Source organism: Bufo bufo, chromosome 9 (assembly GCF_905171765.1).
Source record: "Bufo bufo chromosome 9, aBufBuf1.1, whole genome shotgun sequence".
Classification (NCBI taxonomy): domain Eukaryota; kingdom Metazoa; phylum Chordata; class Amphibia; order Anura; family Bufonidae; genus Bufo; species Bufo bufo.
The window spans coordinates 65,477,042-65,549,130 of record NC_053397.1 but is presented as its reverse complement, the minus strand read 5'-3'; the positions used below and the strand labels follow the sequence as shown (position 1 = coordinate 65,549,130).

Here is a 72,089-nt window from a genome sequence, read left to right as displayed (position 1 = left end):
TCCACTTAGGAAGCAACACTAAGTGACAATCAACTTCACATGCTGTTGTGCAAATGGGATATACAACAGGTGGAAATTATAGGCAATTAGCAACACACCCCCAATAAAGGAGTGGTTCTGCAGGTGGTAACCACAGACCACTTATCAGTTCCTATGCTTCCTGGCTGATGTTTTGGTCACTTTTGAATGCTGGCGGTGCTTTCACTCTAGTGGTAGCATGAGACGGAGTCTACAACCCACACAAGTGGCTCAGGTAGTGCAGCTTATCCAGGATGGCACATCAATGCGAGCTGTGGCAAGAAGGTTTGCTGTGTCTGTCAGTGTAGTGTCCAGAGCATGGAGGCGCTACCAGGAGACAGGCCAGTACATCAGGAGATGTGGAGAGAGCAACAACCCAGCAGCAGGACCGCTACCTCCGCCTTTGTGCAAGGAGGAACAGGAGGAGCACTGCCAGAGCCCTGCAAAATGACCTCCAGCAGGCCACAAATGTGCATGTGTCTGCTCAAACGGTCAGAAACAGACTCCATGAGGGTGATATGAGGGCCCGACGTCCACAGGTGGGGGTTGTGCTTACAGCCCAACACCGTGCAGGACGTTTGGCATTTGCCAGAGAACACCAAGATTGGCAAATTCGCCACTGGCGCCCTGTGCTCTTCACAGATGAAAGCATGTTCACACTGAGCACATGTGACAGACGTGACAGAGTCTGTAGACGCCGTGGAGAACATTCTGCTGCCTGCAACATCCTCCAGCATGACCGGTTTGGCATTGGGTCAGTAATGGTGTGGGGTGGCATTTCTTTGGAGGGCCGCACAGCCCTCCATGTGCTCGCCACAGGTAGCCTGACTGCCATTAGGTACCGAGATGAGATCCTCAGACCCCTTGTGAGACCATATGCTGGTGCGGTTGGCCCTGGGTTCCTCCTAATACAAGACAATGCTAGACCTCATGTGGCTGGAGTGTGTCAGCAGTTCCTGCAAGACGAAGGCATTGATGCTATGGACTGGTCCGCCCGTTCCCCAGACCTGAATCCAATGGAGCACATCTGGGACATCATGTCTCGCTCTATCCACCAACGTCACGTTGCACCACAGACTGTCCAGGAGTTGGCAGATGCTTTAGTCCAGGTCTGGGAGGATATCCCTCAGGAGACCGTCTGCCACCTCATCAGGAGCATGCACAGGCGTTGTAGGGAGGTCATACAGGCACGTGGAGGCCACACACACTACTGAGCCTCATTTTGACTTGTTTTAAGGACATTACATCAAAGTTGGATCAGCCTGTAGTGTGTTTTTCCACTTTAATTTTGAGTGTGACTCCAAATCCAGACCTCAATGGGTTGAAAAATTTGATTTCCATTTTTTTATTTTTGTGTGATTTTGTTGTCAGCACATTCAACTATGTAAAGAACAAAGTATTTCAGAAGAATATTTAATTAACTCAGATCTAGGATGTGTTATTTTTGAGCAGTGTATTTAATCGCCTTAAGGGCTCACTAGACAATACACTATACACACAAGGATATATACAGTGATCTGAGGTTACAAATACAGATGGCATGGTAAAAACAGGATTAAGCAGAACAAAAGTACGTTTAACAGATGGATAAGTCCTTTTGGTTGTGATGAGTTCTTTGCTGTAGTCACATGGAGGGCAGTGATGTCAGCTGGTTGCAGGTCCCCCTAAACACATGGCACGATGTGACCCTCTTTCAGAGAAAGACACGCCCGTTTGCTGGCACAAGCCTTTTAAACTGTAGCTGGCCCCTCCTCTTCCTGCCTCTGGGAAGGGTCCCCCCCCTCCCTGCTGATCCTGGCAGCAAAATGACCCATAAAACACTTTAGGGTTCATAGCTCCAGACCAGAAGGTCACAGGGAGATGGTTCTTGGACCAACAGACCCGCCTGGGTTCCGGCTACAAGTAGAGTCCAAGCATGGTACCGTTATTTAGTTTCTGTGGGGAGATATGTATATCTCCCTTCCCTGGCATCCCACCGCCAGACTATGACCATGGGCCTGTTCATCATGGCCACAGGGACACAAATATGTATCCGGTTTGTGCCTGTGATGGCCGGGCAATTCATATTTCCTTATAAATCGCTGGTTCCATGCTGTCTGCTAGATTTGATTGAACTGGGGAATGGCTTAGACCCCCTGCAGGGACGATTTTCCTGTTTCATTAGCTGGGTTCCTGGCTGGCTGAATGGAAGTGTGAAAAGTTGTAAACACTGGTGGACTGCTAGAGGTTCTCTGCCATCTTCTGGCTTCCGCGGGGCTACTGTCCTTGCGCCTAGTATTATCATTTCAGATTGCCCCATATCCGCATCCAAGCTGCCTTTTTCCTTGCTGTTTGGGCAAGAATGTATTCATATTGCTTAACCCTGTTCATCCGTTCCATCCACTCCTGAAAGTTAGGATATTCCGTAGTACCCCAGTGTTTAACAATTATTATTTTGGCCAATGCAATGCCCCGAAGCCAGAGTATCTGCTCAGTTTTATTTTTATCTGTCTCAGGGAAAGCGCCCAGGATAGCATAACTAATGCATGCTTCGCATTTCATAGGGGAACTATCCCGCAATTTCCGAAATATTTTAATCCAATACTCTTTTATCCCTGGGCATTCCCACAGTAAGTGTATATAGTCTCCTCTGTCCTTGCTGCATTTATAACAGTTCTGTTTCCTATCGTTATAAATGGTATGCAAAAAGGCTGGTGTATAGTAGAGACGAAGTATGATTTTCAAGAGAATCCATGCATGGGCAGGGGAGACCGTTGATCTTTTAATATTTCTATACACAACGTTCCACGGGATGGGTTCCCCATTTTGCAAATCTTTTTCCCATTTAGCCTCACTTCTAAATGTAATTGTTTTAGTATATTCATATTTAAACTTTGCATAGATGTGTGATATAGACGTATTGAAAGTCATTTCTTGACAAAAATCTAAAAAAGTGTTACTTACTATATTTAAATAATTCTTATTCTCCGTGTAGTGAATAGCGTGTCGTAATTGTTCATATCTAAATTTATCAATAAATCCTAGTGTGATATCTGGTAGGATTTAATTTAAAGACTTAATCTGTCCTTTATTAAAAACTTGTGCAATTAAGCATATCCCATATTTTTCCCAATATTCAACATCATCCAATAACATAACTTGTGGTAAATGTGCATTCCCCCACAGTGGGGTGTACTGAACTGCCTGGGTTACTCCAACCATGTATCTAACTTGTTGCCAAATATACCCGAGCATCCTACCGAACGGGTTCATTATTATTCTTTTCTCCATGGTACCAGTTTCAAGAATATGAAAGAGATCCTCCCAGGGTCTATAGTGTTCCCCATAAATAAGCCGAATGCATTTATTCTTTCGATTCCTCACACACCACCTCAATTGGGCAGCTGTATAATATCCCTTTAAGAAAGGGACGGAATGTCCGCCCTCTTCTTTATACAGATATTGTAACTTAATTCTGACTCGTTTGCGCCCCCATATTAGTTCATTAAAGAGGGACTCTAGCTTATTGAAAAATTTATCTTCTATCGTTATTGGGCTAGCATTAAGTACATATAGTAACATTGGTAGTAACGTCATTTTTATAAGTGCTATGCGATTGATTTGTGACAGGGGAAATTTAAGCCACGTTCTAATTTTTTCCTTAACTCTGTCTATTATTGGGAGTACGTTCAATTTCGTATAGTGTTCCAGTTTGGTCCCTATCTGGATACCTAGATATAATAAGGAGTCTGCTGGGGTCAATATGCTAACTCGGAGCTTATGACCGGACGGGACCGGACGTTTTAATGGGAGAAATTTTGATTTCTCCCAGTTTATCTCATATCCAGATAGGCACCCAAATTCATCCAGGCTATCCATAACCCTGGGCAAGTTCATATATCCTCTCCCCAGGAACAGTAACATGTCGTCCGCGTAAAGGCTGATTTTATCTACCTCTCCCTCACACCCAAAACCCGATATTTCCCCATCTGCTCAAATTTTACATGCCATTGGCTCCAAGAACAACGAGAAGAGCAAGGGGGAGAGGGGGCAACCCTGGCGTGTTCCACGTGTCAAGGGGAAAGGAGCAGAGTATTCGCCATTGATTCAAACCCTAGATACTGGATTTTGATAGAGAATACCAACCCATTTGGAGAAGTATTCACATATTTTAACCCGAGACATTACTCTCCAAAGGAAGGGCCACTCCACCCTGTCGAAGGCCTTGGCGGCATCTAAGGACAGGATGGAGCAGTCCTCCCCGTCCCCCATCTGGATATTCAAAAAGGCCCTCCTTACGTTGTCCTGTATATTCCTTTTCGGAATGAACCCAGTTTGGTCCACGTGAACAACTTTGTGGATAACTGTTTTTAATCTATTAGCTAAAAGCTTGGCCAGGATTTTATAATCTGTGTTCAACAGAGAGATGGGGCGATAGGATGTGACAGACAGCGGATCTTTCCCTTTTTTGGGAATTAAAGAGATGGTTGCTTCCCTCCATGAGGGGGAAAGAGAACCCATTGTCCATGATTGATTTAATACCTCCAACATTTGGGGAAGGATAATTCCCTCATGTTTTCGGTATATTTCAAATGGGAAGCCGTCCATCCCTGGGGAGGTATTGCCCTTAATAGATTGTAATGTGGCTTGTAGCTCATTCAGTTGAATAGGTCTATTCAACCACTCAATATCTTGTTGATCAAATTCAGGGATCTTGATGTTGTCTAGATATTGATCTATTTTTACTCCCTTATTTTTAGGCCCAGCTTGATATAGCATCGTAAAGTATCTGGTGAACTCCCTTAGAATATCGTCAGGGTCTCGTAGAATATTTTCTGCCTCTGTCCTAATTCCGGTTATATTATTACTCCCCCTTTGATTTTTTACTATCATAGATACCAGTCTACTTGGTTTGCCGGACTCGCTAAAGGTTCTCAACCCTGAGAAGAACATTTTATTCTGTGCTTTTTTATATAGATATTGTTTATATTCATCTTGTACTTTTTTTAATTGACGTTGTTTTTCTGGGGTATTTACACGAGTCATCTCTTCCATTGCCTGACCAAGCCGGCCTTCTATTTCTTTTTGAGTTTCTGCAAAGGCATTTTTCTGTTTCCTAATTTGATATGAATATCTACCTCGAAGGAATGCCTTAAGCGAGTCCCAGACCATATGACTATGGGTTGAATTAACATTATCGCTCCAAAAGAGCTTTATTTCTTCATTAATCTTGTCCAGGTCCCTTATTAATGTCATCCAATGAGGATTGAGTTTAATTTTTTTTATTTTGGTTTGTTTTATTTTGGTTATGCAGTATTACCATGACCGGGCTGTGATCGGAAACGCCATGACGTTCATAGTTCATTTTTTTAACCTTATTAATGAGCCCGGGGCTGGCGAGGGCCAGATCAACTCGCGACATGGACCTATATGTATTACTGAAACATGAAAATGCTTGCTTATCTCCATAAAGAGACCGCCATATGTCGACCAATGCCATTTCTTTACACATTCTAGATAGTAAAGAACTTGAACCAGAGCTTGATTCATAGTTAGTTATGGTAGAGGTCCTATCTTTTCTAATGTCCATGACCGAGTTGAAGTCGCCCATCACCAGCACCGGGCATTCCTCTCGTGCCGAGATATAATCCATAAGTCTGCATAATAACGTCGTCGTAAAAGGAGGTGGAATATATACAAAGGCAATAATTCTCCTTTGCCCCTGCCAATGACAGTGAAGAAAAATACAGGGAGTGCAGAATTATTAGGCAAGTTGTATTTTTGAGTATTAATTTTATTATTGAACAACAACCATGTTCTCAATGAACCCAAAAAACTCATTAATATCAAAGCTGAATATTTTTGGAAGTAGCTTTTAGTTTGTTTTTAGTTTTAGCTATTTTAGGGGGATATCTGTGTGTGCAGGTGACTATTACTGTGCATAATTATTAGGCAACTTAACAAAAAACAAATATATACCCATTTCAATTATTTATTTTTACCAGTGAAACCAATATAACATCTCAACATTCACAAATATACATTTCTGACATTCAAAAACAAAACAAAAACAAATCAGTGACCAATATAGCCACCTTTCTTTGCAAGGACACTCAAAAGCCTGCCATCCATGGATTCTGTCAGTGTTTTGATCTGTTCACCATCAACATTGCGTGCAGCAGCAACCACAGCCTCCCAGACACTGTTCAGAGAGGTGTACTGTTTTCCCTCCTTGTAAATCTCACATTTGATGATGGACCACAGGTTCTCAATGGGGTTCAGATCAGGTGAACAAGGAGGCCATGTCATTAGATTTTCTTCTTTTGTACCCTTTCTTGCCAGCCACGCTGTGGAGTACTTGGACGCGTGTGATGGAGCATTGTCCTGCATGAAAATCATGTTTTTCTTGAAGGATGCAGACTTCTTCCTGTACCACTGCTTGAAGAAGGTGTCTTCCAAAAACTGGCAGTAGGACTGGGAGTTGAGCTTGACTCACTTCCTCAACCTGAAAAGGCCCCACAAGCTCATCTTTGATGATACCAGCCCAAACCAGTACTCCACCTCCACCTTGCTGGCGTCTGAGTCGGACTGGAGCTCTCTGCCCTTTACCAATCCAGCCACGGGCCCATCCATCTGGCCCATCAAGACTCACTCTCATTTCATCAGTCCATAAAACCTTAGAAAAATCAGTCTTGAGATATGTCTTGACGTTTCAGCTTGTGTGTCTTGTTCAGTGGTGGTCGTCTTTCAGCCTTTCTTACCTTGGCCATGTCTCTGAGTATTGCACACCTTGTGCTTTTGGGCACTCCAGTGATGTTGCAGCTCTGAAATATGGCCAAACTGGTGGCAAGTGGCATCTTGGCAGCTGCACGCTTGACTTTTCTCAGTTCATGGGCAGTTATTTTGCGCCTTGGTTTTTCCACACGCTTCTTGCGACCCTGTTGACTATTTTGAATGAAACGCTTGATTGTTCGATGATCACGCTTCAGAAGCTTTGCAATTTTAAGAGTGCTGCATCCCTCTGCAAGATATCTCACTATTTTTGACTTTTCTGAGCCTGTCAAGTCTTTCTTTTGACTCATTTTGCCAAAGGAAAGGAAGTTGCCTAATAATTATGCACACCTAATATAGGGTGTTGATGTCATTAGACCACACCCCTTCTCATTACAGAGATGCACATCACCTAATATGCTTAATTGGTAGTAGGCTTTCGAGCCTATACAGCTTGGAGTAAGACAACATGCATAAAGAGGATGATGTGGTCAAAATACTCATTTGCCTAATAATTCTGCACGCAGTGTATACCGACCCTCTTGGTTGATTAGCTGTTCTATCGGCTCATAATCTACCTGTCTATGCACATAAACACTGATTCCACGGGAGTATGTGGAATAACAAGAGTGATATTCGTGAGAGGCCCATCTCCCTCCGCCGAGCGCCGCCACTTTTTCACCTGTAAGGTGTGTTTCTAACAGGGCCACTATTGCTGGTAAGTGTCTAGAAACCAGATCAAACACTACACATCTCTTAATTTTATCCGCAAAACCGCGGATATTCCAGGTCAGTATTCTAGACATCCCTTTTTTTTTTTTTTTTTATAATTGGTCTCCCCTAACTTTAAGGCAGCACTGGGCGGAGGGGCAGGGGCGCCCCCAACGATACGCCCTCCATACCTCGACAGTTCCCCGCGGAAAAAAAAACCCTCCCTCCCACCCCCCCAAAACCCCCACTCCTCTCATGACCTGCGAGTCGCAAACTGTGACTCATAGGTCTCTAACTATAGACTATCCCCCCCCTCCCCCCCGCCGTCGACCCCCCCAGCTCCCCCTCGAAGCACCGCAGGCAGATTATCTGATGCCTCTAGAGTCCATCCAATCAGCTGCGTCCTTTGGGTTAGAAAAGAATTGGACAGGCATATAGGTTCACAACCAATAGAATTAAGGCATATAGGTTGACAACATTACATGGACGGTGGAAGTTGTCATGACTTCAGTTTTTTTTTCAGGTGAAGTGATTTATAAATTTGCTAGGTACAATATTAAATTAAATGAAATTGTGTGAAAGTACAGTGATTCTTTAAGACCATTTTTGCTGCAAAGTTGGGTTGATTTTTTAAAGAATTGTCCTTGTAAATTGTATAATATGTTGCTTAACATAAGTGTAATTATAAGGGTCATCTGTGGCTTAAATTCCTTCTCCACTTTCAGAGCACACGCATACTTGGCTGACAGGTATCTAGTGTATGGGAAACATTTACACCCTTCATGTTATAGCTGACTCTTTCAGTCCTAAGTTCATAGCTAAATATGAGTTTTGGATGATTAGCCATAATTCACTTGGTTTGCATGTTACAGTAGAAGCAACCCCAAACTATAGTTATCTTCCCATCTGAACCATCAGATCTGTTCAGTGATATTACTACACTACTTCATTACTTTTTCTGCTAGGCATGTACTTCCCCCTGTAAGTTTCCTCTCATTTTGTGCACAGAATAAGGGCTGTTTTTAATATTGCAAGATAAGGACTGTACCAGATGTTCTACAATTGAATCCCATGAAATCTATTTCTGTTTCCTGTTGGGACATACAAAAAAGAGGAATATAAAGTGGAAATATTCTTGGCTGTTTATGTGTCTTTTTTCCAATACAGTGGTAAAGGCTACTGGAGAAGCCATCAGAAGTGACGCTTAGCCATTTTTGGACCGCTTTATCAAAGGATAAACAAACTTTTACAAGAGATGCTTCAAATGGTTCATGGGTGGCTTTTGCGGCATGCGGTAGAAGCACAAACCATCGGCTATCTTCAGAAGGAAACAAGAAGCCCAACACATTGCTGTGACATTAATTAAAATACCAAGCACATACAAAAGTATAGAAATATGTTTATGTCCACAAGAGACATGTCAACGCTTCAAGTTGGCTCAAGAGGATCAGGTGAGCATGCTCATGTGGGGAAGGAAGAAAAATAACCCTGGGCTGGAGGATTGAGATGTGGGAACCAGCACGAGGGACAGGAATGGCGGGGAGAAGGTAGGTATGTTACCTTCAGCAGCATCTGTAAAGCTGTGGCTTGCAGGTCATTGCTGACTGTAAATGCAGTAGCTAGATATCTGGAGTTCTGATATTCTTGCAGCCTCTCTGGAGTAGTGGTCTCAGAAATTGGATTTAATGCTGGTCCCTAAGACCTTTGGAGCAGAAGCAATTGGTCATGCTTCCTTACTCCTCACTAGCTAGTCTAGGACTCCCCATCCTGGCAGGAAGTAGGACTAGCCCACTCCTACCAAGAGGGGGAGACACAAGGTGGTTAACCCTCTCCCTGCCAATCATACCATTTCATGCTGGTGTACAGTACATAACACAACAGAACAAACCAAAACATTTTCAGGTCTGGGGTACTGCCTTAGAAATTATGTATTCCTGGACAACCCACCCTGTGATGGAGCTGCAGGAGAATGGAACATTTGCTTCCAAGTTCCCCTGCAGATCACAACTGATCAGGTTTTAGCATCGCGGCATTCTGTAATCACCTTATTTTTAAGAAAACAAAGGCGATTATGCAAAGAGGACAAGCCCTTTACCTACAGTAGCTGGACCATCAGCACTAAAATAAATGAAAACAGGTAACGATACAGTAATAATTCTTAAACCTTTTTGACTGAAAATCTTAAATTGGCCATCCAAAATAATTCGATATTGTACAAATGCCCCCGAATGCTGTAAAAAAAAAAGAAAAAAGATTACTACTCACCTCTTTCCCCGGCACTGTTTTACGGTCCTTCTCTTGCTGTTTACAGCCTGCAGTGGTAAAGTGCAGGTATACGGTATGTGGGAGAGACCGGCAGCGTTGAGAATGACACCAGAGAAAGTGGCTTATGTTTTGCGGCATTTTTGGGTCATTAGAATGATTTTGAATTATTTCAAAGAACCTATTTAATAGTTAGAGAATTTTTTTTTGTAAGGTTAAGATTTTGTGCAGATTTATATTCTCTTAGATATAAAATAAAATAAATTACTGTAGCATTCACACAAATGAAAATAAAAATATGTCTAAGGCAACTTTCACTGTATTTGAGCAGTATTTTAGATTAGTATTTGTAAATCAAAACAAGGAATGGAGCCTACAGAGAAAAAACTATAATGGGAAGAAAGCCTAAAGAACAGTAGGGCAGGAATTCTATGGTCATCTATCTGCAGCAGCCTGTGGACTCGAGAACGGTAGGGCAGGGATCCCATGGCCATCTATCCTCAGCAGTCTGTGGCCTAATGAACAAAAGGGCAAGGATCCTATAGCCATCTATCCTCAATGGCCTGTGGCCAAGAGAACAGCAAGGCAGGGATCCTATGGCCATCTATCCTCATCAGCCTGTGGCCAAGAGAATAGCAGAGCAGGGATCCTATGGCCATCTATCCTCAATGGCCTGTGGCCTAGAGAACAGTAGGGCAGGGATCCTATGGCCATTTATCTTCAGCAGCCTGTAGACTAGAGAAGGCTGGTCAGGGATCCTATAGCCATCTATCCTCAGTGGCCTGTGGCCAAGAGAACAGTAGGGCAGGGATCCTATAGCCATTTATCTTCAGCAGCCTGTGGCCTAGAGAACAGCAGGGCAGGGATCCTATGGCCATCTATCCTCAGTGGCCTGTGGCCAAGAGAACGGTAGGCAGGGATCCTATAGCCATCTATCCTTAGTGGCCTGTGGCCTAGAGAAGAGAAGGGCAGGGATCCTATGGCCATCTATCCTCAGTGGCCTGTGGCCAAGAGAACGGTAGGGCAGATATCCTATGGCCATCTATCCTCAGCAACCTGTGGCCAAGAGAACAGAAGGGCAGGGCTCCTATGGCCATCTATCCTCAGCGGCCTCTGGTCAAGAGAATGGCAGGACAGGGATCCTAGGGCCATCTATCCTCAGCGGCATGTGGCCTAGAGAATGGCAGGACAGGGATCCTATGGCCATCTATCCTCAGAGGTCTGTGGCCTAGATAAACAGTAGGGCAGAGATCCTTTTGTTATTTATCTTCAGCAGCCTGTGGCTTACAAAACAGCAGGGCAGGGATTCTATGGCCATCTATCCTCAGCAGCCTGTGGCCAAGAGAATGGCAGGGCAGGGATCCTATGGCCATCTATCCTCAGCAGCCTGTGGCCAAGAGAATGGCAGGGTAGGGCAGGGATCCTAAGGCCATCTATTCTCAGTGGCCTGTGGCCTAGAGAACGGCAAGGCAGGGATCCTATGGCCATCTATGCTCAAAAGTGTGGCCGACAGAACAGTAGGGCAGGGCTCCTATGGCCATCTATCCTCAGTGGCCTGTGGCCTACAGAACAGTAGGGCAGGGCTCCTATGGCCATCTATCCTCAGTGGCCTGTGGCCTACAGAACAGCAGGGTAGAGCTCCTGTGGCCTAGGAAATGTCAGGACAGGGATCCTATGGCCATCTATCCTCAGCAGCCTGTGGCCTAGAGAACAGTAGGGCAGGGATCCTATGACCATCTATACTCAGTTGCATGTGGCCTAGAGAATTGCAGGGTAGGGATTCTATGACCATCTATTCTCAGTGGCCTGTGGCCTAGAGAACGGCAGGGCAGGGATTCTATGGCCATCTATGCTCAGCGGTGTGGCCGACAGATCAGTAGTGCAGGGCTCCTATGGCCACCTATCCTCAGCAGCCTATGGCCAAGAGAAAGGCCCGGCTCCTATGGCCATCCTCAGTTGCACCACTCAATATAGAGTTATAATATACAATTACTATTAGACATGGATTTGGTTTGTTCACTGGGCAAGCGGACACTATTGTGATGATTTAATGCAGAACCCACATTTGATACCCAATGCAAATCTGTAACAGATCCCTTGTCTACAATGTGCCATTTTTAATTCTGGTGGCAGAGATATTTTTGGGCCCCTCAGACTCCAGGGCCAGATGTGAGTCACAACTAATACCTCTGCAACCAGCTCCAATAGCTGCAGCCATATATTGATATCACGCTTTGGGCCTGCAAATTTTGACCATGTTAGGTCTATTTATCGGGTGGGGGACATGTCAAACTTAAAGCTATTGATACGCTTTATGAAGAAGTGAACAGAGATCCCACATAATAGGAAAATCATGGGGATGAGTCATGGAGGAGCATCATATGCATTATGGATGGTGGATCCCTGAGGAGCAGATGACTTTCTTATAGATAGATAATTGCATGTTATGGTATGTGAAGTTAACTACTCCAGTAACACTTCATCATCTCAACCCCACAGGGATGGTGCCGATATGTAGCATACATGTTTTGATGCAGGCTCTCTCTGGAGACATCACTGAAGCCTTCAAGACAAACATGTTTTTTTTTGTCCAGTAGTCTTTAGGGGGTGTCCAGAAAAAGTGCGCATATTACAGCAATCCAAGGATGATGTAACCCAAGGATTTTAGTAATCAGAAGCGTGAAAGTTTAATTTCACGGCAAACATGAACAAGACAGTACTGTCATTGATAAAAATGTGTAGCTGAGCCAAGACCTCCAGGTATAAGTAATGCATATTTCACTTTATGGGGGGGAATTACAGAATCCTCTACTTCTATCACTACAGATGTCACAGAATATTCTTACAGTCTGTCAAACCTATGACTTCACACACCTGTAGGGTCAGGCAGCCGTTCTCTGTTCAATGCACCCATTTAAAGATTCTGTCTGATTTAGCAAACCCACTCCAAATATCTGATTAGGACCCACTGAGTTAATAGAGTGCCCCCCCCCCCCTCCATACGGGGCCCTCATCTATTAGTCTAAGTAGCTACAAGGAACATCTCTTGCTCAAGTCTAGAGAGAACATATAACATTGATTTACATAGAAACTATACAATTCCTCCTGAACCCTCTGGTGGCACCACAAAGCCAGATTACTGGTGGTTCAAGCAACAGGTTACCCAGTGATCAACCAGGGGACCTTTCTAACAAAAAGGGATTTTAAAGGGCTTCTGTCACCACGTAATAAAACTAGCTGACCTTTCAGATGTGCACTGTCAGCTGAATGTTATGGTTCCATCTTCCTAGATACCCGCATTGCCAAGAAAATAGCTGTTTTTAATATGCAAATGAGCACCTAGGAGCAACAATGGCTGTGCCGTTGCTCCACTCACTGCACATCACGCTGCACCTCTACCGCTAAGACTGACAAGCCAGGTAGTGAAAACATATTCATGCCTGGCCCTTAAGTCTCTGGCACATGCACAGTTAAGGGATGGAGACCGCCGGGCGGTTGGGCAATCTCCAACCCTTTACTGCGCATGTGCCAAATCCGCTTCTGCGTGACTTAGGAGCCTGGCGGGAATATGTTTTTCACTGCCTGGCCCATCAGTCTTAGTGGTGGGGGCACAGCATGAAGGGCAGTGAGCAGAGTGTCTGGTAGCAACAAGGTGTAATGGCACCACCCTCGTTGCTCCTATGGGCTAATTTGCATATTATAAAACAGCAGTTTTCTTGGTAATGCAGGCACCGAGAAAGATGGGACCAAGACCTAAGCAGCCAGCTGACCAGTGCACCTCTCAATGGTCAGTCAATTTTATTTGGACATATGTGGTGACAGATGCCGTGTCATATACCTGTAGTACTTCCATCATATTATCATTCACTCCGCATGTTTAATTATATTTTGGTGTCCTACCATGATTGCAACTCTGTATATTTAGCGTATTTGTGGGTGTAAATTTGGTGAAAACCATTACAGCATCTGTAAAGGGTGTTGCTCAGATATTTCAAATTTGCATAGTGTCACAAAAGGTGACAACTGAAAGTGGTTGTCCGACTTATCTCAAATGGTCCCCGAAGCCCCTGTGTGTTAAGAAAAGATCATATAATCACCACTTAATCTCTGCTTTCCGCACCGCCACTCCTCACCTCAAGTCTGTTTACACAGCTACAGAGGTGACATTTATACAAGGCACGTGACCGCTGCAGCCAATCACTGGTCAATGGCCTTGTGCCATATACAGAGGAGGGTAGTGGTGTGGCTAAAGTAGTCCCCATTGCATTTCACTTGCTGGCCCAATGGGACACTGCTGCGGCCGATGATTAGTGGAGCGGGCCTTTCTTGGCAATTCCATCGTGTTGGCCGGGACCAGAAAGTGAAGAGCAGCAGGGAAAAGGCCAGCACTGGAATAGCATCGGCAAGGAAATCAGCATTGGGGAAGTATGTTTTTTCCCCCAACCCTTTATTTAAAATAAAATGCATTTTCCGAGAAAAACACTTTAAAGGGGTTTTCTGATACATTATAACCAATGACTTATCCATCAGCATTTGATTGGTGGGGGTCTGACACCTGGGACCTTTGCTGATTAGCTGTTTAAGAAGGCAGCGCAATATCAAGCACATCTGCTGTGCTTGATTAGCGCGGAGAAGGCTGTGGGGCTCTGGTGCCTTAAACAGCTGATCGGCCGGGGTCCCAGAGGATAGGTTAAAAAATCCTGAAAAACCCTTTTAACTTTGGTGCCCTCAGCTTATTAAAAATCAAACCTGGGAGTGCTCCTCAGTCTTGCTTAGGAAGCGGTCATTGATGGTCTCCTTGGTCTTATGCAGACTAGAGGAGGGTGAGATGCTGCCTTACCTGGGGTCTAAGTCCTCTTGGCTCACCTTAAAGGGGCTTTCCAAGTGTTTGATACTGATGGCCTATCTTCAGGATAGGTCACCAGTGTCTGATAAGTGATGGGGGTCCGACTCCTGAAACCTCCGCCATTCAGCTGTTTGAGGAGGCTGCAGCACTCTGGTGAGCCCCATGGCATTCTTGCAGCTTACCAAGCACAGCGTCGTCCATTGGATAGCGGCTGTGCTTGGGACTCACTTGAATGGGACTGAGCTGCTCCTAGAACATCACTGATCTATGAAGTTGGCCTCTTCAAACAGCTGATCGATAAGGATGCCAGAAGTCGTAACCCACCAATCTGATATTGATAACTTATCCTGAGGATAGGTCATCAATTTCAAAATCTTAAACAACCCCTTTAGGGCTCATTCACATGACCGTGGTTTGGTTTTGTGGCTCGGGTGCGGACCCATTTACTTCACAGGGGCCGCAAAAGATGCGGACAGCACTCCGTTGCTCTGTTCCGTAGCCCTGCTAAAATTATAGATCATATCCTATTCTTGTCCGTTTTGCAGACAAGAATCGTTAATTTCTAACAATAATTTGTTTTCCCTTAGTCCTAACAGCAGCACAGATGGGGTTAACTGCCCCCCGTGGACTGGTAGGACCGGCGGAATTTTTAATGAGCCCAAAGAAATAACCAATAAAAGAACTCCAGCTCCCTTAAAGGGAGGGGTTCGCCCCCCAGCCCACCGTGTCTATAACAAGAAAATACCTTTAGGGTGGGAAATTTGTGTGCTGCTGTTAGGACTAAGGGAAAACAAATTATCGTTAGAAATTAACGATTCCCTTACGTCCTACCAGCAGCACAGATGGGGAGATAGCAAGAAGAATCCCCTAGGGAGGGTCCTCATGCTCGGCAGAAGTAAGGACCGTCTGCCCAAAGGCCGAAAACTCTGATACCTTGGCATCAATCCTATAATGGGAGATGAAGGTTGATTCAGAGCTCCAGGAAGCTGCCTTACAGATCAACTCTAGGGGGAGAAGACTTCTCTCCGCGACAGAGGTAGCTACGGCCCTTGTAGAATAGGCCCTCACAAACTCCGGAGGATCTAAGGATTGGGAGGTGAAAGCTTCCCTAATGGCTTCCTTGACCCAGTGACTAATAGTTGTTTTAGACGCCTTACGGCCTTTAGACTTACCGGCAAACAGGATAAAAAGATTTTCATCCATCCTGAATTCTTTGGATCTATCCACATAGATCTGGAGACATCTCGATATATCCAGTGGATGTCGGTCTGGAACATCAGAGGAGGAGGCAGAGAATAATACAGGTAGAGAGATTACCTGATTGATATTTTGAAAGGTTGGAACTTTAGGTCTAAAATAAGGTAGAAATTTTAGAAGGACCCTATCCTGTAAGAACATGGTATATGGGTATAATGCGGAGAAGGCTTGCAGCTCCGAAATTCTTTTGGCCGAGGTTATGGCCAGAAGAAAGACCATCTTAAGTGTTAGGAATTTAAAACTTGCCTCCTCCAACGGTTCAAAAGGGGGGGGATGCTAACCCCCTGAGAACAACTGACAAATCCCATTGAGGAACGGGTTTCAGTATTGTAGGCTTCAATCTTTCCGCTCCCTTAAGGAAGCGTTTGATGAGCGGGTCCCGAGAATATGGCCTGTTGCGACAGGCCGAGATGGCAAAAACTTGGACCTTCAGGGTAGAGGGGGAGAGACCTCTGTCTATCCCATCCTGAAGGAATTGTAAGATCGCTGCGAGGGGCGGATCTGCAGACGCCACCTGGTTGGAGGTACACCAGGAGGTGAAGATCCTCATGATCCGGGAGTAGGCCTTCTTGGTAGACTGTGCTCTGGAATGCGATAAAGTTCTCAGGACCGACTCAGAGAGCCCATCCACTCTGGGAAGGGACTGATCAACCTCCAGGCTGTCAGGTTGAATCTGTGCAGATCTGGGCAGAGATGAGTGTCCCACGACACCAGGGTCTGCTCCGGGGGGAGTCTCCAATATTGTCCCCGACAATGGGTAAACCAGGATCTCCTGGGCCAAAATGGTATGATGGCTATTACCGAGGCCTGATCCTGACGGATTTTCATCAATACCCTCGGAATCATGGAAAAAGGAGGGAAGATGTACGCCAGCCTGAACCTCCACGGTATTGTCAGAGCATCTATCGCCAGGGGGTTGTCCTCCCTGTATAGGGAACAGAACCTCTGTACCTTGGCGTTGAACTTGGTTGCCATGAGATCTACCTCTGGCATCCCCCATCTGAGGACTAACTGTTTGAAGATCTCCAGATGCAGTGACCATTCCATGGTTGGTAAGCCGCGACTTAGGCGGTCCGCGATGATGTTGAGGGAGCCTCGGATGTGAGTGGCGGATAGATGGGATAGGTTCAGCTCTGCCCACCGCAGAATTACCCCAATCTCTGAAAGAAGGGGTAAGGATCTTGTGCCTCCCTGCTTGTTTATATAAAGCACAGCAGTCATGTTGTCTGACTGGACTTTCACTGCTTTGCCCCGAATCTGAGGGGCGAAATGAAGGAGGGCTAGCCGGATAGCACGCATCTCGCGGAGATTCTAAGAAAGATGCCGCTCCTGAGGAGACCAGGATCCCCGAACTGGGGATCCGTCTAAATGGGCGCCCCAGCCTACAAGGGACGCATCCGTGGTCAATATGAGCCAAACTGGTTGGGTCATAGACTTCCCTTCTGGTAGATGGAACCACCACCTGAGGGAATTTCGGGTTTGGTTGGATAGGGAGCACAGGGAATCTAGCCCCGTAGGGCTGCCGTTCCATTTGTTTAAGACCTCCGACTGAAGAGGTCGGAGGTGCCATAAAGCCCAAGGGACTGCATCTGCAGCCGCTGACATGAGCCCCACCATCTTCATGAGGGTCCGTATGGAGACTCGTCGTGGTACATAAAGGAACCTTGCCAGGTCCTGAATCCGCGTTCTTCTTTCTGGCGTCAACTGGAGGGACATCTCCAGAGAGTCGATTATGAATCCTAGATAATGGATAGAAGTTGAAGGGCTCACGTTCGACTTCTGCCAGTTGATAATCCAGCCTAGGCGGAGCAGAAAAGAAATTGCGACATGAATATGATGGGAAAGTAGAGGGACTGAGGGGGCTAGAAGAAGCCAGTCGTCCAGGTAAGGGACAATGGTCAGACCCTGGAGTCTCAAAGCTGCCACTACCGATACTACCACTTTGGTGAAGATCAGGGGGGCAGATGAGATTCCGAAAGGAAGGGCGGCAAACTGAAAATGCCTGCACACTCCTGATATCTAGACCGCGATCCTGAGAAATTTCCGGGAGGAAGGATGGATCGGGATGTGGAGGTAAGCATTCTTGAGGTCCAGAGTAGCCATCACATCCCCAGGATTGAGAAGGTGGCTGACTGACCTTATGGTTTCCATGCGGAACCTGGTTCTCCTTACGAAACGATTGAGGAATCTCAAATCTATGATCATCCGAAGATCTCCTGTCTTTTTGGGTACCAGAAATACTGGAGAATAAATCCTTAGACCCCTCTCCCCTGCCGGTACCTCCTCCAGGGTTCCCTTGGAAAGATAGTCTTGAATATAGGACTCCAAGATCCTTTGCCTGGCCGGCGAAAAACTGCGCGTAGCAATGAATCTTCCTGGGGGGAGAGAAACAAGGTCTATTAGATAGCCTGTGGCTACTATATTTTGGACCCAGGGAACTAGGACTTCCTGGGCCCATACGTGTTTGAAGAAGAAAAGACACCCCCTACAGGGAGGTGAGGGAGAGGTACGGGAAAATCTAGAGGCGTAACGACAGGGGTAGCAGGGTTTATCCAAGAGCCTCTGAGAGGCCCATAGTCAGGAGGGCTTTGCCTCCCTGGTGGGTTTGCGGGAGCGTCTAGAAAACTTTCTAGACGGCCCCCCCCAGTCTCTACGTCCGACCTGCTGTCCTGGTCGGCCCCCGCAAGCTTGTCTACCCCTGCCTCGAAAGGGCTGTTGGGGGAGACTCTTCCCCTTTTTATCTGAAAGACCCTCCATAATGGTGTCTAATTCGGATCCAAATAGATGATTCGGTTCAAAGGGGAGCCCACAGAGGTTGTACTTGGATGCATTATCTGCATTCCAAGGCTTTAGCCACAGAGGTCTCCTAGCAGCAGACACTAGAGCCATTGTCTTGGCCGCCAATTTCAGCTGTAGTTGGGATGTGTCACATAGGAAATCCATAGCCAAATTGACGGATTTGAAGGCGGCGAGGATATCTTCCCGAGAGACACTTTGGTCAACATCCGTCTGAATTTGATTTAACTTAGATCTAAGAAAGGAAGAGACCTCTGTGGCAGCAATGGATGTCGAGGCCAAGGCTGCGGCCGCCGAGTAACCCCTTCTTAGGGTGCATTCTGCCCTCCTATCTAGAGGGTCCTGCAGACTAGACCCATCGTCTGCAGGAACCAGAGTGCGCCTGGACAACTTGGCTATCGCCATATCCACCTTAGGAATGGAACCCCATGATTCCACTAAGGGTTTAGCCATCGGAAACATTAGCTTAAATTTCCTGGTAAGGACTGGACCTTTTTCCGGCTTTTTCCACTCTGTGTGCATCACAGAGAGAAGGGTCTCATCTGCCCTAAAGACCCGCTGGGTCCGGCAGGCGGGATCGGAAGACTCCCCTACGTCAACATCATGGTCCCCCAACCTGATGGACTTTAGTAGCTTCTGTGTCTTTTCCGGTGGAAAGAAACAAGTAGTTGATTCTTCCTCATCAGAGGAAGACGTCCCCACACAAAGGGGCATTGGTCTATCAGTGGGGGCGACCACCTCCATCGGAGTTTGAGAGGGAATCGGTAACCTCTCATTTAGAAGACGTACGACCCCCTTAATGGAGTCGTCTACATAAGTCTTGGCCCACTGGTACATGTCCTGCATCGAAGGTTCTGTAGCAGTGGCGGAACGGCAGCTGTCACACCTGGAAAAAGGGCAGCTCTCATCAAGAGGCATATTACACTCGTAACAGGCCAGGTGTTTCCTCTTGGTCGCTGACTTCCGTAGCTGATCAGACTCTCTGGGAGAGGCCATAGCTGAAATGAAAAAGAAAAATTTAAAAGCATCCCTAAAAGTAAGGGAAAAAACACCCATTGATTAGGAGCACGAACCAGAGGAGAAGTCAAATATAATGATAAGCTGAATTAGAATAGCAATCGGATGATAGCAATATCTCTCACTGATCACAGGAGACTCTGGAGCTAGCTTGTTAAAGCAACGCAGCCAGAGACAGACTGAAGCTATCATGGAGCTTATGTAGGTGAACAGCTCCACCCAGGGGAGGGGCCTGTTACTAACCCTCCCCCAGGAGTCCCTGTAAAGCTAATTATTTTAAAACCTATACAGGTATAAAGAACGGCATCTAACTGCCCTTGTATAGTCCCCACTAACTGTGGGAACAAACTCCTCGGCTGTCAGACTAATTTGATTCAGCAAGCAAAAAATCGGGGACAGCCGGAAAACCGGAAGTGACGTCTAGCTTAACCGCGCGCCACTTCCGGTCACGGCGGCGCCCATACCACGCCAGATCGGAGACCCGATGTATTCAGGAGGGGAGCCAGTGCCCCAAGGGGAACGCCTCGCCCCCAGGTATCGCAAACAGTAGCTAACTGGTGGAAAATAAGCGCCGACATAAGTGAAAAAAAGAGACCAAACAGACAGCTGATAATGGTCTCCAAGTCCCAAGAAGGGAGAGCTTCGCCAGTCCACCTGTCCAAAGGACAGAAAAAAACACGGTGGGCTGGGGGGCGAACCCCTCCCTTTAAGGGAGCTGAAGTTCTTTTATTGGTTATTTCTTTGGGCTCATTAAAAATTCCGCCAGTCCTACCAGTCCACGGGGGGCAGTTAACCCCATCTGTGCTGCTGGTAGGACGTAAGGGAATAGGCATTTCTATAATGGGCCGTCCATTCCGTTCCGCAAATTGTGGAAGGCACACGGGCGTCATTGGTGTTTTGCGGACTGCAAAACACGGCACGTTCGTGTGAACAAGCCCTTAACCTGTTCAACCGCACAGAGCCGACACTTCATCCCGACTCCTGCTGCATCTCTCACTCTGCTTCCCCTTTCACCTGTCCTGACATGTCTGTTTTAGTAACTACTTGTGTTTCCTATGCAATAATGATTCTTTTCATACAACTCTACGTTGTTCAGTTCCTTAGTTAGTTATTGCTACTAAAATCTGCAAATGGAGGATGAGGGGGGATCCTGCACTGTCTGACACTATTCAGTCAGTGGCAGACCGAGCAGGGGAAAACCCCAGCTGGTAACAACCAGTTGCAGATTTATAGTTATAGCATGGGGAATAAAATTATTTAGTAAAACAGACATGTCAGGAGAGGTGACAGGTCCCCTTTAAGGAAAGTCTAAACATGACTGCTTTTTGCGAGAGTATTAGCATGAGATAGTAGGTCAGCTGCATTTCATTGACCTATTTTACAATATTTTTTTTTTTTTACTCTGAGGGTCAGCATAATATACGGTAGCATACTGCAGTTCAGCCATGCTGAGCAAAAACACCAGAATACTGATTGCCCTATTATAAGCCGAGGTATCGGTCAGCTGGTCACAGCGGAAGGGGAACAGCACTCAACTGAACACTTCTTCCAAAAACCCATTGGGGTCACACCACATGGACCCTCATCAACTGTGTCGGACTGGGGTACCTAGTGCCCACCAGTAAAATGCATTTTGGGGGCCCACCGTACGGATACATTCAAATATAATAAATAATTTAACAAGATTTTTATATAAACATGGGCTGGTGGAGGTGCTGTACATTGAATACATGTACAGTGCTGCCCATAATTATTCATACCCCTGGCAAAAAGTTACTTTTATTCAACCAGCAAGTATTTTTTTGACAGGAAATGACATAGGTGTCTCCCAAAAGATAATAAGACGATGTACAAGAGGCATTTTTGTGGGGAAAAAAAAACATTTCTCAGCTTTTATTTACATTTGAGCAAAAAGTGTCCAGTCCAAAACTATTCATACCCTTCTCAATAATCAATAGAAAAGCCTTTATTGGCTATTACAGCAATCAAACGCTTCCTATAATTGCAGACCAGCTTTTTGCATGCCTTCACAGGTATTTTTGCCCATTCATCTTCAGCAATGAGCTCCAAATCTTTCAGGTTGGAAGGTCTTCTTGCCATCACCCTGATCTTTAGCTCCCTCCACAGATTCTCAATTGGATTCAAGTCTGGACTCTGGCTGGGCCACTCCAAAACGTTAATGTTATTGTCTGCTAACCATTTCTTCACCACTTTTGCTGTGTGTTTTGGGTCATTGTCATGCTGAAATGTCCACTGGTGCCCAAGGCCAAGTTTCTCTGCAGACTGCCTGATGTTGTCGTTGAGAATCCTCATGTACTGCTCTTTTTTCATGGTGCCGTTTATTGTGATTAGGTTCCCTGGTCCATTGGCTGAAAAAAAAACAACAAAGCATTAGGTTCCCACCACCATGTTTGACAGTGGGGATGGTGTTCTTTGGGTTGAAGGCTTCTCTTTTTTTACACCCAATGAAGGAAACATCATTGTGACCAAACAACTCAATTTTTGTTTCATCTGACCATAACACCGAAGACCAGAAGTCTTCTTCTTTGTCCAGATGAGCTTTTGCAAAGGCCAAGCAAGCTTTTGTGTGCCTTATCTGGAGAAGTGGCGTCCTCCTTAGTCGGCATCCGTGGAACCCAGCAGTGTGCAGTGTCCGTTGGACTGTCTGCCTTGAGACATTGCGACCAGCAGAGCCCAGATTCACCAGGATGGCCTTGGTGGTGATCCATGGATTCTTTTTCACCTCTCTAACTATCCTCCTGGCCAGCACAGGTGTCACTTTTGGCTTCCGACCACGTCCTCTGAGATTTTCCACAGTGCGGAACATCTTGTATTTTTTTTAGAATACTTTGCACTGTAGCCACTGGAACTTGAAAACATTTAGAAATGGCCTTGTAGCCCTTTCCTGACTTGTGAGCAGCCACAATGCGCAGCCGCAGGTCCTCACTGAGCTCCTTTGTCTTAGCCATGACTGTCCACAAACCAACTGTTGAGTTGATTAAAACAGCTGTTCCCAATTAATCAGGGTAAGGCTACTTTCACACTAGCGTTCGGAGCGGATCCGTCTGATGTTTCATCAGACGGATCCGCTCCGATAATGCAGACGTTTGCATCCGTTCAGAACGGATCCGTCTGCATTATTACTTAGAAAATTTTCTAAGTCTGAAAGTAGCCTGAGCGGATCCGTTCAGACTTTACATTGAAAGTCAATGGGGAACGGATCCGCTTGAAGATTGAGCCATATGGTGTCATCTTCAAGCGGATCCGTCCCCATTGACTTCCATTGTAAGGTCGGACGGATCCGCTCGCCTCCGCACGGCCAGGCGGACACCCGAACGCTGCAAGCAGCGTTCAGGTGTCCGCTCACTGAGCGGAGCGGAGGCTGAGCGCTGGCAGGCGGATGCATTCTCAGTGGATCCGCCTCCACTGAGAATGCATTGGGGCCAGATGGATGCGTTCGGGACCGCTCGTGAGCCCCTTCAAACGGTGCGCACGAGCGGACACCCGAACGCTAGTGTGAAAGTAGCCTAATTAGGATGCTTTAGAACAGCTTGGACTATTTGGAATGGTATAGAAGGGTATGAATAATTTTGGACTGGACACTTTTTGCTCAAATGTAAATAAAAGCTGAGAAATGTTTTTTTTTTTCCCCACAATAATGCCTCTTGTACATCGTCTTATTATCTTTTGGGAGACACCTATGTCATTTCCCGTCAAAAAATGACTTGCTGGTTGAATAAAAGTAACTTCAAGTCAAAATTTGCCAGGGGTATGAATAATTATGGGCAGCACTGTATGTAGTGCAGTAAGTCTACTCTGTTATGTGCCACTTGTGCAGGGGGTGGGAGACTAGGGGCCCACCGGGGGATTCCCCTGTACCCCTATAGGCCAGTCCGCGCCTGCTCATCAATGAAATCTACTGTGGTAAGATTCATAAAACTTTAGGTACCCTTTAACAACTCCTCACAAAGAATGGGAACTCTTTAGGCCCCATGCACACAACGGTATCCGTTTTGCGGTCTGTGTCGCATCTGCATTTTTTGCAGACCCAAGACAATGGGTCCCCAGTCCGCATTTTGTGGGCCCAGTATAGGACATGTTCTTTTTGCAGAACGGACGTACACATGCGGAAAGCACACTGATCACCAGTGTTCTTTCCGCATCCGTATGACTGCTCCGCAAAGGGATGTCTGCAAAATGCGAGTCACGGACCAGTTGAAAACTGGGTCCGCAAATAAAATGCAGATGGCACGTGGACCGCATCCGTATTGGTTTCCATGGCAGTCTGCGTGGGTAACGCGCCAGCCCTGTGGCCAGTCATCAGACCCCTGTCCATTCTGGAAATTGACAAATGGAGACGGGAGCATGGTGGACTGAAGGAGTAGGGAAGTATGCGTCTCTCCACAGGTCCGGAGGGACTGCCCGAAGTGTTTGAAAGCTGGACAATCCCTTTAAAGTACATTGGCATGAGAAAAATCCATTAGTGGTGCTGGAAGGAGAAGTACTGTATAATTTTTTTTATCATTTCATCAAATCCATTTTTTGGACAGACCCTAGATGTTCCTTCACTAGAATAAAGATGTTGTTATCTTATATCTAATCCTTATTCTCAATAGTGTCCCACTTCTCGGATGCCAGCACATGAGCTTCACTAGCAGACATTAGGTAGTCTCTTGCAAAGCCATCATAACAAACATCAAAACTGTGGAGAAAGCTAGAAGACGGGAAATGAGTCTGAGAACAGATAAAAATCTGAATAATACGTTCTGTCTCCTCTTTATAATTCACTTACGAGCCGCAATGGATTCCGGGATCTAACATACCTACACCACATGTATTATAATTCAGATATTTCACATTGCCGTCTGTTCGTCATGGAATATTTCACCTTGGGTTTCGAAAGGTGAAAGCATAAAGTATTTTTCATCAGATTCCTTTCACATCATGACCTGTTGCTACACATTTCTAACTGAATCATCCTAAGAGGAAAACACAACCTTAAAGGGAACCTGTCACCTGGATTTTGTGCATAGAGCTGAGGACATGGGCTGCTAGATGGCCGCTAGCACATCCGCAATACCCAGTCCCCATAGCTCTGTGTGCTTTTATTGTGTAAAAAAAAACGATATTATAGATATGTAAATGAACCTTAGATGAGTCCTGTCTCCTCCATGATTGAGAGATGGGAGTCCAGCGTTCTCTGACTCCGAGCCCAGCCACGCCCACTGTGAAGGAGCCCAGCACCGCCCCACATCCTCCCAATCTCCTCCTTGCTCCCCAACATCACAAAGCTAGGGCGCCGTAATTTCGCGATGCGCGAGCCAGCGCATGCGCAGTGTCGGCATAGTGTTCCTTCCCTGTGCTGGCATCAGCCTCAGGGAACCAACTGCGCATGTGCTAGCTCACGCATCGCGAGATTATGGCGCTCTAGCTTTGTGACGTCAGGGAGCAAGGAGGAGATTCGGAGGATGCGGGGCGGTGCTGGGCTCCTTCACAGTGGGCGTGGCTGGGCTCAGAGTCAGAGAACCCTGGACTCACCTCTCAATCATGGAGGAGACAGGACTCATCTAAGGTTCATTTACATATCTATAAAATCAGGGTTTTTTTACACAATAAAAGCACACAGAGCTATGGGGACTGGATCTAGCAGCCCATGTCCTCAGCTCTATACCCCAAAATCCAGGTGACAGATTCCCTTTAAAGCCCCATTGAAGTGAATGGGTGTGCATCCGACTCGCAATAAATGCAGATCAGATGCGGACCAAAACCGTTTGTGTGCATGAGTCCTTAAGCTGTGGATTAGTTCTTCTCATTAGCGGAAGACAAGCCGTGTCCCTCAATTCAGCGATCGGTGGGGTCTACATCTCTGTTGTATATGAACCCCTTGGAGACCTCAGCTCTGACAATGGTCTGAAAGAAGACTCTCTCATGCTGGCAGAAAACCTGTTTTGTGTTTGTTTCATAGGGAAATGCTGGAAAGCAGGACTTTTCTTATCCGTGAGCATTTAGATTCTGTTGGACAATAGTTCCACGGTATCAGATAAATTTTTACTCTTAGCGTGTGTTACCAAAAATGCTGATTGTCAACCCATTTGTATATGGCTGTGGCACACCTCTGTATATGTCCTTTGACAAGTGGAGCCATGCTTCAACCCATAACCAATTATGTAAATGAATCTTCAAACGTAAGCTTGTGAAAGGATACGTAAAATAATGTATGAACCAACACAAGCAGATTTTAGAGCAGTTTTCTCATTGCAGGTATTGCTAAGATATTCCATCAATGACATATAGGTGCAGGTCCCACAGGTGAGAGCTGCACCTATCTTCAGAACAGACCCCCTGAAAGGGAAGGAGAGTGCACCACACAAGCTGACTCGCTTCACTTCAGGGGCCCCATTCTGGAGACGGGAGTTGTTCCCAGAGGTGGGACCTGCACCTTTTTGACTTTGATGGCATATCTTAGCGATGTGCCATCCAAGTCTAATACCAGAGAAGGTTCCTAAGTTTATACCATTATTCGTACAAACCCTTTGATATGTTCTTCTGTTGGATCTTATTGTGCGTTCTGTTCAGACTTATGTGGAAGACACATTCATCTCTCTGACTGAAGTTATTTGCATTAGGTCACAGCATCATGAGAATGGGGCTCCAGAGTCACCCAAATGAATGAATGAGGTTGCAGTCTGGTCTGAGCACTGCTGCTCCATTCATTCTTTGTTGGCCTGATGAGGATACCCGAGTACAGCAGTCCCATGCAGCATGAATGAAGCAGCAGTGCACATGCTCGAACACGGTTTCATTCATTTGGTGGGGGGGACAGAACCTCCATTCTCATGATCATGGGGATCCCAGTGGTTGGACCACCACTGATAAGATACTTATAAACTGAAGGATTGGGGAGGTATCTTGCCACAACCCCTTTAAAGGGATTTTCCAGTCTTACCCCAATTTTTAAATATGCTGTCGAATGTGCTCCACCTGAAATAAGAAACCCACTCAGCACAGAGGAGCCGTAAACCTCTGGACGGTGTCTAGTGCGATGCAGCAGCTATTCAGGGGCCACCAAAGAGGCGTGTACCCAAGCATCAGGTGACTCCGCAGTGCCATGCAGCTTGGGGGCTTGTCACTGCTAAGGCCAGTGAATGGCCGCAGCACTGGGTGTGACCCCGACCTGAAGTTTACAGACTGGATCCTCTTTACTGGAACAGAGAGGCAGGGAGCAGATTTCTTATTTTAGGTGCGGCACATTCTAGGACATAATAAAAAAATGGAGGTAAAGCTGGAAAATGATCTTTTTGCACCTTTTTTTTTGTTTTTAAATCTAAAGCCCAACCAGCTGCACACATTGAAACAATTATACTCAGCTACTACTCGCCGCTCCCTGGCTCTTCTTCTAGTTCCCTTCCTGTAAGCTTTTGGCCGAACAGGGTCACGTGCACCTCTGCAGCCAATGATGTGTCCCCAAGTGGCACGTCACTGCCAAAACCAGTGACCGGCTGCAGCAGGCACGTAACTTAGTCTACCTGGAAGATATAGGACAGGAAGATGAAGACTGCAGCAAAGATCCAAGGACCTGGGAACGCTGAGTAAGTGAAAGCGGAGTATGGTGTTTTTTTTACTGCTGGATGGGCTTAAAATTTTAAAATGAGTAAAAAGCTAGAAAACCTGTGCAAAATTATCAGAAAAGGCCACAAATTAGCACCATCTTGGCTGTCTCTAGGAAGTAATGCAGTTTCTAATTCTTCCTATGATGCTGTTTTAAGGATAGCACACGGTCAGGGGAAAATAGCACAATAACAGTATAAAAGCGAAACCAGCAGAAGAGAAACGTTATGCTGTAATTGGATAAATTATATAAATAGACAACATAATGCACTATTAACATCTGAAACTCATATATACAAACATAAGACAGAGCAAAACTACAGAAATCTTAACAAAGAAAACTAGCAGTTCTCTTGAACACATAAGCTAGGGGAAGAGCAGTATCCTGGACAGACTGGCACCGTGTGAGGGTTTGGCATCATTTTGTGCATTGCAAACTATGCCAGTCGGATTTTACAGGGGCAGAAATGTACATTATTGACTTTCTGATGCTACATATAGGAGAACACAGTGCTGCATATATCGCCGTGCAAACTAGTGTGTACTTACATAACCCCTGACAACTACGTATCAGAATGCAATGGTTCCCATAATTCACGGTCTATAATGGTGGTCTGGCAAGGCTATCAATCTAATATGCACACAGTATACTCACAAGTATCTAAATCTGTACTCTGTTCAGGGGAACTTGTCACTGTGAAAGGTTCCTTTTAGATTAGGACATCTGTTCTATGTTATAAAGATGAACTAGTGGGTACAATGTGCCAGTCTGTGACCCTAGACAGGTGACTGTGGCTGAAATAGCCACATACATGGCAAACTGTCTGCCAGGCTACAGGTTGGCACAGATTGGTAAACACTAGTCCAATCTAAAAAGGGCAGAATATCAATGTCATAATCTTAAGGGAGCCGCGCATACACCTTCTGAGTGTTATAGATGGCATCATTGGATGTTCCAACCAATTCCCTTTAGATGTACCTCCAGTTACAAGTAGCTTCTGCTATGTTATGGCACTTACTAAGCGAAGCCTGTTTGCTATATATCCATGTCATTGCCTCTACTTGGTAATAATCAGCCAAGGGAAATCAACTGCATAGCTCTGGTTCCAAGGCTTCTGCACCCATGAGGAGCCTCAGTCTCTGCTAGGAAATTGGCAGCAGATATGGATGTCTTGGAGATAGACCCACCAACAAGTCTGGTTCCAGAAGGGAAATGCAACGTTACAGTGAAGGGGGAAAGTGGTGGCTATAACTGACCAGAAGTGTGGACCTGTAGTGGAGTGGACTACAAACAGACTTCTCTTACCAAGTATCCCAACTAGCTTTTTCCATACACCTGGTCCCCTCTGGATGCAGTGGCCAGTGGAACAAGGTCAGAGGTACCCCGTTCTAGACATTTAGAACATATCCAGTGGATAAGACATGATATGAGAATACCTCTTTAAAAAGACCACCCTTATTGTCTATAAATTATGTTTCCTACATACTGAGAAAAGGCCATCAATACTTAACTCCTAGACAACCCCTTCGATACCAGGTACAATACATCCAACATTGTTTGTTTCTGGACAATTTTTGGCACAATTTGGTCTTGCGGTGTGCACTCCGACTGCTCCTGCTTGCATATGATCTCGGCAGGAACCTATCATAATCTACTACCCCATGCTACAAGTATAGGTCATTTACTACTAGTGGGCAGTAGTACAGGGTGCACCAGTGGAGGTTCCAGATTGGGTTAGACCTTTTCAGGACGGCTAAAAGCTTTAAAGGGGCAGTCCAACTGTTACAAGTTTTCCCTTATCCACAGTATGTGGGGGTCTTACCGCTGGGATACCCACAGATCATGAGAAAGGGGACACCCACCCCCCCCCAAAAAAAAAAAAAAAAAAGTGAATGGAGCAGCAGGCTGGGCATCTGTATGGGAGCTGCTGTAGAGATGAATAAAGTGGCAGGAGCAGCAGTGCACATATCCAACTTCTTGTTCCATTAATTCTTTTTTTCAGAGGGACCAACAGGTGTACGGTCCCCATTCTCATGATCAGCAATAGGACTCCCACCGATCTAATAGTCATCCCCTATTCTGTGGATAGGGGATAACTTGTAACAGCTGGAATAGCTCAGGGACATAGTGGGGTAAGGCTACTTTCACACTAGCGTTCGGAGCGGATCCGTCTGATGTTTCATCAGACGGATCCACTCCTATAATGCAGACGTTTGCATCCGTTCAGAACGGATCCGTCTGCATTATAACTTAGAAAATTTTCTAAGTGTGAAAGTAGCCTGAGCGGATCCGTTCAGACTTTACATTGAAAGTCAATGGGGGACGGATCCGCTTGAAGATTGAGCCATATGGTGTCATCTTCAAGTGGATCCGTCACCATTGACTTACATTGTAATCTGGAAGGATCCGCTCGCCTCTGCACGGCCAGGTGGACACCCGAACGCTGCAAGCAGCGTTCAGGTGTCCGCTCACTGAGCGGAGCGGAGGCTGAACGCTGCCAGACTGATGCATTCTCAGTGGATCCGCCTCCATTGAGAATGCATCAGGGCTGGACGGCTGCGTTCAGGACCGCTCGTGAGCCCCTTCAAACGGAGCGCACGAGCGGACACCTGAACGCAGGTGTGAAAGTAGCCTTAGTCTGTTTTTTTTTTTCGTTGTGGAAGTAAAGGTTATGTTTTATTGGTAGGTTTTTCTGTGATTTTTTAAAATTTTATGTATTTGCTTAGACACCCTAAAAGTGCCATAAAGTGTGCATAAGGCTGAGTTCACATCAGCGTTCAGCCTTTCCGTTCTCCTACTCCGCTATAGGAGCAGGAGAACAGAAAGGATGGATTCGGCGCATAACTGAGCCGAACGGAGCCTACGGACCCCATAGACTATAATGGGGTCCGGTAGGTTTACGCTCAGAAGATGATTTTGGAGCGGAGACAAAAGTAGTGCGCGCAGGATTTGTATCTCCGCTTCAAAAATCTTCCTCTGGGCAGAAACCTAACGGACCCCATTATAGTCTATGGGGTCTGTGGGCTCCGTTCGGCTCAGTTATGTGCCGAATCCGTCCTTTCCGTTTCCTGCTCCTATAACGGAAAGGCTGAACGCTGATGTGAACTCAGCCTAAATGGTGTATGTACAATATGAATATTGGCCTCATTCTGGCCATTTAAAACTCAAGGACTTCTGACTACAGAAAGGCTTTGTCAAGCCAGTGTGGAAGGAATACTAAAAACTTCCCCTGTCCTAAATCTAATCCTCAAAGTAACAATAAAACTGGCTTTTATCAGCAAGAACTGAGAAGGCCAACATAGTCATTCCATGATTAGAAAGCTGCATTGCTACCTTATTACAGGCATTACTACTGATTGATCGTGGATTGTACATTTCTTCCGTTCATAAAAATACAATCTGAGCAATAAATCTTCTAGATTTCCACCTTTGCACTTCTATTTGTTAGATTTGTTAAAGGGGTGGTCCAGGAACAGAAAAATATGGCCACTTGCTTCCAGAAACTGTACCACACCTGTCCATGGGTTGCGTGTGGCCATTCACTTCAAAGGAGCTGAGCAGTAATATCAGACACAACACATGGACGGGTGTGGTGCGGTTTCTGGAAGAAAGCGGCCATGTTTTTCTGATCTTCAACAAACCCTTCAAGGTTCTAACTAGTGTTGAGCGAACTTCTGTTTTAAGTTCAGCGTCTAAAGTTCGGCTTCCGGTTAGCGGAGGATCCCGATATGGATTCCGAATTCCGTTGTGGTCCGTGGTAGCGGAATCAATTATCGGCCATTACTGATTCCGCTACCACGGACCACAACGGAATTTGGAATCCATATCGGGATTCTCCGCTAACCGGAAGCCGAACTTTAGACGCCGAACTTAAAACAGAAGTTCGTTCAACACTAGTTCTAACCCTATTTTTATGGGTTGCTAAAATACAATAATTGGATAGTTACAGTAGATTAAAAATGCTGTAAGAAGCTTTGTACTGGGGTTGTACACAATAGGATACCTCTTGGCGCAAAACCACAACCGTAAATGACGTCTTATAAAAAGGTTTTTATTTCTGATCAAAAATAAAAACCTTTTTGTAAGACGTCATTCTCGGTTGTGGTTTTGCACCAAGAGGTATCCTATTGTGTACGACCCCAGCACAAAGCTTCTTACAGCATTCCATATCACTCCTTTGGAGAACTGCCAACTCCAAGGACTGAGAAGATCTCCCCCCCCCCCCCTCCCCTTAGCGAGTGTTGTACTGACGCATGCACAACACCAGAAAGTGAGCATAACAATTGACACAGCATACTCTCTAGATCTGGTACCCAAAACTTACTACCCTATGAGCGCCTTCTTTTGCCAAATTTGCAGTAGTTTAAAAATGTCTGCAATGCCTATAGCCGGTGAAAATTAGATATTGCGTCCAATAAAAGATTCACAGAGTGATAGACTTAAAAGCTATGGACACCTTTGGGGCTTTTTGTACGAGTGCATTTTCCTAATTTTCTGGGAAAAAAATAATAAAAAATTACTTTTTTTTTGTTTTTTTCACTTCGTCTTTATTAAAAAAGCTCAGCCATTTTAGAGGTACAGGGGTTGAAAATCTGTCTGTTTGCATGCTGTCACTTTGTTTTCTTTTAATCCCATCATCTGACAGCTCATGTTGTAGATCTTCCTTTTGATTGCCTGACCCCATAAAAACTCAATTCTTACAAAACCGATAAGTGAAGTCAAGGAGATCAGTGATCAGAGCTACACATGAGCCGTCACATGATGGGATTCAAAGGAAACAAAGCGACAGCTTGCAAACAGACTGATTTTTAACCCGTGTACTTAGAAATGGCTGAACATTTTTAACAACGACTAATGGAAAAAATGATTTTTAGCCCAAAATGGGGAAAAAGCAAACAATGCCCCCCCCCCCCCCCCAAAAGGTGTGCATAGCCCTTAAAGAGGTTGTCCCACTATATGACTTCATTGATTAGCATCTGATCAATGAGGTTCTGACCACAGACACCCCCACCAATCATGAAAACCAGGTCCATGAGTCTCTGGAATGACCATACCGTCATTCACCTCAATGGGGCTGCCAGAGATGCCCACAATGCTTCTTTTTGGCAGTCCCATAGAGTTGAATGAGGTAGCAGCTCAAATGTGTGACCACTGCTCCACTCACTCCAGGAACCTGTGATCGGGGAGGATTTCCCAGCGGTCAGACCCCCACTGATCAGAATTCTCACCTATGGACAGGTGACAAGTCCTTTAATATAAAACTGGAATGGCAAACAAAACCATGGAGTAATGTGAAGTCAGAGCGAAACCTAGGATTGTGTTGCACTATTCAGGTAGAAGGCCTTTATGGCTTCTCAGGGATGACTATTGTTATCTACCTGTTGGAAACTCTTGTGTCCAGTAACGTTAGCCTTGTTGAAAATCTAGACATTTACATATCTGCTCCACGTGGTTTAATGCTATATATATTGTTCAGTCCTGGCACATGTGGATCCACGTGGATCGCCAACAACGCTACCTCTTGCTTGTGCACAATGTGTTAAGGAACCAACCAAAAGACAATAAGTAGGAAATGCGGGAAAGAACTTCTTCTTTCTCATTTACAGGAACCCATGTCAGTAATTATTGTCCATGAGGAATGTTGACTCGGTCCCTTTACAGGGAGAAGATGAAGTGTTATAAGAAAGGTAATACAGAGTTCCAGAATTTGGAGACCGAGTGGAATGGCTCATGTCCAAATAGTTAGGAGCGATACTTCAGGATAATGGGAACTGTCAGGGAAAAAAGACAAAACATTATGTTTATTAGAACATTACTTTTTGTATTATTACAGGGGTTGATCAGGACTAGGACAAGATGGCTGCTTTGTATACCTGTCCATGGGTAGCGTGTAGTATGATAGCTCAGCCCCATTCTCTTCAATGGAGGATAGCATCAATACCATGGACTGGTGTGGGACTGTTTCTGGCCTTAAAGCAGACATGTTTTTTTCGAATCCTGGACACTCCCTTTAATGGGTATGTGCATAAATCTGTATAATCTGCAGGACAAGTTGAGTAGATTTCTTTGGAAATTGCATAACGTACTTGTATTGATCTCAGGTTATAGCCTACATTACAGTCCAGGGCTGTATTCACAGCTCTGCAGGTTGCCATTGGAAACAGTCAACATGCTTGTTGTCAGACATACCAAAAAGCCACATTAAACTCTCAAAATGCAGATGGACAGTTAGGCTATGTTCACAGTAACGTTGTGAATCCGGTACCCTGATCCGACAGGCTGTTCCGGCATAAATGCGGGCAGTTGGCTGGTCAAAAAACGCTGCATGCCAAAATCCGGCATTTACGCAAGAAAGTTGACCGGATCACTGCCAGATCTCATTATAGTCAATGGGGATCTGGCGGTACATGGTTGTATCGGACAATTCCGTATATGGTGAGCTCTGGTAGCCTGATCCTCAGCTGGATCAGACTACTGGATTTCAAACGTGACTGTGAAGGGGGCCTAAGTGTTTCCTACATCAGATTACTGTGTATTGCCTTGTGTACAGACTACACTTCCCAGAACCCCAATTGCCAGGGCAAACTGCGGAAACTGGGCCAGCAAGAAATGCTGGGAGATTACAGCTCTGAAGACTGCAGTATTGTGACTGCAGCTCTGGACTATAATAGAGCCTGCAACAGAGGATCCAAGCAAGATAAGTAGAAATGAATGGAATAACTGCTTGCATTTCCAACCATGAGGAGACATGAAGTACAGAGAGAACGAACTGCGGTAATGTAGACTACATACAAGTGCTGCTGCTCATCAGTCACATCCTTACCTCCTCTCTGTACTTCATGTCTCCTCATGACTAGGGATCGACCGATATTGATTTTTTAGGGCCGATACCGATAATTTGTGAACTTTCAGGCCGATAGCCGATAATTTATACCGATATTCTGGGAATTTTCATTTTTTTAAAAATATATAAATTCCTACACATCTGCTGAAAATTAATGTTTATTGTTAACGTGTATATATTTTTTTTTTGTAAATCTTTCTTTTTCATTTATACTTAATATTTTGGTGTTTTTTTTTTACTAACTTTTAGCCCCCTTAGGGACTAGAACCCTTGTCCCATTCACACTGATAGATCTCTATTAGGGTGAATAGGAGCTCACACTGTCCCTGCTGCTCTGTGCTTTGTGCACACAGCAGCATGGAGCTTATCATGGCAGCCAGGGCTTCAGTAGCGTCCTGGCTGTCATGGTAACCGATCGGAGCCCCAGGCTTACACTGCTGGGGCTTCGATCGGAGGAGCAGGGGAGAGGGGATCCTGTGGCCACTGCCACCAATGATTAATACTGGGGGGGGGGGGCGCACTGCGCCACCAATGTTTTTAATACGGGGGTGGGGGGGCGCACTGCGCCACCAATGATTAATACTGGGGCGCTTGGGGGGGCGCACTGCGCCACCAATGAAGAGAAATCTCTCATTATTTCATATACAGGAGGCGGGAGCTGGCTGCAGAATCACATAGCCGGCTCCCGACCTCTATGAGCGGTAGCTGCGATCCACGGCACCTGAGGGGTTAACTACCGCGGATCGCAGCTATTGCTCATAGAGGTCGTGAGCCGGCTATGTGATTCTGCAGCCAGCTCCCGCCTCCTGTATATGAATGAATGAGACAGTTATCTTCATTGGTGGCGCAGCGGCCACAGCCCCTCCCCTTCTCTTGTCCTCCTTCCTCTCACTAGCTGCAGCGGCAGCACAGGGGGAGGGAGACACTGCTTCCTTCTCCCCTGTGTTGCTGAGGGAACACGGAGAGCGCTGTCAGCAGCGCGATCCGTGTTCCCAATACGTTATCGGAATATCGGCAAAATAGATGCCGATAACAGTCAAAATACTGAATATCGGCCGATAATATCGGTAAAACCGATAATCGGTCGATCCCTACTCATGACCTCCATTCCTACAGAGATTCAGCTGAAGATCTTATTATACTGTATTCAGGATCATAATCCCTTACAAGCAGAGCAGAGAGGAGGATGAGGCAGCTCTTTAGCTCAGTGTTGTGAAGTAACTTGTCCTCCTGTGCGATTAGGACGGTGGCCATTTTATTCATCCCCTGATGATTGATCCCCAGACTAAACAAGCCTTTATAACTAATGAAAGGTATTTAGGAATACATTTGTAATAACCTAAAATTTATGTATTTTCAGTAATTTTATTTTCTTAATTCTCCGGGGAACCCCTTTAAGTGTATGATTTTTAGACTGGGTTAGGCTACTTTCACACTAGCGTTAGGAGCGGATCCGTCTGATGTTTCATCAGACGGATCCGCTCCTAAAATGCAGACGTTCGCATCCGTTCAGAACGGATCCGTCTGCATTAAAACTTAGAAAATTTTCTAAGTATGAAAGTAGCCTGAGCGGATCCGTTCAGACTTTACATTGCAAGTCAATGGGGAACGGATCCGCTTGAAGATTGAGCCATATGGTGTCATCTTCAAACGGATCCGTCCCCATTGACTTACATTGTAAGTCTGGACGGATTCGCTCGCCTCCGCACGGCCAGGCGGACACCCGAACACTGCAAGCAGCGTTCAGGTGTCCGCTCACTGAGCGGAGCGGAGGCTGAGCGCTGGCAGGCGGATGCATTCTCAGTGGATCCGCCTCCATAGAGAATGCATCAGGGCCGGGCGGCTGCGTTCAGGACCGCTCGTGAGCCCCTTCAAACGGAGCGCACGAGCGGACACCTGAACGCAGGTGTGAAACTAGCCTTAGTAAGAGTTATGTTTTATGGTTTGTTCATACTTTCGAATATTGAATCCTGATTTTTTAGCTATTTATTTTTATTATACTCAAATATTAAACATTAGAACAAATAGCATTTTTCACAATACGTACCAATAATGACTAGCAGGATGAAAATGAAGACCAACGCAACGATTGCTTTCATCTGGAAGATATATAATATGTTTGGCATTATGGAAGACCTGAAAACTTGGAGAATACTCAAGAATGGAGCTTCCTACCTTACCAAGATTCCCCTTATTTCTGAGGTCTAGCTTAAGATGTATAGGTATGAAACAGTTTGAGGACTACAGATGAGCGAATAGATTAGTACAAGCAGCTACTACATGCACAGCTGCTCTGGTAGTGGAAGCCAAGCCTCTGCGCCTGCACCGCTAATCGGTGCAGCGCAGGCGCAAGATGTCCAGCCCTGTCAATCAAGCATTGGGGGGGGGGGGGGGGTTCTTCAGCAGCAGGGATGGCTCCTCGCAGGTGAAGAACTCTTGCTGATGAGATGAATCAATTCATACAAATCGAGTCGCTCATCACTATTGCGTACTATAGTTAGCATTGGAGGGCTGGTTTAGCTGCACTGACTGCACAGACCCTCTACCCCTGTTCATATAAATATTATTTAAAGAGCACATGTGAGAAGGATCAACCCTATTAAAACAGACATACTGTCTGTTAAGAGTTTATTCTGCTGAATAAAATGATATATCTCTTTTGTGAAAATCGGTTCTGGCATTCCTGAGAAAAAATTCATAAAAGTATTCTTTATGCAAATGAGTGCTTCAGTGCACCAAGGGGCGGGGTCTAGCCCCTCATTGCAACTCAGGTTTCCAGTGCTGGCCACACCCCTTGGTGCACTGAAGCCCTCATTTGCATAAAGAATACTTTTATGAATTTTTTCTCAGGAATGCCAGAACCGATTTTCACAAAAGAGATATCATTTTATTCAGCAGAATAAACTCTTAACAGACAGTATGTCTGTTTTAATAGGGTAGGCAAGGTATAATTTAATCAGCAGGCTCAACTCTACCAGTCAGTATACCTGGTTTAACAGGGTTGAACCTGCTGACAGATGCTTTTTAAAAGAGAGCGTATCACCTAGATTTTTCTTTCATAATTAAAACCAGATACTCAAATAAAATAAAAAAATTCTAATCTAGTTTTATTTTTTGAAGAAGATAAAAATAAAAAATATTAAAGCACTGACTGTAAAGCAAAATAAAACCCTTACCTTGCATTCCCGCCACCACATCTGTCTCCTGAGATGTCTTGCTCTGCTGCTGAATGCTGTCGCGTTATCTGATAAACTTTCTGTGGGTCAAAGCAGAAATACGGAAAGCAAAAGTGAGTAACCAGGAAAGCAACAAAACCAGCTGGAAGACACACTTGAGAACTGAAGCGGCGGACTGGGAGATATATAGGACATTTACATTCCCTTTCACCCTTTCACTTATTTGATGTCATAGCCTTGTCTTAACATAAAAAACAAAATCATGTTTTCCCCAATATAAATGCAATACCCCATGAAAAAGTAAAAAAAAAAAAAAAAAGTGTTGGAAATTTTTTGTCACTTTATTTAAAGGAAAAAATTAAAAAAGGATTGCATGGACAAAAGTATTCAGACCCTTTTGAAATTTAGCTCTAGGAGCCGCCCATTTCCCTTGATCTTCTTCTTGACTGGAGTCCACCTGTGGGAGATTCCGTTGATTGGACATGACTTGGAAAGATACATTCCTGTCTACATAAGGTCTCACAGCTGACAATGCATATCAGAGCAAAAACCAAGACATCAGGAAGAAAGAACTGCCTGTAAAGTTCAGCAGAGACAGGATTGTGAGGAGGCACAGTTATGGAGAAGGGTACAAAAAAAAAATGCTGTGGTAAAAGTTCCCAAGAGCATAATGGCCTCCATAATTCTAAAATAGAGCTGAACTAAGTAAATCAGGGGAGAAGGGTCTTGGTAAGAGATGACCAAGAACCCAATGGTCACTTCTAGCTGAGCTCCAAAGATCCTTTGTGCAGATGAGACAAAATACATGGAAATTTGCAAAAAAAAACAAACTAAAAGGACTCTCAGACTGTGAGAAACAAGGTTCTCTGGTCTGATGAAACCAAAATTGTGGCCTCAATTCTAAGCCTCGTGTCTGGAAAAAACCTCCATAAAAATAAAATCAATATCAACAGCATATCTTTCCACATCTAATACACTCACGATTAGGAAGGCATCCAATGGCCTAACCCTATAGGAATGCAGCTCTTTTAATCCTTAAATCGGTCTTCCAGGACTTATATATTTATCACCTATCCTCAGGACAGGTCATCAATATCAGATTTGAGGGGGTCCAACCCCCGACACCCCCACCAATCAATTGTTTCAGGCAGTTGCCGACACCTAAAACAGGCGGCCATTACACTCATGCGTCAGAACCGCAGTACTCTCAAGGTTAACGCTAGTTGCCAGGCTGCATCTGGACTTGCCACCAAAAACCTGGTCTGGGCGAGATACCAGCGGCTTCATGAGGAGTGCAATTAGGGGATATATACTTCACAAGGGAACCACTGGTCCAACAGCAGCTGTCTATCAGGGTCCCATCTCACCAGACTTATCTTGCAGTTCATCCAGTCTCTCTCCTCGTTCTATCACTTTGGTGATATTTTCTTGCATGACATCAATGACCTCGTCCACCTGGTTCTGCACACTGTGAATAGACAAGTATACAAGTCAGTAAACAGGAGAACGATACATATATTTGTTTTTAGCAGGTCGATCTGGGTGGCCTCTTACGCGTCTAGAAAGTTGATATTTCCAGCATATCTTACATTGAGAGCTCTTCCCACTTCCAATGGCATTATAGGTAAGATACTGAACCGAGGATGACGGTGCTATCTAGATGCTTAATAACGAAGGGACAGTGGACATGGTGGGCCATGTGGTCTTTAACCTATTTACAGCACATGGATCACTTAACTCGGTTCAGGAAATATTTCCCCTATATGCATTCTGCAGAGTTTGTGTTCCTGTCCAGGAGCTGGGAGACCCCTCTACTCAGTGACCAGGAGTCAAGGGTCAAATACCAACACTAGGAAAACTGGATATAGGAAGAGTCTGGCCTGTGATTTATACCGCAAACACTTTCCTTTTGAAGTCCAATTGTCTACACCATCAAGTGTAGTACAGCATGAGACCATGGATATGTGTGTATATGTATGTGCAGAGCTGGGCAACTAATCAAATAATTCAATTAATTGGCCCTTTTAAAGCCCCAAAAATTACGATTTTTTTGGTTTGTTTTTTTAAATACCGTATATATAATAATACATTTTTTTTTGGTCCGATGCGCTGTATCAGTGCATGCTGTATAGTGTGTTCAGTCCCTGCCGCCAACGTCATCACAGCAAGAGCCCAGCACTGACTGTAACTGGGTTCCCGCAGTAATGGCCAGAACGGATTTAACTATAATCCAGGCCATGATACTCCCTTGATCGCCGCAGTCGATAAAGACTGAGGCATTGAGGAAATTACTGTGAGTAAGGCTCTCCCTGTTCCTATCGGCAAGTGTAACAGCCCCCAAGCCTGCCATGACTGTCTATTACACTGTTTTACAGACATTATAAAAGTGGTGTCCCTTAGTGGGACCAAAAAAAAAAAAAAAAAAAAAAAAAAAAGTATTAATAAAATAATTTTTCCCATAAAAAGTGGTTTTATTTTGCAAAAGTGGTACACAGATACAGACTGTGGCTGTAAATGTGTGTGTATTATGTACCTATGCATATATGTTATACAGGTTAAGAAAAGGGCAGCACTCCAGGATAAAAAATTAAATCACTCTTTATTCACCCATGTGGCAATGGCGACGTTTCGGCTTTTTTTAAGCTTGAAAAAGGCTCCAGTGCAGAGTCGAAACGTCGTCATTGCCACATGGGTGAATAAAGAGTGATTTCATTTTTTATCCTGGAGTGCTGCCCTTTTCTTAACCTGTATAACATATATACCCACACACATATATATATACAGGTACATAATACACACAACATTTACAGCCACAGTCTGTATCTGTGTACATATTTGCAGTATATACCGTATACTGTATCTACAGGGAGTGCAGAATTATTAGGCAAGTTGTATTTTTGAGGATTAATTTTATTATTGAACAACAACCATGTTCTCAATGAACCCAAAGCTGAATATTTTTGGAAGTAGTTTTTAGTTTTAGCTATTTTAGGGGGATATCTGTGTGTGCAGGTGACTATTACGGTGCATAATTATTAGGCAACTTAACAAAAAACAAATATATACCCATTTCAATTATTTATTTTTACCAGTGAAACCAATATAACATCTCAACATTCACAAATATACATTTCTGACATTCAAAAACAAAACAAAAACAAATCAGTGACCAATATAGCCACCTTTCTTTGCAAGGACACTCAAAAGCCTGCGATCCATGGATTCTGTCAGTGTTTTGATCTGTTCACCATCAACATTGCGTGCAGCAGCAACCACAGCCTCCCAGACACTGTTCAGAGAGGTGTACTGTTTTCCCTCCTTGTAAATCTCACATTTGATGATGGACCACAGGTTCTCAATGGGGTTCAGATCAGGTGAACAAGGAGGCCATGTCATTAGATTTTCTTCTTTTATACCCTTTCTTGCCAGCCACGCTGTGGAGTACTTGGACGCGTGTGATGGAGCATTGTCCTGCATGAAAATCATGTTTTTCTTGAAGGATGCAGACTTCTTCCTGTACCACTGCTTGAAGAAGGTGTCTTCCAGAAACTGGCAGTAGGACTGGGAGTTGAGCTTGACTCCATCCTCAACCCGAAAAGGCCCCACAAGCTCATCTTTGATGATACCAGCCCAAACCAGTACTCCACCTCCACCTTGCTGGCGTCTGAGTCAGACTGAAGCTCTCTGCCCTTTACCAATCCAGCCACGGGCCCATCCAGCTGGCCCATCAAGACTCAGTCTTGAGATATTTCTTGGCCCAGTCTTGACGTTTCAGCTTGTGTGTCTTGTTCAGTGGTGGTCGTCTTTCAGCCTTTCTTACCTTGGCCATGTCTCTGAGTATTGCACACCTTGTGCTTTTGGGCACTCCAGTGATGTTGCAGCTCTGAAATATGGCCAAACTGGTGGCAAGTGGCATCTTGGCAGCTGCACGCTTGACTTTTCTCAGTTCATGGGCAGTTATTTTGCGCCTTGGTTTTTCCACACGCTTCTTGCGACCCTGTTGACTATTTTGAATGAAACGCTTGATTGTTCGATGATCACGCTTCAGAAGCTTTGCAATTTTAAGAGTGCTGCATCCCTCTGCAAGATATCTCACTATTTTTGACTTTTCTGAGCCTGTCAAGTCCTTCTTTTGACCCATTTTGCCAAAGGAAAGGAAGTTGCCTAATAATTATGCACACCTAATATAGGGTGTTGATGTCATTAGACCACACCCCTTCTCATTACAGAGATGCACATCACCTAATATGCTTAATTGGTAGTAGGCTTTCGAGCCTATACAGCTTGGAGTAAGACAACATGCATAAAGAGGATGATGTGGTCAAAATACTCATTTGCCTAATAATTCTGCACTCCCTGTATATATAAACTGCTACATATATACGTTTTTACCAATGATTATTGCATTCCAAATACCTCACAAGTATTGTGTCAGCACAAAGGGTTAAGGGGGCCGCAAATGTTTTGGAATTCAGAATTATTCGCAGCTCTGTAATAAGAAAAACATCCTGCTGCTTTGAGTCATTCACGGAGCAGCTTTTATTTGCATTCCGTGTACGTTGTCCAAATGACACACGTGGATTCCTGTTACAAAGGGGCTTGCAGTAGAATAGGATTTCTCTTCCCTAGCGTACACATTGTGGCAACACGAAGAATCATTTCATCCAATGATAAAAAGCAACTCTGCTTAGAAAAAAAAAATTGAAAAAAAAAAAGTCTGAATCCACATTTTTTGTTGTTTTTTTGCTCTGCCCTCATATCGGGGAAGCTGGATGGCCACTGATATATGGCCACCAATGCTGCTTTTCTAAGGGATGTTATCCATCTTAGGCCTCTTTCACACTACAGTATTTTGCGTTCAGTATACTGGACGTTTTTTGAGTTCAGTATACGGAACAGATACTGAACCATTCATTTCAATGGTTCAGCAAAAAATACTGAAGTGTCTCCGTGTGCATTCCGTTTCAGTATTTCAGTATTTCCGTGCCGTGGAAAGATAGAACATGTCCTATGTTTGTCCGCAAATCACGGTCCGTGGCTCCATTAAAGTCAATGGGTCCGCAAAAAAACGGAATGCATACGGAAGGCATCCGTATGTCATCCGTTTTTTGCGGATCCGTCATTAACAAATGCTAGGCCCAGCCCACTGTGGCCATGTGTTTCTTGTTGCCAAACATTGGCTGAGCACAAATACAGGTGGCTTCCGTTTTTGATCCGTGAAAAACGGACCGTATACGGGAACCATAAGGAAACCATACTGAAAGGTTTTTGCGGACATACTGAACGGAAACGGAGACACAACGGAACCCAAAAACGGGACAACGGATCCGTGAAAAACGGAACGCAAAACACTGAAATGGACATACTGTAGTGTGAAAGAGGCCTTAACAAGAGAGTCCTGAATGGAAAAGGAGAGCAGGGAATGTATCACTGCTTATAACGGGGCAGATCTGGAAGGTTGGACACCCTTAACCTTGGAATTGCGTTAAAGGAGTTTTCTGGGACAATTGTTGTGGGTTGGACTCCCAGGAACCCCTTCGATCGGCTGATACAAGAGGCCATGGCAGGCTAGAACAAGTACAGATCCGCATATGGTGTAGTGGCCAGGAAATGTACTGCAAGCTTAGTTCGATTCACGCGCGTCATACTTCTTAGGATCTGTCAGTGATGTGCTGCTGGGGGACACGTTAGTGCTGCAGCCAGTCAGCCATCCATTCCACAAGTTTACAAGCACAGAGCACAGTCAACACACTAGTGGACTGAAGGAGCCGGGCCCGAGCGGTGGGGAGCAGGTAAGTAGGCTTCCCTTTACAGGTCCAACTTGAAAATATAAAAAATTAAAAAGCTGGACAACCCCTTTAAGTAAGGACACGATGGCCCTCACATGGTCCACCAGGCTTTAAATATAGCACAAAAAAGTGGTTGTCATTTTTTACAAGTTCACAAACAATTCAAAAACTGAAAAAGGATCTTTGCTTTGTTAGATAGCCTCAGTTTTCTCATCTCCAAAAACTTGTTTGCCCAGGGTCCTGTGTTGCCAGGATCTGCTCTGCTTCAATTTGATCATGACCACTTAGTGACTTCTACAAGGTCCTGAATCTGCCCAGACTTCTGTATACAGTATATGCTATGGACTCTGTATAAAGCAATACCGTATTCCCTTCTGCTAGATATTACCAAGGATGACGTAGTTCATGACACTCTCCTGTCCTAGATCTTCCTGATCCAAATCCTATGGGATTATCATCTCAGCTGAACTACTAAGGAATTGCAGGTGATGACCACACAATGCACCAACTTGAACTATGGCCGTACAGATTATTTATCCTGCTAAAAGGTTGGGCACCGAATTGGAGGGCAGACCTGTGCCAACCAATGCCTCAAAATCACACAGCTCTCCACCCTGACTAGATTACTGAAAATAGTATTGCAAACAGGTATGTCCTGAGAAAAGAGAACCACCTCGCTAGAGCCACCTTGTGGAAGTGGCTACCGCTCAGGGCTGGTCTCTTTAAAGGGGTTTTACCATCACATACAATGGGGGAATATCACTAGGATATGCCCCCATAGTCTGATAGGTGCGGTTCCCACCTCCGGGACCCGCACCTACAACAAGAAAGAAGCGGGGAAATGAATGGAGGGCGCACTACGCATGCGCAGCTGCCCTCCATTCATTATAATGGGGCCGCCTAAAATGGCCGAGCACTGGCTCGGCTATTTCCGTCTGCCCCATAGAAATGAATGGCAGCAGGGGCCGCGCGTGCGCTCCCATTCACTTCTATGGGAGCAGAGCTTGGTGGTGGACGGACCCCGGGGGCCTCCAGCCACAGCTCTCCCTGCTCTGTTCTCCTTGTAGGTGCGGGCCCCAGCGGTGGGACACGCACCTATCAGACAATGGGGGCATATCCTAGCATATCCCATTGTATGTGATTTGAATACCCCTTTAACCTTTTCACTACCGGAGGTTTTTTCGTTTTCATTTTTCTTCCCCATCTTCCTTGAGCTATAACTTTTTTATATTTCCGTTCACATAGGTGTATGAGGGCTTATTTTTTGTGGGACAAGTTGTACTTTTTAATGCCACCATTAATTATGGCATAAAATGTAGTGGAAAGCACTATAAAAATTCCAAATGGAATGGAATTGGAAATAAAATGCAATTCCTCCACCGTTTTACAGTTTTGTTCCCACGGCGTTTCGTTTGTGGCAAAACTGACTCATGCCCTACCTTCTCTGGGTCAGTACGAATACAACAATACCCCATATGTATAGGTTTTTTATGTATAAATAGTGTAAAAATAAATTTAAAACTTTGATAACATTTCTTTTTTTTCTAGATCATCACCATATTCTGACCCCCATACATTTTTTATACTTATGTCTACTGAGCTGTTTAGGGGCTCATTTTTTTTGCGGGACAATCCATAGTTTTTATCTATACCATTTTGGAGTGTGCTTGACTTTTTGATCACTTTTATTTATTCAATTTTTTTGGGGTAAAAAAAAAAAAAAAAAAAAAAAAAATCGCAAATTGCCCATTTTGATTTTTTTTTTTCCATTACGCCATTCGCCGTATTGGATTTTTTTTTTATATTTTAATAGTAGGGGCGTTTTCCATGATGTTTATATTTATTGTTATCTAAGTATTTATTTTTTAATTATACGTAAAGGGGCGATTTAAACTTTTATATTTTTTAACTTTTACAAAAAAAGTGTGATGGTTTTAAAGCTCATATATGAGTCTATAAATTATGTTTTTTTTATTTTGTACTATCAGGTATTTTTAAAATGGGTTTTGGATTGAAAATTGCTCATTTCTTATCCTGGTCTGCCATTTGGTGGCCAAAATAAGAATTGCAGCATGAACACTATCAGCCTTGTAAGTAACATCGTAACATAGTACATAAGGCCGAAAAAAGACATTTGTCCATCCAGTTCGGCCTGTTATCCTGCAAGTGAGGCTCATAGTGTTTAGCGCAACTACTGATGCCTCCATGGGCCGCAGGGGGTGTGTCGGTAGGAAGCTTCCGGGTTTTTGTGCATTTAGATGCCGTGAGCTCAGTTGATCACGGCATCTAAAGCCTTTAATTACCGCGATTGGCATTATTGCCTGTCACAGTAATTAGCCGCAGGTCTCTGCTGTTTGAAACAGCAGAGACTTGCCGGCCATGACGCCCGCTGCAGGTGCGAGCGGGCGCCATGTTCCTACATCGCTCCAGCGGCATTGGTAGCGAAAGGGTTAAAGGCTACATACACCATTTCCATGGGTCTTCTGTACAGAGCCGAGATGTTCTATTAACAGGATCTTATTTTTCTCTCTCTTCCATCAGTCAGGGAGCAGACAGACTCCTTATCTTTGCCCTCTGACATTACAAACAATCATTAAAACTCAATCCTTATCTAACTTATAAGAATGTGACTTTAATAAGTGTTTATGACCTCTCAGTAATTTAATTTAGAGATAAGGGTTATTAGATGACCAACACAAAGTGAAAGTGAAGAAGGATTCACACAGCTAGAAAAACTGTTAACCCTTTGTGACAGAACGGCTCAATATTTTGAATAAAGACCAATCGAAAAAATTATTTTTAGCCCAAAACGAGTAAAATCCAAATATAAAAATAAAATTGCCCCCAAAAAGGTGTATATAGCCTTTAACCGCTTCACGTCCGCCCATAGGATATAAACGTCCTATGGGTAGACGTCTATTTCTGAAAGCACGTTCTAAAACGTCCTTTCAGAAATAGCAGCTGCACGCTAATCGTGCAGCTGCTGATCGGGTTGCCCGCTGTCAGTGACAGCAGGGCAACCCTAAGACAAGGCAGGGACAGTGCCCAGGTGTCCCTGCCTTCTAGATCGCTGCAGACACAGCGCTCACCGAGCGCTGTGTCTGCAGAGAAGGAAGCGCTGTGCGCTTCCTGTTCCGGCCCGGCGGTCATGTGACCGCCGTGACCGGAGAGTGCAGGGGCTGTGTGAGGTCTCTCAGAGACCTCGATCAGCCCTGCTGTGAGGCTGTACAGCGCTGGATTGCTGCTGTACAGCCTCTCTAGGGGTGCATTTGTCCTGTAACTGGGGCTACTATGTCAGCACCAGTTACAGAAGAAATCAACTGTGAAAAAAAAAAAAAAAAGTGAAGTAAATGTCCCCCAGAGGTCTTGTATGACCTTATGGGGGACGAAAAGTGTAAAATAAAAAAAATAAAAGGTTGAAAATAAAAAAAAAATTAAAAGTTTCACATGTAAAAAAAAAAAAGTCCCCAAGTAAGGAATGAAAGAAAAAAAAATTAAAAATAGAAAAAATAAAAAAAAGTATACATATTAGGTATTGCCGCGTCCGTAAAAAGCAGCTCTATAAAAATATCACATGAGCTAACCCCTCGAATGAACACCGTAAAAAAAAAAAAAAAAAACTGTGTCAAAACAAGCAATTTTTGTCACCTTGCATCACAAAAGGTGCAACACCAAGTGATCAAAAACGCGTATGTCCCACAAAATAGTACCAATAAAACAGTCACCTCATCCCGCAAAAAATGAGCCCCTACATAAGAAAATCTCTCAAAAAATAAAAAAACTATAGCTCTCAGAACATGGACACATTAAAACATAATTTTTTTGTTTCAAAAATGCTATTATTGTGTAAAACTTTAATAAATGAGAAAAAGTATACATATTAGGTATCGCCACGTCCGTAACGATCTGCTCTATAAAAATGTCACTTGACTGAACCCCTCAGGTGAACGCTGTAAAAATAAATAAATAGAAACTGTGCTAAAACAACCAATTTTTTGGTCACCTTGCCCCATAAAGTGTTATAATGAATGATCAAAAAATCATATGTACCCAAAAATAGTACTAATAAAACTGGCACCTTATCCCCTAGTTTCCAAAATGGGGTCACTTCTTGGGAGTTTCTACTGTAAGGCCCCTTTCACACGAGCGAGTATTCCGCGCGGATGCGATGCGGGAGGTGAACGCATTGCACCCGCACTGAATACTGACCCATTCATTTCTATGGGGCTGTGCACACGAGCGGTGATTTTCACGCATCACTTTTGCGTTGCGTGAAAATCGCAGCATGCTCCTCTTTGTGCGTTTTTCACGTAACGCAGGCCCCATAGAAATGAATGGGGTTGCGTGAAAATCGCAAGCATCCGCAAGCAAGTGCGGATGCGGTGCGATTTTCACGCACGGTTGCTAGGAGACGATCGGGATGGAGACCCGAACCTTATTATTTTCCCTTATAACATGGTTATAAGGGAAAATAATAGCATTCTGAATACAGAATGCTAAGTAAAACAGGGCTGGAGGGGGTTAAAAAAAAATAAAAAATCATTTAACTCACCTTAATCCACTTGCTCGCGATGCCGGGCATCTCCGTCTGACTCTTTTACTGTCTAGGACCTGTGGAGAGCATTAACTATAGTTTAAGGACCTGGGATGACGTCACTCCGGTCATCACATGGTACGTCACATGATCTTTTACCATGGTGATTCACCATGGTAAAAGATCATGTGACGTACCATGTGATGACCAGAGTGACGTCATCCCAGGTCCTTAAACTATAGTTAATGCTCTCCACAGGTCCTAGACAGTAAAAGAGTCAGACGGAGATGCCCGGCATCGCGAGCAAGTGGATTAAGGTGAGTTAAATGATTTTTTATTTTTTTTTAACCCCCTCCAGCCCTGTTTTACTTAGCATTCTGTATTCAGAATGCTATTATTTTCCCTTATAACCATGTTATAAGGGAAAATAATACTATTTACAGAACACCGATCCCAAGCCCGAACTTCTGTGAAGAAGTTCGGGTTTGGGTACCAAACACGGGCGATTTTTCTCACGCGAGTGCAAAACGCATTACAATGTTTTGCACTCGCGCGGAAAAATCGCGGGTGTTCCCGCAACGCACCCGGACATTTTTCCGCAACGCCCGTGTGAAAGAGGCCTAAGGGTGCATCAGGGGGCTTCAAATGGGACATGGCATCTAAAAACCATGTGGAGTTCCTTTTCTTCTGAGCCCTGCCGTGTGCCCATACAGCAGTTTATGACCACATGTGGGGTGTTTCTGTAAACCGCAGAATCTGGGTAATAAATATTGAGTTTTGTTTGGCTGTTAACCATCGATGTGTTAAAGAGAAAAATTGATTAAAATGGAAAATCTGCCAAAAAAGTGAAATTTAAAAATTTGATCTTTATTTTCCTTTAATTCTTGTGGAACGCCTAAAGGGTTAACAAAGTTTGTAAAATCGGTTTTGAATACCTTGAGGGGTGTAGTTTCTACAATGGGGGTATCTACTATGTAGGCCCCACAAAGTGACTTCAGACCTGAACTGGTCCTTATAAAGTGGGTTTTGGCAATTTTCTTATAAATTTGAAGAATTGCTTCTAAACTTCTAAGCCTTCTAACGTCCTAAAAAAATAAAATGACATTTCCAAAATGATGCCAACATAAAGTAGACATATGGGGAATGTTAAGTAATAAATATTTTATGAGGTATGACTTTCTGTTTTAAAAGCAGAGAAATTGAAATTTAGAAAATTGCAAATTTTTCAAATTTTTGGGTAAATTTGGGATTTTTTCATAAATAAAGGTGAAATATTTTGACTCAAATTTATGATTATCATGAAGTACAATGTGTCACGAGAAAACAATCTCTGAATGACTTGGATAAATAAAGGCGTTCCAAAGTTATTACCACATAAAGTGAGATATGTCAGTTTTGCAAAATTTGGCCTGGTCAGGAAGGGGGCAAATGGCCCAGATGGGAAGTGGTTAAGGAGAATGTGAGGAGCAATGTAAATGAATGTAAATGTAGACTGCATCAGAATTGGAAAAATGATTCCCGGAAGTTCCAAGGTAAGCCAAGAACATCCCTTTGCACACAGGCAAAAATACTATGAAAAACATATTTTTCATTCTAATACGATACAACAGAGAAATGACTGCTAGTAACCTCTCACTGTATTGCACATACTGAAGACACACTATACGTGCAACAGATTATTACCCTCCAGGGTGGAAATTCAGTCAGGGACAACTTTTTGGAATTATGTAAGGAAATTATTTAACTGTTGTGAGCTTGCGGGATAATGGAATCAATCTGCTGGCGTGCAGGGCCTCAGTAATAATACCAGTTATGATAATGCTACCGACTGGAACATTCTGCAATTAAGGCCAACTTGAGACTAGCTGGCACCTGAGCTGAAATTCATAGTGACGTAGCTAAAGGGGTTAAAGCAGGCACTGTTATATATATATATATTACACACACAAAAAATAATAATATAGGATTCTTACAATACATCACTGACCTGTGGCCTGTACTATAATGCAGGGCTGCATTCACATTCTGCAGGACTCAGAGCTGAACTCTCTTAAAGGGGTTGTCCCACAAAAAATATTTAGCAGTTTTCAAACCAGCACCCGGATCTAAATACTTTGGTAATTGCATGTAATTAAAAGATCTAGTCTAGCCAGTGAGCTATTTAATAAAATGTATCTGTATAGCGCCACCTGCTGTTTGTTCTTTTTCTTATTTCTTTGTCCAGCTCACTGAGATGGCCGCACATACTCAGATCCATCTTCAACAGTCTTCTGGGCTGTGATGGGAAGAGCATGGACACGCCCCCTGAGCTGTGATAGGGAGAGCATGGACACACCCCTGAGCTGCAGCAGAAAAGACACTCCCCCTGAGCTGTCAGCTTGATATAAATCCAGCAGAGCGATGAATGGGGAGATCTCTGGATCCATGTGAGGTGCAGGGCTGGTTCTGGCTTTGTTATATTGAGATCATCATATACTGTATGATGTCCTATTTCCGTTTTTTGCATTAATCGTGTGGGAAAAATGGTCCCACATTTATCAAGACCAAGGTGTGCTATGCCGGTCTTGATATTCCATGTGCCGCTAGAAGATGCATTTCATTCACGATGGGGTGCATGCCTGGTCATAAAGCGCATCCTCCTGCGGTCTGTGTGCCTGATTGATATCTAGGCCAGCTCATAACTGGCACCGATTTCAGTCATCAGATTTCAGTGGCAAGAGCGGTATAAAAACACCAAACGCGACTAAATTTAATCACAATGGCGATCAAAGAGTTGCAAACCAGGAGTTAGTGATTTTTTTTACACATGAGAAAGTGGTGTATGGGGTAGATAAAGCTCATCCTATATGACAGCAGTCAGGGAGTGAAGTACCAGAATAGAGCCTATGGTGACCAAACTGGCATCAGTCATAATACCCCCAGTGCCAGCCACAGTACCCAAAATATAATAGTTACCCCCCCTTCCCCTCTATAGCAGAGGTCAGCACAGGAGCAGTATATATTCACATATATTCAGGAAACATTCACATGTGGCAGAAATGTCAGTGGTTGACACATTCATTCAACTGGGGCTTACACAAATCCATCTAAAACCACCCCATTCAGAAGAATAGAACTGATCGTCAGTCACAGATTTCGGCAACCAATCTGCCATACAAGAATAGGCATATTCTATTAGTGCCGGCGATGTGCGGCACATTGCCGGTTTCCGTGTTTTTCGGATCCGCAAAACACACACGGATGTGTGAATGGACCCTAAGGGGAGAAGAATGTGCTGACCCTGTAGAGTCAGCGCATACAAATATTTTTTACACTTACAGTAGATGTGTGTTATGTATGGATTTTGTAGCAGAATATATGTAAATCCCTCGTCCTCTCGGGATCAATCCCTTTCATTTTCCTAGGTAATAGCTTATAATGCAGTTCCCTAATATATAAGCTGGCTTTGGGAGATGTAGCAGATTTTTGTCCTGCGTGCTTGAGTGGTGCTGGTTCAGCAAATAGCCGCCCATCGCCCCATCAATACCCTCTGCTCTGGACTGTTTCAGAAGCCGGAATGTACACAGCACATAAACCAGGCTGCTGTAAACCTATTAATCATGTGTAATCAAGGCACCAACAGCCTTCACCCAACATGGCGTCCCCACCACCTCCAACCAATGATGTGACCTCATACATTCACATAGATGTCATAACACGTCATCACCGCTAAACAGGAGAATGTTTCCTCTGGTAATGGTTACAGAGAGGTCAGCCATCCATATTATTTTAGGTGATGCATATAGAAGTGAAAGTCTTCTTGCGTGACTTACTGGCTGCTGTCAATGGTGGGAGTCGGCATGCATCAGAGGTGGGCTTAGCTGATGTGCCTCGCTGCACTCGGGGAGGGAATGGACTTTTATTCCTTAAATATTACCTTATTATAAATATATTTCCAAATACCTTTTATTAGTTATGTCTCGTTTTGTCTGGGGAGCAATCATTAGGAGAAATAAAATGGCCGCCGTCCTATTAGTAAACAAAAAACCTGTCCTAATCACACAGAAGGACAAGTTACTTCACAACACTGAGCTAAAAGGATGCCTCATCCTCCCCTCTGCTCGTCAGGGATTATGATCCTGAATAGAGCTGATAAGATCTTCAGCTGAATTTCTGTAGGAATGGAATTCATGAGAAGACATGAAGTACAGAGAGGAGGGTGGGCTGTGGCTAATGAGCAGCAGCACTTGTATGCAGTCTCCATTTTCACATCCCAACATCACCACAGTCTGTCCTGTCCATTCTCTCTGTACTTCACGTCTCCTCATGAACTCCATTCCTACAGAGATTCAGATAAAGATCTTATCATCTGTATTCAGGATCATAATCCCTGACAAGTAGGAGAGGAAGATGAGGCATCTCTTTATTTCAGTGTTCTGAAGTAACTTATCCTTCTGTGTGATTAGGACAGGTTTTCGGTGTATAATAGGACGGCGGCCATTTTATTTCTCCTGATGATTGTTCCCCAGACAAAATGAGCCATTATAACTAATGAAAGGTATTTAGGAATATACAGTCAGGTCCATAAATATTGGTTCATCGACACAATTGTAACATTTTTGGCTCTATACACCACCACAATGGATTTGAAATGAAATGATCAAGATGTGCTTTACCTGCAGACTGTCAGCTTTAATTTGAGGGTATTTACATCCAAATCAGGTGAACGGTGTAGGAATTACAACCGTTTTCATATGTGCCTCCCACTTGTTAAGGGACCAAAAGTAATGGGACAATTGGCTTCTCAGCTGTTCCATGGCCAGGGGTGTGTGTTATTCCCTCATTATCCTCATTATCCCAATTACAATGAGCAGATAAAAGGTCCAGAGTTCATTTCAAGTGTGCTATTTGCATTTGGAATCTGTTGCTGTCAACTCTCAAGATGAGATCCAAAGAGCTGTCACCATCAGTGAAGCAAGCCATCATTAGGCTGAAAAAACAAAACAAACCCATCAGAGAGATAGCAAAAACATTAGGCGTGGCCAAAACAACTGTTTGGAACATTCTTAGAAAGAAGGAACGCACCGGTGAGCTCAGCAACACCAAAAGACTCCCCGGAAGACCACGGAAAACAACTGTGGTGGATGAGCGAAGAATTCTATCCCTGGAGAAGAAAACACCCTTCACAACAGTTGGCCAGATAAAGAACACTCTCCAGGAGGTAGGTGTATGTGTGTCAAAGTCAACAATCAAGAGAAGACTTCACCAGAGTGAATACAGAGGCTTCACCACAAGATGTAAATCATTGGTGAGCCTCAAAAACAGGAAGGCCAGATTAGAGTTTGCCAAACGACATCTAAAAAAGCCTTCACAGTTCTGGAACAACATCCTATGGACAGATGAGGTTCTCTTGTATTTATTGATGATGTGACTGCTGACAAAAGCAGCAGGATGAATTCTGAAGTGTTTCGGGCAATATTATCTGCTCATATTCAGCCAAATGCTTCAGAACTTATTGGACGGCGCTTCACAGTGCAGATGGACAATGACCCAAAGCATACTGCAAAAGCAACCAAAGAGTTTTTTAAGGGAAAGAAGTGGAATGTTATGCAATGGCCAAGTCAATCACCTGACCTGAATCCGATTGAGCATGCATTTCACTTGCTGAAGACAAAACTGAAGGGAAACTGCCCCAAGAACAAGCAGGAACTGAAGACAGTTGCAGTAGAGGCCTGGCAGAGCATCACCAGGGATGAAACCCAGCATCTGGTGATGTCTATGCGTTCCAGACTTCAGGCTGTAATTGACTGCAAAGGATTTGCAACCAAGTATTAAAAAGTAAAAGTTTGATTTATGATTATTATTCTGTCCCATTACTTTTGGTTCCTTAACAAGTGGGAGGCACATATGCAAACTGTTATAATTCCTACACCGTTCACCTGATTTGGATGTAAATACCCTCAAATTAAAGCTGACAGTCTGCAGTTAAAGCACGTCTTGTTTGTTTCATTTCAAATCCATTGTGGTGGTGTATAGAGCCAAGAATGTTAGAATTGTGTCGATGTCCCAATATTTATGGACCTGACTGTATGTATTTATAATAAAGTAATATCTACATATTTTTATTTTCTTAATTCCCAGAGAACCCCTTTAAGGGAGTTATCCCATTAGAAAATCAGACATCATATAGTACATGACAATCTCTTTATAACAAAGCTAGGGCCAGCCCTGTCCCTCATGTAGATCCAAAGATCTCCCCCATTCATTGCTCTGCTAGATTTAATTCAAGCTGGCAGCTTAGAGGATGTGTCCTTTCTGCTGCAGCTTTTTCCCCATTACAGCTCAGGGTGCCAAACCTTTCTGCTGCATCTCTCTGACTATCACAGCTCAGGAGGCATGTCCTTTCTGCTGCATCTCTCTCCCATCAGAGTTTAGAGGGTGTATCCTTTCTGCGGCAGCTCTCTCCCTGTAATTGCCACAGCTGCAACTGCAACAGAAGAACTGAGCATGTGCGACCAGCTCGGTAGGTGGACGTGCACTTTACTATATAGATTAAACACCAGGGGGCGCTATTATAATGAAGTAAAGAGAATAGCTTACAACTGGAGCATTTTTGTAACAGAAAGCAAATTACAAAAGTGACTGTTTTTCATGCCGAATTATATTAAGACAGCTTCTAACAGTAGATACGGCTGGTGGCAGTTGAAGGGTGAAACTGGGCACGTGCGTCCACCTCAGAACACATTACTATACAGAACAAACATTAGGGGGGCGACATTATAATGAAGTAATATCTAAAAACTGGAGCATTTTACAAAAGTAGTTTTTTATGCTGAATTATAATAAAACACTTAATGGTGGCACAACCCCTTTAAGGTTACAGCCATGGAAAAGCAGCGATGGGGCTTTTGGAAAATTTTATTGGGCCATTACCAAAAATTTGCTATGTTGTCTTTTCTTTTATTTGTGATGTTAAAACCAGGTAAAGATTGAGGGCCGGTCAGCCTAGGATTATAGAGAACATTTATCATAGGAAATGCTTTCTTCACTTTCATCAAGACTTCACTTTAAAGTAGTCAGAAGAATATCCCAGTCTCAACAGCGTTCCTTATCCAGCCTGGAGACACATGGGATTCCGATAGATTATCACTTCCGATTCCTAGCAGACAGGGGCTTTATTCACCAAAACCTGATGTAACCGATTTACCAGCCACCTCATTTCTGCATGGCAATGATATTGCCAAGGGCAGGCCAACAAGGCCCATTGGATATGCCCTCTTAAAGGGGCTGCACCACTTATTCCCTATCCACAGGTAAAGTGTTTGATCAATGGAGGTCAGACTATTTGGGACCACCAAGCGATCACAACAACGGGTGTCCGCAAGTGCCGCAAAGCTGGTCCATGAGAATGGAGTGCTGGTGCACATGTGCGTCCACCGCTCCATTCACTTCATTGGGAGTGCCGAGTACAGTGCACACAGCAGTACCACAGCAGTGAAGGGAGTGGTGGACACACATGCACACCACCGCTCCATTCTCATGGGGCAGTTTGGCGGCACTTGTGGACCCCCGTTTCTATGACCCCTGGGGGTCCCAGCAGTTGTATCCCCCAGCAATCCTGTGCATAGGGAATAAGTGTTACTACCTTGCATCCCTGAAACAACTTTTAAAGGCCATCTGTCAGCACATTTATACCTATAAACTTGTTGCCTGTGCACTTGGCAGCTGAAGGAATCTGGGTTGGTCCCATGTTCATATGTGCCCAGATTGCTGAGAACAATGAAGTTTTAATATATGCAAAAAAACCTCTAGGAGCAAGGGGGGGGGGGGGGGGGGGTCATTACACCTAGAGGCTCTGCTCTCTCTGCAACAGCCGCGCCCTCTGCACTTTAATTGATAGGGCCAGACAGTGAAAACAGCGGATGGAGCCAGAAGCAGAAGGCTTGGTTCACTGCTTAGTGCTCGTGCCGGCGTATGGCAGCTCAGCTCCCATTCACTTCAAGCCGGCAGAGCCACTGGCCTGCTTCTGGCTCCATTCACTGTTTAACTGCCTAGTGTCGGACCGCCACTGCCAGGTTGGAAAACCCCTTTAAGAGTAAGCCCACACGAAGCGGATAACTCCCGACATAGATTTTGATGCAAATGTGGCAAAAAGTGGCAAATCTGCAACAAATGTGTTCCATGAAAATTCACCATGTGTTTTGCAAGGAGTGAAATCCTCAGTGAAAATCTATGGTTTTCCCCATATTTCTGTGCCGTTTTTTTTAATGTTGTGGGTTTCAAAAACCTTTTCCAAACATACCGTACTGTCAACTGAACATCTGGTCCTGGTCTTATATGGAAGGTGATGGTTCAACAAAAATACATTTATCTATAAAATATTGCGTTGATTATTTAGTAAACCCCGAGAGGTTCCAGCTTCTTTGTACTTTCTTTTGCGCTAGTGCCTGGAATTATTTCCCAAGCCTTTCAGTACTCGTTACTATGCTGTAACATGTCCACCATCCCTCCGGAGGCATACCAATGGACATGCAGAGGGATACATACATTTTAAATATAACCAAGGAGCAGGGAGACGTGTCAGCTGTCACCCACAGACTTACTGTCTGATCTTGTCATTCCTTGGTCCAAACTTAGGAGCAGAAGGTCCCCTCCTGGCAAAAGAGAACATTCTGTGTCAGTATCATATGGTGCGACTTCAGATCCACAGTAGAAAGCGAGAAAACAACGTAGACACAATGAAAATACGATAAAAACTATATGAATTTTACACATCGGATCCCTGAGACTGGTGGCTGGCCAGATCTAACATCACAACCCCCTTCTATATATCAGCGTAGCTTTTTATTTTTGCCCCAGTGGCATCTCTCTGATAACCTGACGGATGTCCGCACAATACAGCTGTATTCTGTATAAAGGATGCCGTACACTGGCGATGGGTCTTTTCCTGTGGGGCACTGACAGAATACAGACTACCATCAATAAGTATGTACTCTGCTAATGGGTGTATTTTCTTCTACTACAGTCGTGGCCCCAAGAAAAGAACCATTCCGATGGATATTCCAGGGATCCTCCTTAGCAGAATTAAAGAAGTTGTAGAGAATCTGAAAAACCATGGTCTCTATGTTCCACCCTTGTCCACAGGCTGTACGTGATATTGCAGCTCAGTCCTATTCGCTTTAAAGGGTATCTGTCAGCAGATTTGTACCTATGAAACTGGCCGACCTGTTGGCAGCTGAAGGAATCTGGGTTGGTACCATGTTCATATGTGCCCGCATTGCTGAGAAATATGAAGTTTTAATATATGCAAATGAGCCTCTAGGAGCAATGGGGGTGTGGCCATTACACTTAGAGGCTCTGCTCTCTCTGCAACTGCCAATCCCCCTCTCCACTTTGACAGGGTCAGGTAAGTGAAAATGTAATCATACTTGCCTGGCCCTGTCAATCAAAGTGGAGAGGGAACAGCAGTTGCAGAGAGAGCAGAGCATCTAGGTGTAACGGCAACGCCCCCGTTGCTCCTAGAGGCTCATTTGCATATATTAAAACATCATTGTTTTTAGCAATGCGGGCACATATGAACATGGGACCAACACAGACGCACATGTAACAGGTCAGCCAGTGTCATAGGTACAGATCTGCTGACAGATGCCCTTGAATGACACAAAGCTGCAATACAAACCTAACCTACGGACACGTGCGCTGCAGTTATTTTGCTGCCTTGCTTTTTTTTGCTTCTTTACCGTAAATTGATAGATTCTGATAAGTGCGGTGATGCTTTCTGAGGGTGGTCCTAGCTGTCTGTAGAGCATAGGCCTCTTTCACACTTGCGTTGTCCGGATCCGGCGTGTACTCCACTTGCCGGAATTACACTCCGGATCCGGAAAAACGCAAGTGTACTGAAAGCATTTGAAGACGGAACCGTCTTCCAAATGCGTTCAGTGTTACTATGGCACCCAGGACGCTATTAAAGTCCTGGTTGCCATAGTAGTAGTGGGGAGCGGGGGAGCGGTATACTTACAGTCCGTGCGGCTCCCCGGGCGCTCCAGAATGACGTCAGAGCGCCCCATGCGCATGGATGACGTGATCCATGTGATCACATGATCCATGGGCTTGGGGCGCCCTGACGTCACTCTGGAGCGCCCGGGGAGCCGCACGGACGGTAAGTACACTGCTCCCCGCTCCCCACTACACTTTACCATGGCTGCCAGGACTTTAGCGTCCCGGCAGCCATGGTAACCACTCTGAAAAAGCTAAATGTCGGATGCGGCAATGCGCCGAAATGACGTTTAGCTTAAGGCCGGATCCGGATCAATGCCTTTCAATGGGCATGAATTCCGGATCCGGCCTTGCGGCAAGTGTTCCGGATTTTTGGCCGGAGCAAAAAGCGCAGCATGCTGCGGTATTTTCTCCGGCCAAAAAACGTTCCGTTCTGGAACTGAAGACATCCTGAACGGATTTCTCTCCATTCAGAATGCATTAGGATAATCCTGATCAGGATTCTTCCGGCATAGAGCCCCGACGACGGAACTCTATGCCGGAAGACAACAACGCAGGTGTGAAAGAGCCCTTAGACAGTAAATGCAGGCTGAAGGACTCGGGACAATTAAAAATAAAAGCAGGGCGGTGGACAATAAGAACAGTGACTTGCTAATGGTTGCTGCTTGCTTTGAACACCAAGGGTACGGCCACACGTCCAGGAAGCCAAAATCAGGAGCGGATCCTAAAAGGAGAGAACGTATAAAAGACAGATACGACTTCTCCTCATCTCCTTCTTGACTTTTGGCTTTGACTTCCAAAACTGCAACAGGAAACCTGACCGTGTGGCCGTGCCCCAATAGTAACACGAGTCCTTCACTTTGTGACCACCTGCTATGGTGGCATGGATCAACACTGATGAAGATGTAGCCGTTGATCCTCGACCAGGACATTTTCATATGTTAGTGGTCACAGGTGAAATGCCATGGCATCTCATGGTGGAAATAACAGCTAAAATGCAAAATCACTGCACATCTGTCCAGATGGGAAGGATGAAAATGATTTGGCCACATCAACCGGGAGCCCATTTATAATATTCTGCGGTGGTCAGTTTTAGGTACTTACAAGAAGAAGTCTTCCTCTTCATCAGAGTCTTCCTCCAACAGATTTCTCTATGTAAAAAAAATAATAATAAAAAGTTACACTAAAAGTACAAGGACTTTGACAAGGACTGGCAGGGAAGTTGCGTCAGATTGCAACATGTCTATTTCTGGTCCGCACCTGCCCCAATTCCTGAATGTGTTGTTTTCGGCGCTCGCTTTAGATTGTGTGGATTGACGGTACACGAGATAATTACAATGCACACCAATGATGCAAAAATAAGCGCATCAACCTGATAACAAGTACCGCTGCCTTTCACTAAGTATATGTGTCACAGCCAGCTCCGATGGGACCGTCGCACCCTGGGCTCCACAGCTGAGGTTGTTGTTTTAATGCCTTTTACAGGGACGCGGCATAAATACATTACAGATTCACGAGCTGAGACAATTGTCTATCTCCTCCATAAGGTCCAATGCTGAAGGAAACGGGCTTAAATAAAACGATAGGGTTGGTAATCTCCATCCTGGTAACATCCCCACAGTAACTGGCCTTCTGTGGCCACTGATCGGCCCTGAGCTGCAACACCAAGTTCAGCCACTATCCCATGGACGGCGCTGTGCTTGGAAAGCTGAGAGGAGGCCAGTCATAAATAAACTTGGATCCTAACTCTGCTTCCGTTTCGAGGTACCAGTCGGAACCGAAGCCGATTTCGGATCCAAGTTTTAAAATGGTTTTCCAGTTTAAAAATCTAATACCAAAGTTATTCACCCAAGTCTCACAAGATCTCGGGAATAACTCAGTTCGCCTCGTCTGAGCCCATACATTTTAATGCTGTATGGAGACGGATCTCCGTACAGCATTTAACCGAAGTTTTGAGCGAAGCAACTTCAGATCGAGGATCTGAAGCTCGTTTTGCTCATCCCTAGGGAACACAGCACCCACTGGAGAACTGGGGCCTCTTCAAAAAGCCGGATCCCCACTGACCAGTATCAAAACTTTGGACAACCCCAGAAAAGATTAAATCTTAAAAGGTGGCCACAAGAGCCAAACATACTGATTTCAGCAATGGTCATGGATAGGATGGATCACGCATGTTGAATTCCAACACCCCCAATCCTTTGTTCGTAAGGGAGACAAGCCACAGTCAGAGGCGTCTGGCAGCAGCTTACTCCCAAAACCGGGGGACTTGGAGGAATCCCTGTGGGCCAACCACCATCACCCCAGTGTTCATTTTACTTCTTTCCAGGGCTATAAAGTAGCACTGCCGGGTCAGGTGTTGAAACTTTTTGTTTAAATGGGTTGTGCCAAATAGGAATCCAAATTTAGACCCCCACCAGTCAGTTAGTTATCCCCTATCCTGTGGACAGGGGATAATGTTCATACTTTGTTTTTTCATCTACAGTGGATATAAAAAGTCTACACACCCCTGTTAAAATGTCAAGTTTATGTGCTATAAAAAAAATGAGACAAAGATAAATAATTTCAGAACTTTTTCCACCTTTAGGGTCCATTCACACGTCCGTTTTTTCTTTCCTGATCTGTTCCGTTTTTTGCGGAACAGATCTGGACCCATTCATTTTCAATGGGTCCTGGAAAAAAAAAATCGGACAGCACAGTGTGTGCTGTCCGTTTCCGTTGTTCCGTATGTTCGTTTAAATAAAAAACATGTCCTATTCTTTTCCGCAAAATTCGGATCCTGGTACTATACAAAGTCAATGGATCCGCAAAAAACGGAAGACATTCGGATGTCATTACGTATGTCATCCGTTTTATGCGGATTCCGTTCCTGGAAATTACATTTTAATTTTTAATTTTTTTTTCAAAGAAATCCAAACAACTTTATTTGCTTATTGAAATTTATACATGTTTCCGTTTTTTGCGGATCCGCAAAAAACGGATGACATACGGAAACATTTTCAGGAACAACGGATCCGCAAAAAACGGACCGAAAATCGGGATATAGAAAAATACTGACGTGTGAATGTAGCCTTAATGTGACCTATAAAGTGTACCACTCAATTGAAAAACAAACTGAAATCTTTTAGGTGGAGCGAAGAAAACAAAAAAAACTTAAATAATGTGGTTGCACAAGTGTGCACACCCTCTTATAACTGGGGATGTAGCTGTGTTCAAAATTAAGCAATCAAATTCCAAATCATGTTAAATAGGGTTCAGCATACACCTTCCATCATTAACCACCTCAGCCCCCCTAGCTTAAACCCCCTTAAAGGGAGTCTGTCACCACATTTCAGCATATTAGACCGATCAAATAGGGTTATATGATCCACCCAGAACTTAAAAACAGTACCTTTGTTGTAGAAAACGGACTTTTCTTTTAGCCGAAAATGAACTTATAAGGTTATGTTAATGAGCCCTCTCAATTGCCCAGGGCGGTCTCTCAATCCTCGGAGCCCCAGGCAGCACCTCCTCAACGGCCCAAATCGTAGCGGGCACATGCACAGTAGGTATCGCGATGCCCTGCCCCGCTACGATTTGGACCGCACAGCCGCAGTGGAAAAGGACAGGGGAGGGGAGTAAACGGGCAGGCAGAGGCGCACGGAGGGCGAGGTTATGAGCCGTTGAGGAGGTGCTGCCTGGGGCTCCGAGGATTGAGAGACCGCCCTGGGCACTTGAGAGGGCTCATTAACATAACCTTATAAGTTCATTTTCGGCTAAAAGAAAAGTCAGTTTTCTACAACAAAGGTACCGTTTTTAAGTTCTGGGTGGATCATATAACCCTATTTGATCGGTCTAATATGCTGAAATGTGGTGACAGACTCCCTTTAATGACCAGACCACTTTTTACAATTCTGCACTACACTACTTTTACCGTTTATTGCTCGGTCATACAGCAAAGGCTACTTTCACACTTGCGGCAGGACGGATCCGACAGGCTGTTCACCATGTCGGATCCGTCCTGCGGCTATTTCGCCGTGCCGCCGGACTGCCGCTCCGTCCCCATTGACTATAATGGGGACGAGGGCGGAGCTCCGGCGCAGCACGGCGAAAGCCGCCGGACTAAAAAACCTGACATGCAGTAATTTTAGTCCGGCGGCCTTTCACCGTGCACCGCCGGAGCTCCGCCCCCGTCCCCATTATAGTCAATGGGGACGGAGAGGCGGTCCGGCGGCACGGCGAAATAGCCGCAGGAGGGATCCGACATGGTGAACAGCCTGTCGGATCCGTCCTGCCGCAAGTGTGAAAGAAGCCTTACCACCCAAATGAATTTTACCTCCTTTTCTTCTCACTAATAGAGCTTTCCTTTGGTGGTATTTTATTGCTGCTGACATTTTTACTTTTTTTTATATCAATCAAAATTGACCGAAATCTTTGCAAAAAAAAAAAAGACATTTTTCACTTTCTGTTGTAAAATTTTTCTAATAAAACGACATTTCTATATAAATTTTCCTCTAAATTTATTGTTCTACATGTCTTTGATAAAAAAAAAAAAATGCAATAAGTGTATATTTATTGGTTTGGGTAAAAGTTATAGCGTTTACAAACTATGGTGCAAAAATGTGAATTTCCGCACTTTCCGACTTTCTGAGCACCTATCATGTTTCCTGAGGTTCTACAATGCCCAGACAGTAGAAACACCCCACAAATGACCCCATTTCAGAAAGTAGACACCCTAAGGCATTCGCTGATGGGCATAGTGAGTTCATGGAAGTTTTTATTTTTTGTCACAAGTTAGCGGAAAATGATTTTTTTTTTTTTTTTTTTTCTTGCAAAGTCTCATATTCCACTAACTTGTGACAAAAATTTTTTTTTTTACATGAACTCACCATACCCCTCACGGAATACCTTGGGGTGTCTTCTTTCTAAAATGGGGTCACTTGTGGGGTATTTATACTGCCCTGGCATTTTAGGGGCCCTAAAGTCTGAAAAGTAGTTTGGAATCCAAATGCGTAAAAATGCCCTGTGAAATCCTAAAAGTACTCATTGGAATTTGGGCCCCTTTGCGCACCTAGGTTGCAAAAAAGTGTCACACATGTGGTATCGCCGTACTCAGAAGAAGTAGGGCAATGTGTTTTGGGGAGTATTTTTACATATACCCATACTGTGTGTGAGAAATATCTCTGTAAATGACAACTTTTCCCATTTTTTTTATACAAAGTTGTCATTTTACAGAGATATTTCTCACACACAGTATGGGTATATGTAAAAATACACCTCAAAACACATTGCCTTACTTCTCCTGAGTAAAGCGATACCACATGTGTGACACTTTTTTGCAGCCTAGGTGCACAAATTCCAATGAGTATTTTTAGGATTTCACAGGGCATTTTTTACGCATTTGGATTCCAAACTACTTCTCACGCTTTAGGGCCCCTAAAATACCAGAGCAGTATAAATACCCCACAAGTGACCCCATTTTAGAAAGAAGACACCCCAAGGTATTCCGTGAGGGGCATGGCGAGTTCCTAGAATATTTTTTTTTTGGCACAAGTTAGCGGAAAATGATATATATATATTTTTTTCTCTTACAAAGTCTCATATTCCAGTAACTTGTGACAAAAAATAAAATTTTACATGAACTCGCCATGCCCCTCACGAAATACCTTGGGGTGTCTTCTTTCCAAAATGGGGTCACATGTGGGGTATTTATACTGCCCTGGCATTTTAGGGGCTCTAAAGCGTGGAATATAAATGTCTAAAAAAATTTACGCATTTGGATTCCGTGAGGGGTATGGTGAGTTCATGTGAGATTTTATTTTTTGTCACAAGTTAGTGGAATATGAGACTTTGTAAGAAAAAACAAAAAAAAACAAAAAAAAAAAAAATTCCGCTAACTTGTGACAAAAAAAAAAAAATCTTCTATGAACTCGCCATGCCCCTCAAAAGTGATCTTTTTATAGCGCCGCAGCGATTTTACGGTGTTTTTGCAGTGATCAGAAAAAAATAAAATTCTGTCACTGCGGTGGGGCGGCAATGTGTGGATCCGCAAAATGCAGAAAAGCACATTGCCGGTGTCCGTGTTTTGCGGATCCGCAAAACACATACGGATGTCTGAATGGAGCCTTACAGGGGGGTGATCAATGACAGGGGGGTGATCAGGGAGTCTATATGGGGTGATCACCCCCCTGTCATTGATCACCCCCCTGTAAGGCTCCATTCAGACGTCCGTATGTGTTTTGCGGATCCGATCCATGTATCCGTGGATCTGTAAAAAACATACGGACGTCTGAATGGAGCCTTACAGGGGGGTGATCAATGACAGGGGGGTGATCAGGGAGTCTATATTGGGTGATCAGGGGTTAATAAGTGACAGGGGGGGTGTAGTGTAGTGCTACTTACAGAGCTGCCTGTGTCCTCTGGTGGTCGATCCAAGCAAAAGGGACCACCAGAGGACCAGGTAGCAGGTATATCAGACGCTGTTAACAAAACAGCGTCTGATATACCTTTCAGGGGTTAAAAAAAAAAATTGTATCTACAGCCTGCCAGCGAATGATCGCCGCTGGCAGGCTGTAGATCAGCTCGTTTACCTTCCGATCCTGTGAACGTGCGCTCCTGTATGCGCGCGTTCACAGGAAATCTCGCGTCTCGCGAGATGATGCGCCGATGCGTCAACGAGGAATAACCCGGCCGCCCGCAGGACGCATCCCTGTGTTAGGCGGTCGGAAGGCGGTTAAAGTGCCTCTGATTAACCCCAAAAAAAGTTCAGCTGCTCTAGTTGGTCTTTCCTGAAATGTTCTTAGTCGCATCCCACAGCAAAAGCCATGGTCCACAGAGAGCTTCCAAAGCATCAGAGGGATCTCATTGTTAAAAGGTATCAGTCAGGAGAAGGGTACAAAAGAATTTCCAAGGCATTAGATATACCATGGAACACAGTGAAGACAGTCATCATCAAGTGGAGGAAATATGGCACAACAGTGACATTACCAAGAACTGGACGTCCCTCCAAAATTGATGAAAAGACGAGAAGAAAACTGGTCTGGGAGGCTACAAGAGGCCTACAGCAACATTAAAGGAGCTGCAGGAATATCTGGCAAGTACTGGCTGTGTGGTACATGTGACAACAATCTCCTGTATTCTTCATATGTCTGGGCGTTGGGGTAGAGTGGCAAGACAAAAGCCTTTTCTTACGAAGAAAAACATCCAAGCCAGGCTACATTTTGCAATAACACATCTGAAGTCTCCCAAAAGCATGTGGGAAAAAGTGTTATGGTCTGATGAAACCAAGGTTGAACTTTTGTTTGGCCCAAAAACTAACATTGCACATCACCAAAAGAACACCATACCCACAGTAAAGCATGGTGGTGGCAGCATCATGCTTTGGGGCTGTTTTTCTTCAGCTGGAACTGGGGCCTTAGTTAAGCTAGAGGGAAGTATGAACAGTTCCAAATACCAGTCAATATTGGCACAAAACCTTCAGGCTTCTACTAGAAAGCTGAACATGAAGAGGAACTTCATCTTTCAGCATGACAACGACCCGAAGCATACATCCAAATCAACAAAGGAATGGCTTCACCAGAAGAAGATTAAAGTTTTGGAAAGGCCCAGCCAGAGCCCAGACCTGAATCCGATTGAAAATCTGTGGGGTGATCTGAAGAGGGCTGTGCACAGGAGATGCCCTCGCAATCTGACAGATTTGCAGTGTTTTTGCAAAGAAGAGTGGGCAAACCTTGCCAAGTCAAAATGTGCCATGCTGATAGACTCATACCCAAAAAGACTGAGTGCTGTAATAAAAATCAGAAGGTGCTTCAACAAAGTATTAGTTTGAGGGTGTGCACACTTATGCAACCATATTATTATATTTTTATATTTTTTCTTCCCTTTATCTAAAATATTTCAGTTTGTTTTTCAATTGAGTGGTACAGTTTATAGGTCACATTAAAGGTGGAAAAAGTTCTGAAATGATTTATCTTTGTCTAATTTTTTTTTACATCACAGAAACCTGACATTTTAACAGGGGTGTGTAGACTTTTTATATCCACTGTAACTCCGTTTTGCGCCAATTCTTTAGGCCCTTTTTTACACGAGAGAGTTTTCTGCACGGGTGCCATGAGTGACGTGAACGCATAGCACCCGCACTAAATCCTGACCCATTCATTTCAATGGGTCTGTGTACATGAGCATTTTTTTTCACGCATCAGTTCTGCGTTGCGTGAAAATCGCAGCATGTTCTATATTCTGCGTTTTATTCACGCAGCCCTGGCCCCATAGAAGTGAATGGGGCTTCAGTGAAAAACGCATTGCATCCGCAAGCAAGTGCGGATGCAATGCGTTTTTCACTGATGGTTTCTAGGAGATTTTTTATCACGGGCGTGAAAAAACGCATCAAAACGCATTGCACCCGAGCGGGGAAAAAAACTGAACGTACTTGCAGACAAGACTGACTGAACTTGCTTGCAAAATGGTGCGAGTGTCACTGAACGCATTCGGAGCCAGTCCGTCACGCTCGTGTGAAAGAGGCCTTACTATTCCTATGAATTAACTGTCAGCAGTCTGCAATCAAGGTCCACATGGGTGTTACCAGTTGAGGGTTGTGTCCTTGCACTGTGCCAGTGTCCGATTGTGCAGGGACACCCCTCCAACTTGTAAAACCCATCAGGACCTTTATTGAAAACTGCTTAAAATAAATTCATAAACTTCTAGTAGGAATAATAAAGGAATTGCACAGCACAGAGTCCTAAAAATAATATTGCATGGGGGATGAAAGTAGTTACTAACTGAGACATGTCAGAAGAGGTGACAGGTCCTATTTAAAGGGGTTCACCGGGGGTTTGTAAGTCTGGATCCAGTTGCAGAGCAATAGACGCACAACACTTTCTTAATATACACACTGCTGACATCTGATCTCAGGGAGCGCTGTGGGGGACATGTTTACATGATGCACAAGCTTCTCCATGGAAGGGACACCTTCTGAGAGAACCAAGTAAAGATTTTGTCCACGATGCAGCCTTATGTGTGGGAAAAACAATCCCTCTTCTGCATCAGTCGTCCTGTGGGTCCTGCAGCCGTGTCAATAGACCAGAGGCCCAAATATGTGACATTGGGGGAGATTTATCAAACTGGCTTAGTTGCCCATAGCAACCAATCAAATTCCTCCTTTCATTTTCCAAAGGAGCTCTGAAAAATGAAAGGAGGAATCGGATTGGTCGCTATGAGCTACTAAGCCAGTTTTGATAAATCTGCCCCATTGTCTTTCTTACGTAAGCACACCATTAGTATTCCAACCCCAGTTCCTCCAGCATCGGACATTAGGTGCTCAGACAATTGATGAGGGATGGAGTCACCCGTTCAGGGCTTTCATCTATTAGCCAAAGCTGAGAGCGGCTTTAAAGGGAACCTGGCACCATGAAATGCAAATTAATCCGCAGGCAGTATGTTATAGAGCAGGAGCAGCGGAGCCGATGGAGAGATATGGGGTCATTTATCAAACTGGTGTAAAGTAGAACTGGCTTAGTTGCCCAATCAGATTCCATCTATTATTTTTTAAAGCTCCTTTGGAAAATGAAAGGTGGAATCTGATTGGTTGCTATGGGCAACTGAGCCAGTTCTACTTTACACCACTTTGATAAATAACCCCACTAGTTTTATGGGAAAAGATTCAGTAAAACGTAATTTTTCCATTTATATCCCTGTCATTCTGGGCCTTGAAGTCCAGGAGGCGGTCCTATCAGTGATTGACAGCCTTCCCTCTATGACTGTGTATACAGATGTAGCTGTCAATCACTGATAGAACCGCCTCCTGGTCTTCAAGACCCACAATGAAAAGGGATATAACCGAATGAAATACAAGTTTTACCAAATCTTACCCTCCAAACTCAGCTCCTCCTGCTCTATAACATGTAGCCTGCAGCTCAGGCGCCATGTTCAGCGTGACAGGTTCCCTTTAAAGTCACTGGGAGCAGCGCTCTAGTAACGTAGTGCTGGCGCCGACTTCCGACAAAGGAGCAAAGCCCAAACAGCTGATCAGCAGTTGTGCGTGGTGTCAGACCTCTCGCCGATGCGCTAGTAATGGCTTAACCTGTGGATAGGCCATCAATTAGTAGAGGCTGCACAACCGCTTTAACAGGCAAAATGGTGTAAAATAAAATGCGATTCCCGATTAATCCCACTAAAGAAAATGAGTAAATGAGGGTAAATACCCCAAAATGGTTATGGATCTCGGAAACTAGAAAAAAAAAAAATATCTGAGGACAAGAAAAGGTTGAGATTTTCATACTGATGTAGAATCCTACTGTCCGGACATACCGGGACCATAACCTGTGTGTAAAATCCCGCCGTAAGGACATAGCGGGGCCATCGCCTGTGTGTATAACCCTTCCATTAGGAGCCATAACCTGTGTGTATAACCCTTCCATTAGGAGCCATAACCTGTGTGTGTAATCCTTCGGTCGGGGCGGGTGCTTATAGAATACACGTACAGTATGAATACAATACTCACTCTCTCACTTTTTATGGACCCAGTGACCTCCTCATCGTTGAGGTGCCTCTTGAACTTTGGAGGCATGGCGTGTGACTATGGGTACAGTACACGGCTGAGATTTTCTTGTTGCTTTGTAATTCGGCTTCTGGATGCTGCAAAACAGAGAGTATAAGTGAGGTGACTGCAGGAGCAGACTGACACATTGTCCATCAGAGGGTACCGCCACCCACTGTATATTCGGCAATGAAATCTGCATTGAAACCGCCAGATATAGAAGCCCAGCGCTATCCACTGGAATCCCCACTGCCGTTCAGCGCAGATTTCAAATACACTTCAAGAAGTGTCATGTCACACCCAGGGCTGTGGAGTCGGAGTCGAGGAGTCGGGGGAAATTTTGGGTACCTGGAGTCGGAGTCGGCAAACAATGCACCGACTCCGACTCCTACTAAATTTAGATTGGAATAAAAAAAAAAAAAGCAAGTTTAAATGTCCCAATTCACAAAAAGTTATAATTAATGACTTCTCTACTGTAAGAATAAAGACCAATGCATGCAGTGCCTCACGTAACCGCAAAACGAACACGTTAAGTGACCGTGAAGAAGCATGCTTTTCATGTGCTTCACTATATGGCACACAACGCACAATTAGGAGCTGCAATACTTGTACTTTCCATAGTGTTGTGTTCTGCTTTTACAGGGAACGCAGCGTCCATGTGTAACCTAGCCTCTCACCGATAAGGGATTAAATAAATATGTTTTTTGCAGGACTAGAGAGTGAGACACTTGTATAAGTGAAGGGAATGGAGGGCCAATAGCTCAAGACTGAAGCTGTAAACCATTGGAAAAACTGCTGTCATTTAGCTAAGGCTATAAAAACTTGTAAACTCCGATTGTTAGCTTAAACTTTAAACATGACTATGGGATTCTCCTAGGAAAATCATGTTTTAGAATAAATGCCCCGTCCTGGATCCTCCCACTGCCCTATCTTCAGCAGAAGATCAGCACACAAAGGAGAAAGCAGCTTCCCAGCCAGTAATCCTGTGGTAGGTTGCGTTTCTTTCCCTCAAGGAATGTATAAAATACATTCGCATATTAATACAGAGGAGTCTGAGTCGGGGAGTCGGAACATTTATCTACTGACTCCACAGCCCTGGTCACTCCGCGGCAATAATCCGAGGGTCAGACCCAAATATCTGCTATGGACATTATACGGATTTTGGATATTAGAGCAGGACAGTGGGAGAGAGCTTATGGTATAGCAGGACACAGAGGGAGAGCTTATGGTATAGCAGGACACAGAGGGAGAGCTTATGGTATAGCAGGACACAGAGGGAGAGCTTATAGTATAGCAGGACACAGTGGGAGAGCTTACATTACAGCAGGACACAGAGGGAGAGCTTATATTATAGCAGGACACAGAGGGGGGGCTTCCATTATAGCAGGACACAGAGAGAGAGCTTCCATTATAGCAGGACACAGAGAGAGAGCTTCCATTATAGCAGGACACAGAGAGAGAGCTTCCATTATAGCAGGACACAGAGGGAGAGCTTATGGTATAGCAGGACACAGAGGGAGAGCTTATGGTATAGCAGGACACAGAGGGAGAGCTTATGGTATAGCAGGACACAGTGGGAGAGCTTATGGTATAGCAGGACACAGAGGGAGAGCTTATAGTATAGCAGGACACAGAGGGAGAGCTTATAGTATAGCAGGACACAGAGGGAGAGCTTATAGTATAGCAGGACACAGAGGGAGAGCTTATAGTATAGCAGGACACAGAGGGAGAGCTTATGGTATAGCAGGACACAGAGGGAGAGCTTATGGTATAGCAGGACACAGAGGGAGAGCTTATGGTATAGCAGGACACAGAGGGAGAGCTTATGGTATAGCAGGACACAGAGGGAGAGCTTATGGTATAGCAGGACACAGAGGGAGAGCTTATGGTATAGCAGGACACAGAGGGAGAGCTTATGGTATAGCAGGACACAGAGGGAGAGCTTATAGTATAGCAGGACACAGAGGGAGAGCTTATAGTATAGCAGGACACAGAGAGAGAGAGAGAGCTTCCATTATAGCAGGACACAGAGAGAGAGCTTCCATTATAGCAGGACACAGAGGGAGAGCTTCCATTATAGCAGGACACAGAGGGAGAGCTTACGGTATAGCAGGACACAGAGGGAGAGCTTATATTATAGCAGGACACAGAGGGAGAGCTTATGGTATAGCAGGACACAGAGGGAGAGCTTATATTATAGCAGGACACAGAGGGAGAGCTTATATTATAGCAGGACACAGAGGGAGAGCTTATGGTATAGCAGGACACAGAGGGAGAGCTTATGGTATAGCAGGACACAGAGGGAGAGCTTATATTATAGCAGGACACAGAGGGAGAGCTTATGGTATAGCAGGACACAGAGGGAGAGCTTATATTATAGCAGGACACAGAGGGAGAGCTTATGGTATAGCAGGACACAGAGGGAGAGCTTATATTATAGCAGGACACAGAGGGAGAGCTTATGGTATAGCAGGACACAGAGGGAGAGCTTATATTATAGCAGGACACAGAGGGAGAGCTTATGGTATAGCAGGACACAGAGGGGGAGCTTATAGTATAGCAGGACACAGAGGGGGAGCTTATAGTATAGCAGGACACAGAGGGGGAGCTTCCATTATAGCAGGACATAAAGGGAGAGCTTATATTATAGCAGGACATGATGTCACCTCCAGCCACCACATAGGCTTTAGTGATCACTGCTGGGAGGCACAGCCTAGGCCTTTACCATAGGACAGGATCAGGGATCCACTACACATAGATCTATACGTGCTCCATGCTGTGCACACGACTACACTGACACAGCAGGACAATGAAGAAGCAGATGCACAGCCTCCTGCACGTACAGACTGTCTGTGAATGGAGCAGGTACTACCACTGCCTGCTTCCACCAGGACGCAGAGCAGGATGTGCCAGCATGAGGGCGCTGTTACAATCACGAAACCAATTACCGATCTCCCGGTGCTGCTTTCCCCGTAGACGTGTGTAATTCTAACAAGCTCCTAACATGGCGATTCATCGGCTACCGATAGTCTCGTCACTCGGTGCTCTGCTGCTCTTCCTGTTGTGTTCTGTAAAAGAGCGAGATGCGAAATCTGCGCAGGCGCACTAGGCATTGTGAATCCTTGCCGCTGCCATGTTCGTACACCTCTCCATTCCAATGTGCGCCAACAGACTTTTTACTATAATGTCACGTTCTGAAGCTGTTTCTGTATTCATCATTGAGGGGCTCATGTTAGTTCAGCTCATATACTCCAGAATGTAGAGCTCCTTAATGGAACTGCATTCAAATTTCGACTCTATAGGACTCATTTTTCTTGTTGGCCGTGGCAACCAATCAGAGCTCGGCTTTCAATTTTTAAGCTGCTTTGGGAAAACAAAAGCTCAGCTTTGATTGGTTGCTATCTGCTGCCCTGTCCTGTGCATGGGGGATATCTTCCGAAATACCCCTTTAAACCCTTCAGGACCGGGCCACTTTCTGTTTCATTTTCCTTATTTACTCCCAGCCTTGCCAGAGCCATAACTTTTTTTATTTTTCCATTCACATAGCCCTATGAGAGCTTATTATTTGCAGATAAGTTGTACTTTCTAATGGCACCATTGACAGCCAAACGGACATACGGAAATGGAATGCTCACGGAGTAACTTTCGTTTTTTTTCCGGACCCGTTGAAATAAATGGTTCCGCATACGGTTCTCAAAAAAAAGAACTGACACGGAAAGAAAATACGGTCGTGCGCATGAGCCCTAATACTGAAAAAGAATTTTTTCTTTGCCTTGCCATATGAGATATAAGACGCATATAAGACCCCCATAACTTTTTTATTGTTTTGTGTACGGAGCTATGTGAGGGCTAATTTTTTGCAGGATGATCTGTAGTTTTTATTGATACCATTTTGGAGTACGACTTGTTGATCACTTTTTATTCAATTCTTTTGGGTAGGTGAAGTGACATAAAAGTGGCGAATCAGCAATTTTTATATTTTTTTCCATTACTCC

At 44.5% G+C, this 72,089-nt stretch overlaps 1 protein-coding gene across 1 annotated transcript; it reads right to left on the bottom strand.

Annotated features, from left to right (window-relative positions):
* Positions 1 to 31,476: 31,476 nt before the first annotated feature.
* On the bottom strand, positions 31,477 to 71,166 carry VAMP4 (vesicle associated membrane protein 4). Its single transcript, XM_040408133.1, has 8 exons — positions 71,043 to 71,166; positions 68,059 to 68,192; positions 58,689 to 58,735; positions 56,192 to 56,242; positions 38,654 to 38,754; positions 37,287 to 37,366; positions 36,158 to 36,209; positions 31,477 to 33,037 (listed from the first exon to the last, which is right to left on the bottom strand). The coding sequence occupies exons 2-8, from the start codon at positions 68,122 to 68,124 to the stop codon at positions 33,009 to 33,011; spliced, it is 426 nt and encodes a 141-aa protein (XP_040264067.1). The 5' UTR covers positions 68,125 to 68,192; positions 71,043 to 71,166; the 3' UTR covers positions 31,477 to 33,008.
* Positions 71,167 to 72,089: the final 923 nt, after the last annotated feature.

Bases quoted from the DNA above. Each gene is read 5' to 3' on its own strand.
- VAMP4 (XM_040408133.1), bottom strand. From the start codon at position 68,124: ATGCCTCCAAAGTTCAAGAGGCACCTCAACGATGAGGAGGTCACTGGG. The intron at 56,243-58,688 runs GTAAGTACCTAA...CTCTTTTGCCAG, and splicing joins GAAGAGGAAGACTTCTTCTT to GAGGGGACCTTCTGCTCCTA. The intron at 36,210-37,286 runs GTAAGGGTTTTA...TATATCTTCCAG, and splicing joins TGTGGTGGCGGGAATGCAAG to ATGAAAGCAATCGTTGCGTT.